The sequence below is a fragment of the Molossus molossus genome, unplaced genomic scaffold (assembly GCF_014108415.1).
Source record: "Molossus molossus isolate mMolMol1 unplaced genomic scaffold, mMolMol1.p scaffold_m16_p_16, whole genome shotgun sequence".
In the NCBI taxonomy this organism is placed as follows: Eukaryota; Metazoa; Chordata; class Mammalia; order Chiroptera; family Molossidae; genus Molossus; species Molossus molossus.
In genome coordinates, this window is record NW_023425351.1 from 46082370 (window position 1) to 46154458 (window position 72089).

Genomic DNA, 72089 nt, shown 5'->3' on the forward strand with positions numbered 1-72089 from the left:
CTGGCCGGTGTAGCTCAGTGGTTGAGCATCAATCTATACACCAAGAGATCACCAGTTTGATTTCTGGTCAGGAAACATGCCCAGGTTGTGGACCCAACCCCCAGTGGAGGGTGTGCAGGAGGTGGCCATTCCATGTTCTCTCTCATCAGTGTTTCTCTCTTTCCCTCTCCCTCTCTATCTAAAACCAATAAAGAAAAAATAAAATGTTCTTACTACCCAAAGCAATCTACAGAATCTATGTAATTCCTATTAAAATGCCAATGGCACAATTCACATATCTAGAAAAACTACTCCAAAAATTTATATGGAACCAAAAAAGACCCCCGAATAGCCTCAGTGATCTTGAGGAAGAAGAATAAAGTTGGAGGGATCACAATACTGGATATCAAACTACACTACAAGACCATTGTAATAAAAACAGCCTGGTACTGGCATAAAAACAGGCATATAGATCAATGGAACAGAACAGAGAGCTCAGAAATCAACCCGTGCCTCTGTGGTCAATTAATATTTGACAAAAGAAGCAAGAGCATACACTGGAGTAAAGACAGTCTATACGATAAACAGTGCTAGGAAAACTGGACAGATACATGGAAAAAGATGAAACTGAGTCACCAACTTTACACCATACACAAGAATAAACTCAAAAGGGGTAAAAGATTTAAATGTAAGTCACAAAAGCCATAAAAATCCCAGAAGAAGACATAAACGGTAAAATCTCAGACATCTCTCATAGCAATATTTTTGCCAATATATCTTCTAGGGCAAGGGAAACAGAGGAAAACATAAACAAATGGGACTACATTAAACTAAAAAGCTTCTGCACAGCAAAAAAACCCCAACAGAGTGAAAAGGGAGCCCACTGTATAAGCAGAACGTACTCATCAATGATACATCTGATAAGGGGTTAATTTTCAAAATATATAAAGAACATACAATTCATCACCAAGCAGACAAACAATCCAACTTAAAAATGGGTAAAAGCCCTGGCTGGTTTGGCTCTGCAGTTAGAGCCATCGGCCCTCAGACTGAAGGGCCTTGAGTTTGATTCCTGGTCAAGGGCACATGCCTGGATTGCAGGTTTTATTCCCATCCCTGGTTGGGGTCATGTGGGAGGCAACCAATCGATATTTCTCTCTCCCTCCCTCCCTCCCTCCCTCCCTTCCACTCTAAAAATAAATGGAAAAATATCCTCCAGTGAAGATTAACAACAACAAAAATATGTTAAAAATAGGCAAAAGACCTTCACCGAAGAGGACAAATAGCCAAGAGACTTGAAAAAATGCTCGATGTCACTAATCATTAGAGAGATGCAAATTAAAACTACAATGAGATATCACCTCACATATGCTAAAATGGCTATCATCAATAAATCAACAAACAACAAGTGCAAATGAGGATGTGGAGAAAGGGAAACCTAGTACACTGCTGGTGGGAATGCAGACTGATGCAGCCACTGTGGAAAACAGTATGGAGTTTCCTCAAAAAATTAAAAATGGAACTGCCTCTTGACCCAGCGATCCCACATCTGGGAATATATCTTTTTTTTTTTTATCCTCACCCGAGGATATTTTTCCATTTTTTGTACAGATAGAGTGGGAGGGAGAGAGAGGAAGAGAGAGAGAGAGAAACATCGACGTGAAGGGACACATCGAGTGGCTGCCACCCGCACGACCAACCAGGGCCAGGGACAAACTGCAACCGAGGCACATACCCTTAGCGGGAACCGAACCCGGGTCTCTCCGGACCGCAGGCCGAGGCTCTAACCGCTGAGCCAAACTGGCCAGGGCTGGGAATATATCTTAAGAATCCCAAAACACTAATCAGAAAGAATATATGCACCCCTTGTTTACAATAGCTAAGATCTGGAAACAGCACAAGTGCCTATCAGCAGATGAGTGGATAAAAAAGCTGTGGTACATTTATAGTGAAATAGTGAAAAAGAAGAAATTCTTACCCTTTGTGACAGCATGGATGGACCTGGAGAACATTATACTAAGTGAAATAAGCCAGTCAGAGAAAGACAAATACCATATCGTCTCACTTATATGTGGAATTTAATGAACCAAACCTGTCGAGAAGAGGTGGGTGGGACGTGCGGGATAAAAGAAGGTGAGAACAGCTGAAGAACATATATGCATGATCCATGGAGAGAGACAACAATGTGGTGAGGGCCAGAGGGAGGGGAGGGTGGGGTGTGATTGTAGGGGGGGTAAAAAGGGGAAATGAGGGACATCTGTAATAATGTCAACAATAACATCAAAGTTACAACTAATTTACAGAACAATCATCATTCAAAACCACCTGAAGTCAAGCTGAATGGAAGTCCTACAGCTACGGAATTAAAGCAGCAACCACATCGAGACTGGTAGGAGGGGCGGAGGCAGACAGTCAGGTTCCACGTTCACGTGTGGCGGATAAAAATCAGGAGGACACCTCGGCTGGGAAGGTCCTCCCTGAGGACTGAGGGGTCCCCGTCCCACATCAGGCACCCCACTCAGGGTTCCAGTGCCAGGAAGAGAAGTCCCCATAACTTCTGGCTGGAAAAACCAGCGGGAACTGAGGCTCAGGGAGGCTGAGGCGGCTGGAGCCCCAGGCAGCTCCTTAAAGGGCCCGCGCCCAGACTTATCGGACTCTCTCCCTCTAAGCTCGGAGGGGAGGCAGCTCGAGGGGCGCCAGAGACATACAGGGAAATACTGAGCTGTTTGGCACTGGAGCGAGGGCTGGAGAGGGGGCTTTCTCCGGGACAAACGTGCTGTCAGAGGCCTTTATTCCTTTGGTGAGCCCTTCCCTCATGAGGCCGGTAGACAGAAGCCATATCTGGGACTCCAGCAACCTGGCTCATGCTGGTTGCCCAACCCTGGTGATTCCCTGAGGCCCCGCCCCACCCAACTTTCAGGCCCACCCAAGCTGTTGCCAGTTGCTTAACCATGGGACTGGCGTGTCTTGGGTCCTCTTTCAGGTTTTCCTAAATTCTTTCAAACAAGCAGCATCCGATCTCAGCTAACCCCATACCTCTCGTTAAGCAATAATAGAAACAAATACAGAGAGACAAAGAAAAAGGTCCCAAATGAAAGAACAGAAAAAAAAAAACCCCAGGAAAAGAACTAAGCGAAATAGAGATAAGCAACCTAACAGATGTTGAGTTCAAAATAGTGCTTATAAGGATGCTCAATGAACTTAGTGAGAACCTCAGCCAACTTAGTGAGGGCCTCAAGAGCATAGAAAAGGACCAGTCAGAAATGAAGGAGGCACTAACTGAAATAAAGAATAATTTACACAGATTCAATAGTAGAGTAGGTAAAGCCAAGAAGCAAACCATCGATTTGGAATATAAGGAAGCAAAAAACACCCAATCAGAACAGCAGAAAAAAAAAAAGAATCCAAAAAAGTGAGGATAGTGTAAGGAGCCTCTGGGACAACTTCAAGCATGCCAACATTCGCATCTTGGGGGTGCCAGAAGGAGAAGAGTAAGAACAAGAAATTGAAAACCTGTTTGAAACAATGATGGCAGAAAAGTTCCCTAACTTGGTGAAGGAAACAGACATACAAGTCCAGGAAGCATGGAGAGTCCCAAACAAGATGCACCTCAAGAGGCCCACACCAAGACACATTATCATCAAAATGCAAAAGGTTCAAGACAAGGAGAGAATCTTTTTTTTTTTTTTTTATCATCCTCACCCGAGGACATTTTTCCACCTTTTTGTTTTAGGTAGAGTGGGAGGGAGAGGAAGAGAGAGAGAGAAACATCGATGTGAAAGGGACACATCGAGTGGTCACCACCCGCACAACCAACCAGGGCCGGGGACAAACTGCAACCGAGGTACGTGCCCTTAGCGGGAACCGAACCCGGGTCTCTCCGGACCACAGGCCGATGCTCTAACCGCTGAGCCAAACCGGCCAGGGCCAAGGAGAGAATCTTAAAAGCAGCAAGAGAAAAGCATTTAGTTACCTACAAGGGAGTTCCCATAAGGCTGTCAGCTGATTTCTCAAAAGAAACTTTGCAGGCCAGAAGGGAGTGGCAAGAAATATTCAGAGTGATGAAAAGCAAGAACCTACAACCAAGATTACTCTATCCTGCAAAGCTGTCATTTAGAATCGATGGCCATATAAAGAGTTTCCCAGTCAAGGAAAGGCTAAAGGAGTTCATCACCACCAAACCGTTATTATATGAAATGTTGAAGGGTCTTTTTGAAGAAAAAGATAAAAAAATATGAACAAACAAAATGGCAATGAAGACATATCTATTGACAATGGAATCTACAAACAAAATGAAGAGCCAGAACAGAAACATTCTCATAGATACAGAGAACATTTTATTGGTTGCCAGATGGGAGGGGGGTTGGGGGAATGGGTGAAAAAGGTGAAGGGATTTAGAAGTACAAATTGGTTGCTAGACTGACAAACCTCAAAGGGAAGGGGGTTGGGGGGTGGGAAGAAATAAACCAAAGAACTTATATGCATATATGCATAACCAATGGACACAGACAACAGTGTGGGAAAAGGCAGGAGGGGGGCAGGATTGGGGAGGAGGGGGTCAATGGGGGAACAATGAGGAACATCTGTAATACATTCAACAATAAAGATAAAAAATAATGTCAACAATAAAAATAAAATGTAATTTAAAACATTTTAAATAAAAAATGTTATGTTACATCTTTTGGTTCACTAATAACCGTCTTAAAAGCTAATTTGCTTATTAAGAATCTGATCCAATGGTTTTTATGGACTAGTAAAAATGGGTAAAAGTATTTCCAAATTACTTTGCTGAGTACACAGTTCAGGTTATATACCATTCTCCTGTTGAATGGAATAAATATAAGATGTACTCTATTTGCTGAGTAGTTATTAAAATTCTTTAGAGTTGTAATTCCTTTACCCAAGTTGATTTTCACCCCAGATGAGACATCTCTTAATTTGAAAAGAGACTTTTTATTAACACCTTTAATTTTTTTCTCTCACAAAGTTTAGGAGTCACGTCAGTCAGGGAATATGGCATTCCAGACTAGGTGCCCTGCACCCTAGCACTGGCTTGAAGTTCCTCATGTCCATCACCCATATCTTTGTCCACAGGATAATTTAACCCATAGAATGGAATGCCTGGCAAGCAGAGGGTGATAGAGTCCAGATTCAAACCCAGGTATAAGGGACAAGAAATATATTTTTTTAATTTTCATTTTAGTGGCTGTGTTTGTGATTAGATATGGGTCGGTATTTTGCCTCTATCTATTGACTTGGATGGTTTCTGTGATAAGCAAGTCATAAGCAATACACTGACATCTTTTACTCAAGAAATAATAAACTACATACTCAATTTAAAAGGACTGCTTTAGAAACCTACATAAGAGGGCAAAGCAGTAATAAGTTTTTACAAATTAAATGTAATTTACATGACTAGAAGAATCAATGGATATGACCCATGACATTATATCTTTGTCTAATCCTTGGAAGTTAGGAAATCCTTGGAAAATTAATTTTATTTTCACTTTGCTGCCAGGCATTATCTGATAACAAGTGTTTGTTTATTGGATAATATATAGCAAGATAGATTTGTATCTCTCTATCTAAAAACAGCTTCCTGGAAGCTATACTAAACTTTTCTAGTTTGAATTATGGCTTGCTCCATTTTCTTTAATATATATATATATATTTTTTTATCCTCAACTGAGGACTTTTTTTGATATTTTGTTCAGATAGAGTGGGAGGGAGAGAGAGAGAGAAACATCGACGTGAAAGGGACACATCGAGTGGTTGCCACCCACACGACCCAACCAGGGGCCAGGGACAAACTGCAACTGAGGTATGTGCCCTTAGCGGGAACCGAACCCGGGTCTCTCTAGATGGCAGGCCAACGCTCTAACCACTGAGCCAAACCAGCCAGGGCTATTTTCTTTTCTTTTTTTTTTTTTTATCCTCACCCGAGGACATTTTTCCATTTTTTGTTCAGGCAGAGCAGGAGGGAGAGAGAGGAACAGAGAGAGAGAGAAACATTGATGTGAAAGGAACACACCGAGTGGCTGCCACCTGCACGACCAACCAGGGCCGGGGACAAACTGCAACCGAGGTACGTGCCCTTAGCGGGAACCAAACCCGGGTCTCTCCAGACCGCAGGCCGACGCTCTAACCGCTGAGCCAAACCGGCCAGGGCCAGGGCTATTTTCTTTAATAAATACCCTAACCTAGGTGCTATCACATGAGCACCTAAATGATTACTAATAACAGGAACTTCAGGCTACATTTCATGTAATGAGAATTATTAAATGATTTTATCACTTAATTTGAAGTTTTAAACACAAGTTCTCATGTTAACATGTATGTCAATCTAAACTTGCATATCTAATTTGAAGTTTTAAATAAAAATTCTCTTGTAAACATTTGTATCAATTTAAATTTCCTTTATCTAATTTTAACTGGAAGGAGAAAATTCCATGTAATAATAATAATAATAATAATAATAATAATAATAATAGATTAGTTCTTTCTTTGGCAAAATAGGGAGAAGAAAGATAATGTAAACTTTTTGTGTCATTCAGCCATGTATAACAGCAGTTTTAACATTCATTTAGTCTTCGCTCTACTTGGCTAAGTCACTTAATTATAAGCCACCTTCATTTCTTTTAGAAAATGGATTCTTTATTCCATTTGGAAGAATTTCTCCCCTGCTATACACTGGTCTCTGCTGGGAACTACCATCTTCTTAAACCTGGCCTCTCAGGCCATGGTAACTGGTCTAACTATTGACAGCTTCTCATCTTATTTTGGGGGCAGGGGCAGTGGCAATTAATATATGTTTAATTCATATTATACTTGTCTTGGATGGAGGTAGGAGGACTGAACAAGGGAATAATTTCTTCTATGGCCCAAGTTATGGCAGTATGAGCCAGTAGCTGTCAGCACCCTGTGTCCCAGAAGAAATCTATGTGAAAAATGAAGCCAACTCTCATCATGAAGAAGGGAGAGTCAGCATTCCAGTAGTCCCATTTTTTTTTGCTCTTCAGGTATACCAACAAAGAAATTCATCTTATCTAATTTACTTCCAACTAGCTCTTTGTCACTTGCTATCAAGAATCCAGGCTTAGCCCTGGCCGGTTTGGCTCAGCGGTTAGAGCATCGGCCTGCAGTCCCGAGAGACCCGGGTTCGGTTCCCGCTAAGGGCATGTACCTCGGTTGCAGTTTGTCCCCGGCCCTGGTTGGGTTGTGTGGGTGGCAACCACTCGATGTGTCCCTTTCACATCGATGTTTCTCTCTCTCTCTCTCTCCCTCCCACTCTATCTGAACAAAATATCAAAAAAAAAAAAAAAATGTCCTCGGGTGAGGATAAAAAAAAAAGAAGAATCCAGGCTTACATGAGAGAGAGAAAGGAAAAGAGATTTAGGTTCAGAATTTTAGTTGCACAAGTACAAAACAGGAGAGGCCTGATTGTTCACTATCTAAATAGTACCTAGAGAAGGTAGTTGGCCACAAGCTTGCCATGAATCAACAAAGGCATGGAAATGCTATAAACAAACGAAAAAACTTAAATGTAACAACTTGGGCTGCATTAAAAGCACAGGTCAGGGGAGGTAGCAGTTTGGTTTAATTTTGGTCACACACCAACTGTGGCTTTTCTGTTTTCTTGTTGTAAAGTTCTAGGTAGCACATTACAGGAGAATGAAAGAATTAGACAATTTGAAGGAGGACAGCCATTAAAGTGAGGAAGTCTAGGAAATAACTTATTACTAGGAATGGTAAAAATGATATAGACTAGGGAAAAAGATAGAGGGATATATAGTTTTTTATTTAATTAATTAATTTATTTTTGTTACAGATGTTTCTCCTTTTTCCCCCACTGATTCCCTTCCCCCCACCCTGTCCCAGCTTTGTTGTCCATGTTCATTGTTCATGCATACATGCATATAAGTTCTGTGGTTTATCCCCACCCCCACCCCGTCTTCTGGGGATTGTCAGTCTGTACCCCACTACCACATCTCTGGGACTACCCCGTTCCTCAGACTGTTATGTTCATTATATTCCACAAATAAATGAGATCATGTGATATTTGCCTTTCTCTGCTTGGCTTGTTTTGCATAGGATAATACTCTCCAGGTCCCTCCATGCCGTCTCAAAGGATAAGAGATCTTTCCTTCTTACAGCTGCAGAATACTCCATTGTGTATATGTACCAAAGCTTTTTTATTCATTTGTCTACTGATGGACACTTAGGCTGTTTCCAGATCTTAGCTATTGTAAATAGTGCTGCTATGAACATGGGGGTACATATATTCTTTCTGATTGGTGTTTCAGGCTTCTGAGGGTATATTCCTAGAAGTGGGATCACTGGGTCAAATGGCAGTTCAATTGTTAATTTTCTATGGTAACACCACATTGTTTTCCATAGTGGCTGCACCAGTCTGCATTCCCACCAGCAGTGTACTAGAGTCCCCTTTTCTACACACCCTCGCCAACATTTGTTGTTTGATGATTTGTTGATGGCGGCCATTCTGACAGGTATGAGGTGATACCTCATTGTTGTTTTGATTTGCATCTCTCTAATGATTAGTGATGTTGAGCATTTTTTTCATATGTCTCAGCCATTTGTATGTCCTTTTTGGAGAGGTGTCTATTTAGTTCCTCTGCCCATTGTTTAATTGGGTTCTTTGTCTTCCTTTTGTTGAGCTGTATGAGCATTCTATATATATTGGAAATTAACCCCTTATCTGATGTATCACTGGCAATGATGTTCTCCCATAGAATGGGTTGCCTTTCCATTTTGGTGGTTGTTTCTTTTGCTGTGCAGAAGCTTTTGAGTTTGATGTAGTCCCATGTGGTCATTTTCTCCTTTGTTTCTGTTGCCTTAGGTGATGTATCAGTGAAAATTCTGCTGCATATGATGTCTGAAATTTTGTTGCCTACATTTTCTTCTAGGATTTTTATGGATTCATGAGTGACATTGAAGTCTTTTATCCATTTTGAGTTCATTCTTGTGTATGGTGTAAGTTGATGGTCTAGTTTCATTTTTTTGCATGTAGCTGTCCAATTTTCCCAACACCATTTATTAAAGAGGCTTCTTTAATCCACTGTATCCTCTTGCCCCCTTTGTCAAATATTAATTGAGCATAATGTCTTGGGTCCATTTCTGGGTTCTCTATTCTGTTCCATTGATCTAGCTGTCTATTCTTGTGCCAGTACCCGGCTGTTTTGATTACAGTGGCTTTGCAGTATAAGCTGAAATCTGGTAATGCGATCCCTCCAACTTTGTTCTTCTTTTTCAAGATTGCTGTGGCTATTTGAGGTCTTTCTTGCTTCTGTATGAACTTTAGAATTATTTGTTCTAATTCTGTGAACTATGTCATTGGGGTTTTTTTTGTTTTTTTTTTGTGGTCTGTGCCCCTAGCAGGAACTGAACCCAGGCCTCTCTGGTCCGCAGGCCAGTGCTCAACCGCTGAGCCAAACTGGCCAAGGCATGTCGTTGGCATTTTGATGGGGATTGCATTGAATCTATAGATTGCTTTGGGTAATATGGACATTTTAATGATGTTAATTTTTCCAATCCATGAACAAGATATGTGCTCCCACTTTTTTATATCTTCCTCTCTTTCTCTTTTCAATGTCCTGTAGTTTTCTGCAAATAGGTCCTTTATTTCTTTGGTTAAGTTTATTTCTAGGTATCTTAATGTTTTTGCTGCAATGGTAAATGGGATTTTTTTTAGTTTCTCTTTCTGTGAGTTCATCATTGGTGTATAAGAATGCCGTCAGCCCTGGCCGGTTTGGCTCAGCGGTTAGAGCGTCGGCCTGCGGTCCGGAGAGACCCGGGTTCGGTTCCCGCTAAGGGCACGTGCTTCGGTTGCAGTTTGTCCCCGGCCCTGGTTGGTCGTGCGGGTGGCGGCCACTCGATGTGTCCCTTCACATCGATGTTTCTGTCTCTCTCCCTTCCTCTTTCTCCCTCCCACTCTATCTGAACAAAAAATGGAAAAATATCCTCGGGTGAGGATAAAAAAAATAAAAATAAAAAAATAAGAATGCCGTCGATTTCTTGACATTAATTTTGTATCCTGCTACTTTGCCAAATTCACTGATTAAGTCTAGTAGATTTTTGATGGAGTCTTTGGGGTTTTCTATGTATAGTATCATGTCATCTGCAAATAATGACAGTTTCACTTCCTCCTTTCCAGTTTGGATCCCTTTTATTTTTTCTTCCTGTCTGATTGCTGTGGCTGAGACTTCCCGTACAATGTTAAATAAGAGTGGCAAAAGTGGACATCCCTGTCTTGTTCCTGTTCTTAAGGGAAATGCTTTTAGTTTCTGCCCATTGAGTATGATGTTGGCTGTAGGTCTTTCATATATGGCCTTTATTATGTTGAGATATGATCCCTCTATTCCCACATTGCTGAGCGTTTTTATCAGAAATGGATGCTGGATTTTGTCGTACTTTTTCAGTGTCTATTGATATGATCATGTGGTTTTTATTCTTCATTTTGTTTATGTGATGCATGACATTTATTGATTTGCAAATATTGTACCAGCCTTGCATTCCTGGGATGAATCCCACTTGGTCATGGTGAATAATTTTTTTGGTGTATTGCTGGATCCGATTTGCTAGTATTTTGTTCACGGTTTTGGTGTCTATGTTCATCAGGGATATTGGCCTGTAGTTTTCTTTCTCTGTAGTGTCTTTTTATGGTTTTGGAATTAGAATTATGCTGGCCTCATAAAACGAGTTTGGAAGTCTTCCTTCTTCTTGAATTTTTTGAAAGAGTTTGAGGAGAATGGGTGTTTGTTCTTTTTTGAATGTTCGGTAAAACTCCCCCGTGAAGCCATCTGGGCCTGGGCTTTTGTTTGCTGGGAGAGTCTTGATTACCTCTTCAATTTCCTTAGTTGTTATTGGTCTGTTCAAGTTTTCTATCTCTTCCCTGTCCAGTTTTGGGAGACTGTGTGTTTCTAGAAATTTCGCTTAGATTGTCGAATTTGTTGCCATATAATTGTGCATAGTAGCTGTTAAGGATCATTTGTATTTCTGTGTTTCAGTTGTTACTTCTCCTCTTTCATTTCTGACTTTGTGCATTTGGGTTCTCTCTCTTTGTGTCTTGGTGAGTCTAGCTAAGGGTCCATCAATCTTGTTTATCTTTTCGAAAAACCACATAGCTAGACTTTTAATGTAAAAAAATTCATAATATAGTCTTGTCAAATAATTTTATAAGAGTGGATGAATTATCCAAGAGAGAGGGAACAGAAAATAAGAAAAGAAGAAGACTAAAGATGTGAGGGAGACAGAATTGAATCAAGAAGGCAAAAAAGAGACAGGAATTTTGGCTTTGCTACTTGCTAGCTATATGAACTTTTCAATTTATTGACCTTCACAGGGTCTCAGGCTGCAGTCATATCAAGGCTTGATGTGGGGTTGTGGAGGGTGGAGAGGATCTGCTTCCAAGCTCAGTAGCCTCTGCTCCTTACTGGCTGTTGGCTGGAGACATTAATACCTTGCCATGTGGGTCTCTCCATAAGGGCACTCACAGTGTGGCAGCTGGCTTCTCTCAGAGTCAAGTGAGTGAGTGAATGAGAGAGGTCACTTAAGATGAAGCTCCAGCCAATGGCCGGTTTGGCTCAGTGGTTAGAGTGTTGGCCTGCGGTCCAGAGAGACCCGGGTTCGGTTCCTGCTAAGGTCTCATACCTCAGTTGTAGTTTGTCCTCAGCCCTGGTTGGGTTGTACGGGTGGCGGCCACTCGATGTGTCTCTTTCACATTGATGTTTCTCTCTCTCTCTCTCTCTTCCTCTCTCTCCCTTCCACTCTATCTGAACAAAAAATGGAAAAAATGTCCTCGGGTGAGGATAAAAAAAAAAAATGTTAGTTGTTCCACATGGCCTAATGCAAAGTCTCATTGAGTTGTAAGATTCAAAGGAATCTAGGTTCCAAACTAAAGTCATCATTGTCCACTCCTTCCCCCTAAACTGATCCTCTTCATTCAGGTTCCCTGCCCGTGTTCTTGCTATGACTCATCAGCCAGGTTCAAAATTTTGAAAAATGTTCATTCCTTCTTTTCTTCACCTCTCCATATATAAAACAAATTCTGGACCTGGAGAGCATATGTTAAGTGAAATAAGCCAGTCAGAGAAAGACAAGTACCATATGATTTCACTCATATGTGGAATCTGATAAAATAGACTGACAACATAAAAACAGACTCATAGAGAATAGACTGACAGCTGTCAGAGAGGAGAGGGGTTGCTGGCGCTGGGTAAAGAAGGTGAAGGGATTAAGCAAAAAAACACAAAAAAATAAAAACCTCACAGACACAGACAATACCGGAGGGAAAGGGGAGGTGGGGGGAGGTAGAAGAGGGTAAAGTGGGGATAATTGGTGATGGAAGGAGACTTGACTTGGGGGGTGGACACAACACAATATATAGATGATGTACTATAGAATTGTACACCTGAAACCTATATAATTTTATTAACCAATATCACCCTAATAAATTCAACAAAATCTTAAAAATTAAAACAAGTTCTGTTTGTTTTTATTTTGAAATTATCTTTTTCTCCTCCCAGTCCAATCCTACACCACACCATGTTCGGATAGTTGCACATCTAGTTTTTCCTGCCCTAATCCACTTTGCATGGATATTTCTCACACTAATCTTCCTTAATGCTGTTTTCATCTGTCCCTACACTGGTGAAAAACCCATAATGAACCTCTGTTTTTTACAAATCCTGTTCAGATCCTAGAAGACCTGTTCCACTGTTACTAAACTTGACATCAGAGGCCTCTCTGGGCCTGTAAGTCCACTATTTCCTACTGAATCCTGCCCCCCTCTCTTTTCCTATACCATAGAAGCACCTAAAATGTAAGTGCCTCCAGTCATCCATCCTACCTTATTCACTGGTCCCCAGCCCACCCTGTGCCTCTCCCCACTGCTCCTTTCCTTCTCACCCTCTTCTGTTGGTTGTGGAAGATCCATTTCATGGTGAACAACCTTTTCACATCACCAGCCTATCTCATACTCCTTGCTTTAACTGAAAGTTGGCTATCGTACAAGAACATAGCTTCCCCTGCCACAGTCTTGAATTCAGGGGTGTTTACCCTACCAAGCCTCATGCACTTCAGGGTTGGGAGGCAGGGTTGGCTTTCTCCCAGCTCGACAATGCTATTGCCAGACCATTACACTGAAAATAAATAAGAGATTAAGCCAGCTGGTATTTTCACCCCCTCCCTACCCATGTCTGTATCATCTAACACCTTTCTGCCACTCCCACGATGATTCAGAGAGAGGCACCTTGTTCACTGTCTTTTCTTAAATTAAACTTTCTATATTACAGCTTAAAAACAATTTTAATTATTCTTTCTCCTTGAAAAGGTACTATAATAATGAAATTTCCTTATAACGCTACATTCCAGTGATAACCACCATTCCCACCTGCGCATGTATCCCTCTGAAATGGCAATCTTGAATATCCTTGTGAATTGGGCATCTTTTTGGATTATCTTTTTTTTTTTTTTTATCCTCACCCGAGGACGTTTTTCCATTTTTTGTACAGATAGAGTGGGAGGGAGAGAGAGGAAGAGAGAGAGAGAGGGAAACATCGACGTGAAAGGGACACATCGAGTGGCTGCCACCCGCACGACCAACCAGGGCCGGGGACAAACTGCAACCAAGGTACATGCCCTTAGCAGGAACCGAACCCGGGTCTCTCCTGACTACAGGCGGACACTCTAACTGCTGAGCCAAACCGGCCAGGGCTCTTTTTGGATTATCTTGGAGTACCTTAGCCTCCCAGTCTTTTTATCTGCTCAACTCCTTCATCTACCCTAAACTATTCTGTATTAGAGGTCTTTTTAATTTAATTTAATTTAATTTAAATTTATTGGTTTTAAGAGAGGGAGAGAAAGAAACATCAATGAGAGAGACCATTGATTGGCTGCCTCCTGCATGCCCCACACTGGGGATCAGGCCCACAAGTTGGGCATGTGTCCTGACTGGGCATTGAACCGGTGACCTCTTGGTGCATGAGTCGATGCTCAACCACTGAGCCACATCGACTGGGCTGTATTAGAGGTCTTAAAGCCCAACATTCCTCCCTCTGATTGCAACCTCTTTTCCCTTCCAGCTGCCTCATGGCACCCCCATACCTGCTCTTCAGGTGTAATCACCCAATCTTTTTCTTTTCAATTGAACTGAAATTCACATAACACATAATTAACCCCTTTAAAAGGGTACAATTTAGTGCATTCAAAATGCTGTGCAAATTCTAACCAAAGCAGTCTACAGATTCAAATGTAATCACTATCAAAATCTCATCTTATTTTTGCAGAAATAGAAAAACCCACCCTAAAATTCATATAAAATGTAAAGGACCTCGAGTAGCCAAAACAACCTTGAAAAAGAATAAAGTTGAAGGACTTACACTTCCTGATTTCAAAATTACAAAGTTATAGTAATCAAAACTGTGTGGGTGGTGTAGGCCAGACATACAGACCAATGGAATAGAATAGAAAGCCCAGAAATAAACCTATACATATATGGTCAAATGATTTTCAACAAGGGGACTAAGACTATTCATTGGGGGAAGGATAATCTTTTCAACAAATGGTTTAGGAAAACCATATATGCACATGCAAAAGAATGAAGCTGGACCCTTACTTTACACCATATACAAAAATTAGCTGAAATGGATCAAAGATGTAAACTCAAAAGCTAAAACTATAAAACTCTTACAAAGAAATAGAGGGAAATCTTCATGATGTGGATTTGGCAGTGAGTTCTGAGAACAACAAAAGAAAAACCAGACAAATAGGGTGATATGAAAACGTAAAACTTTCGTGCATCAAAAGACACTATCTGCCCTGGCCGGTTTGGCTCAGTGGTTGGAGCATAGGCCTGGGGACCGGAGAGTCCTGGGTTTGGTTCCCACTGAGGGCATGTGCCTTGGTTGGGGTTGTGCAGGTGGCAACCAGTCGATATGTCTCTGTCACATCGATGTTTCTTTTTCTCTCTTCCTCCCTCTCTCCCTCCTGCTCTGTCTGAGGATAAATACAAAGATGTCAGTGGGTGAGGATTAAAAAAAAAGATACTATCAACAGAGTTAAAAGAAACTCACTTTTTTTTTTCATGTCTTTCCAATATCACATCTCTCTCTATAAAAATTAAATGAATACCTCAAGACAAATTGTGCTTAGGGCAACCTTTTGGAGTCCCCCAGGAGATTTAATCCTTTTTAATGCTTCTATGTAATTTTGTAAGGCAGTTTCTAAGAAACTGCCACAGACTGTCTTATATTGCAGATATTTGTAGACATACCTTGTGGACATATATATCTATCTTCAGAGCCCAATACAATACTTACTACATTAAATTGATTTATTTTATTTTATCTATGGACCACAAGGACAGAGGGGTAGGGGTGATTTTTTTTTAACATTTATTTTATTTTATTTTATTTTTGTTTCAGACGTTTCTCCTTTTTTACCCCACTGACACCCTCCTCCCCATCCCCCACACCCCGTCCCCATCCCCCATTTTGTTGTCCATGTCCACTGGTTATGCGTACATGCATATAAGTTCTGTGGTTTATCTCCTCCCTCCCCCCTCCAATCCCTCTTCCAGGGTTGTCAGTGTGAACCTTACTTCCACGTCTCTGGGTCTACCCTATTTCTCAGACTGTTATGTTCATTACATTCCATAAATAAGTGAGATCATGCGGTATTTGTCTTTTTCTGCTTGGCTTGTTTCGCTTAGGATAATACTTTCCAGGTCCCTCCATGTTGTCTCAAAGGATAACAGATCTTTTTTTCTTACAGCTGCATAGTACTCCATTGTGTATATTTTTTTGACAAGGAAATTTGGGTCTTAAATTTCATGACTGAAATACATCATAAAAGCATTCGAAGTACACTCTCCCTGTAAATAATTCCTCTCTTTATGTGATAATATCCAGCCTGGCAATTTAGCACCCTTGCCACCCACAGCTCTCTTGAAGCTATAGCTAAACAAGATAATGTGTGATAATGTGACTTCTAGGAACAGGTAGTGGTGAGAGTGGGTGTGGGGAAGCCCACAGTTGGTTGGACCAAGGGTAAGCACACACCTGACCCAGGAGGAATCAATCGATTGCTCAGAAATGACTTATGTGGCCCCAGTGCTCTCAGAGGAGCCAGGCCAATTCCTCCCTCCCTACAATCTCAGTGTGTGTTGCCATGTTGCCAGTTGAGGTGCATGCTGGAACTTAGAGGTCATGGTGCAGGTTCCAGAGGAGGAGCTATGGTGTGCCTCATGCAAGATGGACGAGCAGAGGAAGGCAGGAACAACGGAGAAAAGGCTAGAGTTGACTCAGAAGCAGAGACAGAGATACGGGGATTGCCCCATGCTCCTGAAGGCTCCTGGTTCTCTGGCCAATTAAAATGAAGCCCAGCAACACTTTGTTTTCCGTCCTCGAATCCTGTGAGATCTCTGCATACTCTCAGTAAGTGCCCCTACACCTTTACACCTTGGAGGGCTACTGTTGCTCACAGTCACGTGCATCTTGACGGCAAAAAGAAAAATTGATTTGCTGAATCAACTCCAGCCTGTAATGTGTTCAGTCACCTGAATTTATATCTCATCTTTGGCCTTCCTTTATTAGCTAATTATGACTCAGGATGAATTTTTTGTTCATTCCATGTCTCAGTTTCTTTAATAGGTAAAACATCATAATTTAACATGGTGTTTTATCCACTTACCAATCACTTTCCATACATTATCTCGTGAATTTTTTAAAAGTTCTTAGAATATAGGCAAAGAATTTTAATTCACCTTTTAGCAACCTTCCCAAGATTTCACAATAAAGTACTAATGAAAATGGGACTCACATCCCAGTCTTCTGATTTCTATCTGCTCAGGTCACCATCAACTCTATCTCAGAGAATATAAAGATTTTTTTGTTGTTGTTGTTCAAATAGAGTGGGAGGGAGAGAGAGGAAGAGAAAGAGAGAGAAAAACATCGACGTGAAAGGGACACATCGAGTGGCTGCCACCCACATGACCAACCAGGGCCGGGGACAAACTGCAACCGAGGTACATGCCCTTAGCGGGAACTGAACCTGGGTCTCTCTGGACCGCAGGCCGACGCTCTAACCGCTGAGCCAAACTGGGCAGGGCTAAAGTTTTTTTTAATAATGATAAATCTCAGATGGATTGATTGAATGAAGAAAGGAAGGAATGAATAAGCTCTAAGATCTTGTTCATGAAAATTTTTGGTGAAAGACTTTCAAGTCATTACAGATAACAGAAACTTCGTATTTATATGGATCCTCTTTCAAAATATTTTGATACTGAGTTTCATAGTAGGACCATTAGATTGAAGATCTATTCTTGTAATAAACTTCTCTATTTCTAAAAATATGCATAATAATCCTGCCGTGGCCTATGCTTCATGAAAGATTCCAGTTACCATCTGGAAGTTTAAGTTCAAGGCTATAGGCTCAAGACCTTGCCTAGACCCATAGTCAGCCAATACCTGGTACTTCCCCACCCTAAAATAGCTCAGGTGACAAAGAACTTTCAATACTAGGATGATAACACATGTTCCAGTCCCCCAGAGTTTCTTCAGTTTCCTCAAGGCCACTGACACATCCTGACCAGGTCCCACCAGGAAAGCTTTCTTCCTCTCCCCCCTCCCAGCCAGGGCTGCCTGCCGAGCTGATTCTGCTCAGAGCAAACAGCTCCCTCATGGCTGGAGGGAGGCTGATCTTTGCTGCTCCTGTGAGCTGCCCTGCACTGTTCCACGCAGAGCACTGAGTCACCTTGCTTTCCTCCCAGCTGCTGCCACCAGACCACATGGCCTCTTTCTCAATTCACCCTGAAAAAGAAGAACACGTTATGCAAACTAGGTGCGACCACAGAACACAGCCCCCTTCCTCCCTCACACAGCATAGCGGGGTTCCTTATGTAATTTAGGGACAAACCAACACATGATGTAATTGCACCTAAGTGAAAAAGAGATGGAAGGAGAAACCAGGTTGGGGCTAGTTCACTGCTGAAAGGGCTGACCCTCAGTTTGACCTGTTCAACAGTTCTCAGAGAAAAGCCATGAGTGTGTGGGTTGGAAGTGATCATAACGTTAAGCTCTTTTGCTATGATGATAATAGCTACCATTATAGTGACATATAATAATATTAGTAACACTGACATCCTTACTATATGCCATGTCTCATGTTAATGTCCTTTATGTACATTATGGGTACAATACTTGTAAAGCGTTGTTTAACACAGTGCCTGGAGCAAAGTAAGTGCTCAATGAATGACAAGTATAGGAATCGTATTATCTTATTTATCTTTACAACCACCCAAAATCTTTGCTAAACCTTGCTCTTCTCATCAGCTATTCCTTCAGGAAACATTTACTGAGCATGTACCAAGCATTACGTCAAGCCCTGGAGACACTCAGAAGAATAGGCCCATGCTCTTTCAGACATGGGTTCCAATCCAGCTTAACTACTGTCTTTATGGGTAATGTTGGGCAGGCTCCTTGAGCCTTCTGAGCTTAAACTTATTCAACTGTTAAATGAGTATGACAATTTATATGTCATAGGATTGTTAATAGGCTTAGACACACACAAAGGGTTTAGCCCAGCATGTTACTCATAAGACGCTTCTAATATAATCTTAGCATCATTTAATGTGGAATTTTCATATATCACACTTGAAAAAGAATACTGAGAGAATTCCTTTTCAGCCTCATGCAGTAATCAGCACTAGAACGTGGGCTTTGAATCTTAGTCTTACTGGCAGGCCACGTGTTGGCCAATGTGATTCAAAGTTTGAAACCAGGATTTCCCCGAGACACTGGTGTATCTAGAGTCCACCTTCTCGTGGACAGAAGGAGCCTGTCCACATGGAAGGGAGATTTTTTTTTAAATGTAGGAATCTAACTCAAACATAAATCAGAATCCTTTAGAAATCTTCACTTGGCATGACATGAAGTTAAATACAACAGCATCCCTGTTACTTCCGTGATGTTTCAAATAAAAAAGTAAGAAATGTGAAGCTGTAGAGCCAAATCAACCTTGAAAAGCCCTCCTAAAAAAAACCCCAACAAAACAGTTTTCTTTGTTGAGTACCATCCAGAGAACATTTTTAGAAACTCTGAACAGAATTCATTTGCAAAGATGAAACCCTTGCTCCTCCTACCCCCACCCCCACCCCACCCCTGCAACTTTCTGTATCTTGTACTCAACTCTGAGAATGTTCAAGTCTTCAAATTTGAATGCTTTGCAGTTCAATGGGGAAACTAAAATCAAAACTGATTTAGGGGAAAGCTTGCTGACCTCTTTGTACTCACTCTTCAGAAAATATTTGTATGCTTGTTTATTTTCTCAATGTTTCTTGGTTATGTTTTTTCTTGTTTTGGTTTTATATATGAAATGTTCCATCTGTGTATGTATTTCATTTTCTGGATTTAGTCCCTAGAATTTTAAGTAAGAGACAGTTTAAAGCAGTGTTTCTCAAACTTTTTCCCCCCTCCAACCCACAGTAAGAAATATATTTTACATTTTAACCTAAATATATATATATTTATATTCACCCAAGGACATTTTCGCACCTATCTTCAGATAGAGCCTAAAGGAGAGAGGGAGAAACATTGATGTGAGAGAGACACATCGACTGGCGGCCACCTACACAACCCCATGGGGCCGGGGACAAACTGCAACCGAGGTACGTGCCCTTAGTGGGAACCAAACCCGAGACTCTGGTCTGCAGGCCGACACTTTAACCGCTGAGCCAAACTTACCAGGGCTACATATATATTTTTTAAAGTTTCATGAAATAATACCCATGCTATGAGTTATGCACTGTGATTTTTAAAGTTCTGTTCTATCTTACATGTAAAAAAAAAATGAACCAGAGGTCCAGTAGGTGTGGGGGAAGTGTGCATAGGGAGAACACAGGGCACTTCTAAGTTAGGGAAACTACATGCTAATGATGGACACATGACATGCATTTGTCAAAACCCACAGAATGTAAAACACAGTGCACTAACAAACTATGAATTTCAGTTAAAAATCATGTACCAATATTGGTTCATCAACTGTAGCAAATGTACCTTCTGTGTAATTTTTCTTTTAACCTAAAACTGCGCCCTGACCGGTTTGGCTCAGCGGTTAGAGCGTCGGCCTGCAGACCAGAGAGTCCCGGGATCAGTTCCCACTAGGGGGATATACAAAAAAAAAAAAAGATAATCACGGTTAACCTAAAACTGCTCTAAAGATGAAGTTTCTTTTTATTTTTATTATTTTTTTTTAAATTTTTTTTTAATCCTCACCCGAGGACATTTTTCCATTTTTTGTTCAGATAGAGCGGGAGGGAGAGAGAGGAAGAGAGAGAGAGAGAAACATCGATGTGAAGGGACACATCGAGTGGCTGCCACCCGCACGACCAACCAGGGCCGGGGACAAACTGCAGCCGAGGTATGTGCCCTTAGCGGGAACCAAACCTGGGTCTCTCTGTACCGCAGACCGACGCTCCAACCGCTGAGCCAAACCGGCCAGGGCTGAAGTTTCTTTTTAAATACAAGTAAAATAAAAATAAAAGTTGGTTATAACTTATAAAATTGATTTAACTACCCACTACTGGCTCACTCTCTATAATTTGAAAACTTGTAGCCTAGAGGGAGTGCCCTAGCTTTTTAACCAGTTCCATAGAGCTTGGCCTTAGATAAGACACATGATACAAATGGTGTCTCAACTTTCTCATCTGAAAAGTGGGTGTTTGATCAGAGAAACATTAAGATCCTTTCCAGCTCCAAAATATTATAAATATACATTCTAATTTTAAAATGTATTAGACTGGAAGAAAAGTCATTAAGCATGAATTGTAAATTACATATACATTATATAGGCCAACCTTATTTTTATAGGCATCTAATGGGCACTCTTATTTTATCTCTCCTATTTAAAAAAATAAAATGAGCCCTGGCCAGGTAGTTCAGTTGGTTAGAGCACTGTCCCACTATACCAAGGTAATGGGTTTGATCCCCAGTCAGTGCACATACAAGAATCAACCGGTGGCCCTGGCCGGTTTTGCTCAGTGGTTAGAGCATCCAGTGAGTCCTGGGTTTGGTTCCCACTAAGGGCACGTACCTCTGTTGCAGTTTGTCCCCAGCCCCGGGTGGGGTAGTGTGGGTGGCAATTAAGTCGATGTGTCCCTTTCACGTCAATGTTTCTCTCTCTCTCTTCCTCCCTCTCTCAAAAAAAGAAGCAACTAGTGAATTCATAGATAAGTGAAACAACAAATCAATGTATCTCTCTCTCTCTCTCTCTCTCTCTCTCTCTCTCTCTCTCAAATTAATAAAAATAAAAGATAAAATGAAAAGTAATGATTCCCAAGCAAAACATATAGTTACATTTTTCTCATGGTTCCTGGTTCAAGATCCTCGTGGAAGAAGAGTATTCAGGGATGATGCAAATGATACTACCAGTTTGGGTATATGTCTGCCCTACTGCCATGTTCCAGCAGGAGTTTACCTGAACTCAGTTCTCCATGGCTTCATTCGATATTGGCTGGGAGCCTCCTGGGGACCAGGCCCTGTGCTGGGGTCAGCCCAGTGGGGTCCCACCTCTTGTAGCTTGGGTCAGGAAATGGGAATTGAAACCTCATTCCAGATCTTTCTTGCTTTTCCTACCCCAGGAGGGCAGCAAGCTGGGAAGATCGTGTGTAAGCTCTGGCCCAGGCAGATCTGGGGTGAATTTCCGTGCTCAGTGCTGCTTCTCAACTGCTGTTGAATCCTAGGTAAGTTATCTGACCATTCCCCTCAGTGTTCTCAAGTGAAAATGGGGTAAGAATACCCCACTGCACAGGACTCTGTGAGGATGAAATGGGAAACGAAGCTGCCGTCTTGATCCTGCACAATATTGCAAAGCCGATGAAGGTGCTCTTGGAACACCCTTCCCATTTTTCATGTTTGCTCTGCCCCTCTTCACCTCACCCAATTTTCTGCCACCAACAATGTTGTAGACCCTTCCCAAGCACCTAGTGCTCCTCCCATCCATTTGACTTAACTGCCTTATTTTCTAAGAACTGATGACCCTGAATGAGTTGTGGAACAAATAACCTTGTGTGTTTCCCCTCCCATCACACCAAGTCCCTGCAGTGCAGCCCAGTTGAAATTGAACTTCAGGCCCTGGCCGGTTTGGTTCAGCGGTTAGAGCATCGGCCTGCGGTCCTGAGAGACCCGGGTTCGGTTCCCGCTAAGGGCGCGTACCTCGGTTGCAGTTTGTCCCCGGCCCTGGTCGATTGTGCGGGTGGCAGCCACTCGATGTGTTCCTTTCACATCGATGTTTCTCTCTCTCTTTCTGTTCCTCTCTCTCCCTCCCACTCTACCTGAACAAAAAATGGAAAAATGTCCTAGGGTGAAGATAAAAAAAAAAGAAAGAAATTGAACTTCAGAGACAGCCTAGAGAATGAAAAGTAAGTCGCAATACAATGACAACACACTGGGAGGTGCAGTTCCAGTCTTCCAGCGTGGTTTTAGTGGAACTGCTTTTAGGGTGATTGCATGACAAATAATAAAATAGCATCTAAGTTGTTATTTAATGAAAGTCTATGATTTGGGAGGACATGTGCTAAATAAACAGTTTACATAAATATCTCTAATACCACCTTGAAAAGCTAGGCTGTCCCTTTGATTGAGTCTCAGATTCATTTATTTCGGGGAAATTTTTAATGAGTGCCTACTATGTGACAAACATGGGATTAGACACTGGGAAGAATAACATGTCCTTGCCCTTAGGAAACTTGTGATCTGGAGGAGAATCTGGCAGATCACCAGACATTTGTCATCCTGGAGTAAGCCCAGGAAAGGTAAGAAAACACAGAAGATGGCACCTGACCAGATCTGGTTGGCAAGGGAGGTAAGGATAGAAGCTGCAGGTATTTTTGTTGTTGTTAATCCTCCTGGGAAGATATATTTTCATTGATTTATAGAGAGAATGGAAGGGAGGGGGGAGAGAGAGAGAAACATCAATGTGAGAGAGACCCATCAATTTGTTGCCTCTAGCACTCGCCTGGACAGGGGTGGGGGATCGAATCAGCAACCCAGGTACGTGCCCTTGACCAGGAATCGAACACGCAAAGCTCTGGTGTGCTGGCTGACGCTCTAACCACTGAGCCATGCCAAACAGAGCTGCAGATCTTTTCTTAAGCCCATTTTATCTCAAATCTCTCCCCTCCTTCAACTCTTAAACTCCCTTCTCCTACCAAATGAACAAACCTAGAGCAATTTCTCCAAGTCCTCCCAAGTACTTTTTCTATACCTTGGACTAGCAAATGCAAATACTTAGGGGCCATGGTGCATCCCCCCCCCCCCCCCCGGCCCCATGTTACATCTTAACAGAGAGAGAATGTACTAAAACTAGAAATAAACAGTTTAGGCTCAAACCAAGACACTTTGAGAAGGAAAGAGACCCTGTTAACAGTTATGTCAGAACAACAGGTGTAAACTAGGTGTGTCTTGGCAACCTGGAACAGAGATTTAGGCTAAATATAACCTAAAGGAATGCCTGCAATGAACAAATTGGTAGGCTAGAAGCCTGATCAGAGGAGAAGAGATTTGGGGTGGCTGTTCCTTGGTATCTCTTGAGTTCCTCCACTGAGCAGTGACATGGCTTGAATTCTGGGCCTATTTCCCTGAGCTTGGGGGGCCCTGCCTGACAATGGGGTATGTGTGTGTCAGGTTGGGGGTGGGGAGCTGCTTTAGCCACAATCACAGAAGTCCCTTGGGAATAGTTACTGGGGTGAGGGTATGAGCCAGGGGAATACCCGAGAAAGAGCAGCCCTCAGCAGGGAGGGCAGCCAACCCAACCGGTGACTGGAGTCCAAAAACCCCACTGCCTGGCGGTGCTGAGCCAAGCCCATGTCGTGCCTTGATGATGCATGGCTGGGCTGAAGAAAGAGCTCATTGAATTGTTCGTGGAAAAGAGTGGTGCCCGAGAGGCCGGGCCTGGAGACTGAGGCTGCCCCAAGCACAGTGCTTGGCAGGACACCAGGCCTGAAAGGTGCAGTGAAGGCCTCCCAAACTCTGAAGAGCGTTTTGCATCAAAAACTGGCCACTGCAGGGGCAGATGGGAGCTCCCAAGTTTTGTCCATCTGCCTGTGGCTCACTGCTAATGGGTGTCAGAGCCGTGGCTCAGCCTTCGTGTGAAAGGAAAATCCCAGACCTGCCTGAGCAGGAGGCACCTGAAGCAGAGAAGCAAGGCCATGCTGCCTGTAGGGCTCTGTCCGCAGCTTCCTGCTTCTTGTTCCCTACAACCTACCTGCACAACCAGAGGCCTTTGGTGGCCAGATGACGTGGGTCTAATCTTGGCTCCATGGCTTCCCAGCTGGGTAAATAAGGTTACAATGATAAAAAAACAAAACAAAACATAATTTACTGCGTGCGTGGCACAGCACTTCCCTGAGCACTTTTCACAGCAACTCTGAGTACTATTATTGTCCCCAATTACAGAAGAGACTGAGCCATGGGACAGCTACACAGTTTGCTGCAGGTCTCGTGGCCAGGTAGTGATGGAGTCAGGATTTGAACCTGGCTGTGTGACTCTAGCCACTGAGTGTTGGGCCACTCTCCCACCTGCCTCTGGTCCATGAATTGTAAAATAGGCATCAGTGTAACGCCTTCTCCGCATTCACCTGGGACGCGCACTTTACAGCACGGCACCGTGCCCGCAGGCAAAACTGTGAGCTGCTGTTGTTCATCACGCCTTCTCTGCGGCCTTGCTGCCCCTTCTGTTCCTTTCTGCCTCCTTCGGATGACTTTCTGCTTGAATTTCACAACACCTTCAGCTTCTTGGGTTAGGACATGTTGTCTATTTGGCACGTGTCGGGGGATCGGGCAACAAAGATCAAACACCCTGTGGGATAAGTGGGGATTTTCTGCTCACCTAAACAGTATTCCAGGAATCCTTCAACGATTGAAGTTCAAGTTTGGTCCTCGGAACCAAGTTTAGAGTTCTTCTATGCCTCTGTTTAACTGTAAAAAAAAGAAATCTTCATAGCCACTGGATTTGTTTTTCAGTGGCTCCCTTGCACACAGAAAAACAAAGAAAACAGATAAACTTAACTCACTATGTCTAAGGCTCCTGTATCTAAAGAAAGAAAAGCATTTTCCTTCGTATGCAGGGGCAGGTGTGGGGAGAGGGAGGAATTTCCCATGGTCCTGTGCCTCCCCTCCAATTCCAAAGCTGAGGAGAGACTGACCCAAGAGAAGCCCCAGGGAAATTCCAGGTTTTGTTTCCCTGTGTACTTAGGGGATTTTTGAGTCTCCCCTCACCCTCAAAGTAGGAGATGCTAGGATGCAACCCAGCTCCTCCATGGGGAGATGTTTCTACTCACCCACCTCAAAAAGAAGGTACCTAGGAATTTGTAGCAGGGGGAACTGTGGGGTTCCTCACTGGGCTCAGATATGTGTTTCCTGGTCACTGGGGAGCTTCAGGCCCAGGGACCTTATACGTTTAACCTCACTCCTGGTGTTTTAACTGCTCTGGTCTTGATGCCAGCACTCCAGGACAGTCCAGGCGCTGCTGGACCACAGTGGGAGGGACAAAGCAGGGAAGGCTGGGTTAAGTGGACTGCTTCCAAGATTGTCCTAACAGACCTGTGGAGAGTTGGTGGGATCGAGGATTAAAGACACAGAGAGGCCACAAGCCATGGCTCAAGACTCTTCTTTGCTGTTTTGGGACAGCTCCGTTCAGAGACACAGCTGTCAGAGAACACTCTGACCATCTTTATTTCCATATTTGAGCTCTGCAGTAGGCTGATAGAGCCGATTTGCCTTCCTCCAAAAATGTCCATGGAGAGGAGCAAAGGAGAGGGAACTAAGAAAGAGAGAAAAACAATACCAAGGATTTTCTTGGGAGATTTTTAGGGAAGGTTAATCAGGACCCAAAATACCCCCCCCCACACACACACACACAAGTTTTGTTTTTAGAACAGATAATATAAGTGTGTGCTTAATCACAGCCCCATTTAGAAATGCCACAAGGAATTTTGCTGTTTCTCAGTTCCCTCAATTCCCTTTCGCTCTGCCTCTCCCTCTCTGCAGAAAGCGCCATGTGGCTTCCACACACAGCACAGGACGTGCAGTCCGTCCACTCGGCCGCGTTGCGTCGGCATTCATGAAGCTGGGGGGCTGAACTCAGTGCCTCCTAGTCCCCGAAAGAGGACCTTTGGAGGCTCTTGGACCCCAAGGGCAGCAGCCCCAGGGAATTCCGGGGAGAATGTTCTGAGTCACCTGTGCCTGTTCTAAAAACTTGCTTTCAGCAAGGAAAGACTGAATTTAGCTGAGAGATGAGCATGGACACACTTGACCTTTTTGTGTCCTTCATTTGGTTTTAATATAACTGGACAAGAAGAGAGAAGGAGAACCTCAAAGAGATAAAGACTGTTTTTCACTGCACTAGAAGACTCAAGATCTGTGTGTGTGTGTTTTCCGCTTGGAAGATAAGTAGGGCTCATTCCAGCCCTGTAAAAAGTCACCAAATATCTCACTCCTTTCAGTAACTGTTTCTGGGAACTTGCTTCAGAGGCTAACATTCTGCTTAATACTGGCCAAAGACACCTGGATTTGTTGTTGTGTGTTTTGTTTTGTTTTGAAAAAGTGAGTATAACTGAGACAGGCCGGTAAGCCAGGACAAGTGGACTGGGGAAACTGAGGACAAGTGAACACACGGACAGAGCAATTCACAGCAGATACAGAAGGTCACCTCCCTAGAGATAACATGTAGGCCTCAGTTGTGTTTCAGAAGCTCCAGACCCAGAAAAGAAGTAAAACCTGGTGGATGATACCAGGACCCGCTGCAATGACTAACAACTCCCTGCCCTGACACTGACCAATCAGTGAAGACCAGGACCTGAAGGAGCACACCTGGAAAACTGAGAAATGGTCTGCTGCAACTCTCCGAGACCTCCCCTATGATTCCCTGCCTGCAAGAGAGAAATAAACGCCTCAAGACAGAGGACCCAGAGAGCACTGTCCTTCCCGAGCATGTCTGCGGTGCCCCATCCTGTCCCTACTTCCCCCACAGGCATGCATCTCCTAGACTCTTAGTGACCCCAGAAGGCTTGCAACCAGGACAGCCATGAGCAGCAGCAGTTCATCCCAGACAAACCCCCGAGCCTGTCCTCAAGGCCCCCTTTTTGCAGACTTCTTAGTAAGCAGAGCAGCTCCACTGAGGCTCATTTCCCAGCCCTTCCTTGTTTCACTGTCCCCAGCTTTCACAAACGTCCTCTGAAATTCACCTGGACTCGTGTTGTGAACCTTCCTGCGCAAAGTCAAGCACCCACGCACTACCAGCTGGTCCTAGGCAGACCCGCTCAGGGCCAGGCCCTCTTTCCGGTACCATTAAGACAACAAATTTGTGGACAGCAAATCCTAGCATTTCCTGCTTCTGGCTCAATTGTCCCCAGCCCTCGCAAGTAATCCAGTTGGAATGAGGAGAACAGAAAGGGACTGACTTCCCCCTTCCTGTGGGTGGCTTCCATTAGAGTTCTTTCCTACATCAGCCAACAACAGAGCCCAGCACCCGGGCCCCTGCTGTGGTGCCTCACTTCTGCTCCCAACCCACATTACTTCACAAAACAGCAACAGTTAGCCTGGGGCAAATGGTGCCCTACATCTGCGCAGCTGAAATAGTTGGTCACAAACTGGTTTGTAACTTTAAATATACCTGTGCTCCACCCAGGTTTCAACAGTTAGTAATTATCCTACTCCTCAAACCTAGTGACTGGGAGGAAGGAGGGAGTAGGGGTGGGGATTCAAAAGAGCAGCTGCAGGGCCTAGCTGAGCTATCAGATGCCTGCTAATAATAGCTCTCATTTATCTAGCACTGGCTGCCAGGTATGTGCAAAGCTCTGCTGCTTTATCTCCTGTAATCCTCACAACAGCACTGGAAGGGCCGGTGAGTCCCATCTTGATGACTGGGAAACTAAGGCTCTGAGAGATGGAGTCACTTACCCAGATTCACACAGCCAGTAAGCACCACCGGTAAGCACCCATTTGAACTCTCATCTGATTCTGTGCTTTTATTTTTTTTTATTTTTTTGTCCTCACCCGAGGACATTTCTCCACTTTTTGTTCAGATAGAGTGGGAGGGAGAGAGAGAGAAACACTGATGCGAAAGGGACACATGGAGTGGCTGCCTCCTGCATGACCCCAACCAGGGCCAGGACCAATTGCAACCGAGGCGCCGAGGCATGTGCCCTTGACCTGAATCGAACCTGCGACTCATTGGTCTGCGGGCCAACACTCTAACGGTTGAGCCAAACCGGCCAGGGCTGATTTTGTGCTTTTATTATTATTTTTAAAATATGTTTTTACTGATGTTTTAGAGAGAGAGGAAGGGAGAGAGAGACAGAAACATCAGTGTGAGAGCTATATTGATAGGCTGCCTCCTGCACAGCCCCTGGTGGGGATCGAGCCCTCAACCCAGGCATGTGCCCTGAGTAGGGATTGAACCAGGACCTCTCAGTCTATGGGACGACGCTCAATCCACTGAGCCACACGGCTGGGCTGATTCTGTGCTTTTAAGCACCGCGCCATACTGCTGTTTCTTCAAGCAGATGAAGTTAACAAGAGTGGGTGCCAGGAAATGCCAGTTGAGCCAGGAAGGGAGCCAAATGCCAAACCCAGAGGGGTTTGAAACCTGAGAATTGACAGTTTACCTCCTAGAAAACCCAGTGTGGGGGTGGAGGTGTTCCTGAGACACTGAGTGGGGACTCAAACAGCAGGCTGTGGGTGCCTGTTTGGAATCCAGGAAAGAGTGAAGCTAAGGAATATATAAAATGGAGTCATTTTAACCGAGCTCTAAAATTATTAACATTATAAAGGTTGGGGCCTGAGGAAAGACTTTATTCTTATCCTAACTAGACTGGAAACTTCAACTTTTTAAACTTTTCAGTCCTGGGTCAATTCCTGGATATCCAGACCTCCGTATATCCCTCTGATTTGCCGCCACCACCACCCGCCCAGGGGCCCACTCATTCAGATCACCTAACATCCACCTGACGTCCAGACCTCATGACATCTGACGGATAACCATCCTTGTCCAGTCCTAGGGCTGAGAATACAGGACTGATAATTCTCAAGAATGGACTTTTTAGTATAAGAACACTTAGCTTTCCTTTCTTTTTTGGAACATGTCTAGTTTGTCTATTTTCCTGCCTAGTTGTGTTCCAAGTTTGCAAAGGCTAAGACGCATGAATACAGTCGTCCCTCGCCACTTTGCACATTGATTTCTGCGGCTTCACTCTATCGCGGTTTTTTAAAATATATTCATTAAAAAGTTGATCGAGACAGTGAAAATGATACAGTGAGCGCTCGGTTGTCTGAGTCAATTACACACCCCTGTATTACAATTACAATTAAAAAATACTGTACGTATGGACTGTAGGCCTATGTATTCGAGCACCCCAGGAATCCTTCAACGCCAAGTGCAACCGCTAGAGTCTGGAATGGATTAACAGCTAAACGAGGGACGACTATAAATCTTTATCTTTTATTTCTAGCTAAAGCCTCCAGTCTCTTTTTGAGTTCATTTGGCAGAAGCATAAAAAGGCAGCACCTATAGCCAGCCAGTGCCTGATACGAACCCAGTTTGGAAGTTGCAGAGGTGTGGAGAGCCATGGAAGGGTGTTAGAATTTATTTCAATGTAACCTCCAAGCTAATGGCTGGTGCAAAACACTAATAATAATAATGAAGCTGATGTTGCTTAAGTCACGAGCAAATATAAGTTCATTGTCTTCTACTAAAATATTTTGAATGGAACAAGGGCTCCTCCCCAGGGTATTTCCCCAGAAGAGCCCCAGTGAGGGTTCTTTATCCTTCCTCACCTCAGCTTCCTGCCCCACCCTGCTGACTGCAGGCGTCTCTGTGCGATAGTGAAGGAAACATGCCAGTTAGTGCCAACACCGGGGCATGGCACCAAGCTATCTCTTTCCTCCCTGCTCAGCCAAGCATGTTGCTTGGTGGAGCTGGGGTCACTCTCTCCATCTGTTTCTCTTTGATAGTTAATATTTCTCTTCAATTACTGTGTCTTTAGTGGTTGATGGGTCCAGAACACTACATATATTTTTTTAAGAGCGTGCTCACCAAATGTCAGGCACCGTTCTATGTCCTGTATACACATGAACTCTTTAGCTACATAAAACAGTATGAAGTGGGTAATACTAGTATCTTCATTTTACAGTTGATAACAGTTGAGGCCCAGAGAGGTTAAGCTACTTGCCTCTGTTACACAGCTGATGAGTAGTACTGTCTAACTCCAGTACTCATGCTCTTAGCTGCTCTGTCATAGTGATTCTGGACTGAGTCAGGGTGTTTATTCAAGCATCCCTTCATGAGCACGCCAGACCTATCCACGGTGGGTTGCTGCTGCCCTAACTGTGTGGTAGGCAGTGAGACAGACAAGATCAGACCAAAACCAATAGACCAGGTACAGAAGGTCAACAGGTTGGAAAGCCCTGGGTGCCTAGCAATGGGCAAAAGTGGGAAAAGAAGGACCTTTCTTCCCTCTGCATACTGCTGGTCATACGGTTTAGACCCCCTGACCTTTCATATCACTGGTCATGAGGCTGACCCCCTTGGAGGGGGAACAAGAGGCTAAAGAGTAGCCTATGCAACTCCCATGTGGGCCCTTACAGAACCACTCCCTTAAGCAGCAACCCCTAGGAACAACACATCTAGGCCTCAGTTGTGTTTCAGCTACAGGCCCAGAAAAGCAGCAAAACTGGACAAGCAATGCCATGGCTGACATCAGAACCAGCTACATTGACTAATGACCCCTTGCCCTGGCACTGACCAATCAGCGGAGACCGTGACCCTGAAAGGACACCCCTGGAAACGTGATGAATATTCTATTGAGATTCTCCCCTGGGATCTCCCCTAAGATCTTCATCCTTAAAAGCCCTTAGGACAGAGGACCCAGTGCTCTTCCTGTCCCCCCCCCCTTCCCCCCAGGGGCATTACCTTTACGTCCTCTCTCCTAGGCTTCAAGGGTCCCTTCTTTTGCCTCTGTAACTGGTTTTCTGAGCCCATTTCTTCTATGGCTCACTTCTTCTACCTCTGTGACTCTCTAAATACACTTTATCTTATAGTTTGAGTCTTGGCTTTGCATTCTTTCTTAGCCAGAACTCAAGTACCGAGGTTGCTGAGCTGAGGTAGGTCCAGCATGACCTCACCAATCTAACACCTGGTGGCATTATCACTGCCAACAACTGGGTCTTGGCTAAAACACTGAAATTATGCCATATCACCAGGTGAGTGTGATGCTATTTTAGGCAGTCAAGGAAAATATCATGCAGTGCTGTGGATGCTCTCACAGGGTGGCTCTGAGCGAACCACCTTCCTTTGGGATACCCTCTTCTCTTGCTTTGTATCTGGGCACCGTGATTCAGTTTCTAATGTTATTGAGTGTGGGTGCTGGACACCTTTGGCAGCATCATTGCCTATTCATAGAGCATGCACTCAGCAACCTGGGAAAAGCACAGAGCAGAAAATCAGGGGAGCATGGTTGGGGTCACTTCTGAACTTCAGAGGAACCTTGGATTGAGTGACAACAATAATAGCTTATTAAGCCCTTTCAACGTGCTATCCCTAGTCTCAGCACACTCCAGGAACTATCTCGTCTAACCCTTTCCACAGCCCTCTGATTATTCCCCAATGGCAAATGAGAAAAACAAGGCACAGAGAAGTGGTTTCCCAAGATCACAGGGCTCATACAGCTACACTTTGGAGTAATGTGGACTTTCAGCCTTCTTAGTGCCAACTCCGTTGTCAGACTCAGACGACCGAGGCCCTAGAAACGAAGTAAAGAGAAGGCCTGGCCTGAAATAACTGCTTCACTCCCTGTTGGGGAACAGGATCAGGAGGGGAGGAGTCTGGGGCAAGATCTCCCAAGGTGATAACTTAAGAAAGTGATGTTTGGGTGGGGGTGGAGGGGGCACTGGGAGGAAGAATCAGAAAAGGCTTTCCCAGTCAATAACGGCTGTGGGGGCATGAGGAGGGAGAACCGGGGTCTTTCCCTTCACCCTCCAAGTTTCTGAAATGAGACTCCAGCACTGGTTGTTCTTCCCTCCTGTCCCGACCTGCTGGGCTCTCATTCTTGCCACCTGTTGCTGTTGGTTACTTGCCCCCATTTCTGAGGTGCTGACAAGAAGGAAGCTTGTCTCCCAGCTGGCAACATATCACATTGGCTGCTACTGATAACATTACTACTTTCTTTTGGATAAAGTTTTAAAATTATGCAAAAATAGCCTGGCTGGTGGGGCTCAGTGGTTGAGCATCAACCTATGTACCTAGAGGTCGCGAGTTCGATTCTTGGTCAGGTTGTGGGCCAAATCCCCAGTGAGGAACATGCAGGAGGCAGCCGATGTTTCTCTCTCACATCAATGTTTCTACCTCTTTCTCCCTTCCTCTCTCTAAAAAAAATCAACAAAAACATATTTAAAAATTATGCAAAAATGTATTTGCAAATTATATATCTGATCAAGGATTAAAATCCAGAAAACAGCCCTGGCCAGTGTGACTCAGTGGTTAGAGTGTCGGCTGGTGCAGTGAAGGGTCTTGGGTTTGATTTTCGGTCAAGGGCACTTACCTAGGTTGCAGGTTTGATCCCCAGTCCCAGTTGGGGTGCATGTGGGAGACAACCAATCATGCATCTCTTTCACATCAATGTCTCTCTCTCTTTCCCTCCCCACCTTTCTCCCCCCCTTCCACGCTCTTTAAAATCAATGGAAAAAATATCTTCAGATGAGAATGAACAACAAAAATCCAGAACATAAAAGGAGCTCCTACAACTCAACAAGAAAGAAATTCAAAAAGAAGAAAAGTAAAATAAAGATAAAAGAAATTCAATTTAAAAAATGAGCAAAAGATTTGAATGGACATGTCTCCAAAGAAGATATACAGATGGACAATAAACACATGAGAAGGTGCTCAATACCACTAGGGAAATGTAAATCAAAACTACAAAACCTGTTAGGATGGTTATTACCACAAGCAAAACAAAACAAAACAACAACAAAAACAAATGTTAACAAGGATAGGAAGAAAGTGGAACCCTGTGCATTGTTGGTGAGCATGTAAATTGGTGCAGTTGCTGTGGAAAACAGTTTGGCAATTCCTCAAAAACTTAAGCATGGAATTACTATATGATACAGCAGTTCTACTTCTAGATATCTACCAAAGAAATTAAAGATTTCAGATTCTTGTACACCATTGCTCATAGCAGCATTATTTACAATAGCCAAAAAGGTGGAACAACTCAAATGTTTATCAGAAAGTGAATGGATGAACAAATTGTGGTATGTCTATGCAATGGAATATTATCAGCTATAAAAAGGAATGAAGCCCTTAACCATGCCCTAACATGGATGAATCTTGAAAATATTATTCAAAGTGAAATTAGCCAACTACAATAGAACAAATATATGATTCCATTTGTATGATATACCTACAATAGGCAAATTCACAGAGACAGAAAGTAGAACGGGGGTTATTAGGAGCTAGAGAAAGAGGGAAATGGGAAGTTTTAATAGGTACATTATTTCTATTTGGGATAATGAACAAGTTGTGGAAATGGATAGTGATTATGTAATATTGTACGTGTACTTAATGCCATTGAATTTTATACTTTAAATAGTTAAAATGGTTAATTTTGTGATGTATATTTTACCACAATAAAAGAAATGCAAAAACAAAAAGCAAAAAGTTTTATGGACTTTAGTCCTTCAGTAGTTTCTAATTTCATTAGCATTCACCACAACCACCCTGCAGAAAGGACTACCATGCAAAAATCACACTTGGCTCTCCAAGCTGAAACTAAGAACACCACTACCCTACTCCTTGGAGTTCCCCCAAAGTGACTCTGTCCACAGATGGTTGCTATTGAAGCCTACCTGTTGCCACAGTATCACTGTGCTATTACTAAGGAATGTGACATGTCCTAACTTTCAAAGCATTCACATAGCACATAAAACCACTCTGGGTTCCGTGGTATAAGGTCACCTCTCCTCAAGTACTAAAGCATTAAAAAAAAAAAAAGTGAACTAAACATTTAGCTGGTTGGAGTTTAAACTCCAATCATTGTTTAATGCCAGTGGTAGTGTTTAAACTTCATCATTATTTGGACAGGGACAGAGCCAAGTTTACAGAATTCTGGAAGGCAAGTTTAACCTCAGGGCACCTTAGCTGCTGTTCTATGCAACCAGTCCTGAGGACTTAATTCAGAGCAAACTGCTCATCCAAGTTTCTTCTGTATGCTGGAAATACAAAGATGAGTAAGTCATAACTCCTGCTCTCATGAGGCTGGGAGTCTGATAAAAATGTAGAAATAATGTTAATACAGGGTAATGTGCTAATAATAGGCATATGTTCAAAGTATTGTGGGGTGACTAGGGTCAGAGTTGGGGGAGGCATTCCCTGGCCGGTTTGGCTCAGTGGTTAGAGTGTAGGCCTGAGGTCCAGAGAGACCCGGGTTCGGTTCCCACTAAGGGCACGTACCTTGGTTGCAGTTTGTCCCCGGCCCTGGTTGGTCGTGCGGGTGGCAGCTACTAGATGTGTCCCTTTCACGTCGATGTCTCTCTCTCTCTCTCTCTTCCTGTCCTTCCCTCCCACTCTTTCTGAACAAAAAATGGAAAAATGTCCTTGGGTGAGGATGAAAAAAAAAAAAAAAGAATTGGGGGAGGCAAAAAGAGGGGTCATCATGGGTCACAGAGACAAGATGGCATTTGAGCCAAATCTTTTCCAGGTGACAAAACAGGAAGGGGGCACTTTAGGGGGAAGAATCAGCATATGCAAAGCCACAAAGCATGACAGGCTGGGCCATTCAGAAAACCACATGCGGCCATGGGCAGGCAGAGCAAGATCCTAGAAGGATGAAGAAGGAATTTAGATGTGTTATCTTGTGCTCGTGGGCAACTGCTGGACTTTAAACACGGAGAGAGCCTGGAGGGGCATGACCAGGTTCTCATTTCTGAAAAGAAATGTAAAGTTTAGAGGATGGATTTTGGGAGTTAGAAGCTTGGCACAAGGAAGCCAGTTGGAAGACTGTAAGAGTAATGAAGATGAGAGATGGAGCCCTGGCCGGTTTGGTTCAGCGGTTAGAGCGTCGGCCTGCGGTCCTGAGAGACCTGGGTTCGGTTCCCGCTAAGGGCATGTACTTCAGTTGCAGTTTGTCCCCGGCCCTGGTTGGTTGTGCGGGTGGCAGCCACTCGATGTATTCCTTTCACATCGATGTTTCTCTCTCTCTCTCTGTTCCTCTCTCTCCCTCCCACTCTACCTGAACAAAAAATGGAAAAATGTCCTCAGGTGAGGATAAAAAAAAAGAAAAAGAAAAGAAAGAAGATGAGAGATGGAGAAAGCCCAGGTTCAAGAGGATTTCAGAGGCAGCAGAAACAAGATAATGTAACTATTGTACTAGATCGAGGCCCAAGATGAAGTCACATTCTTTTTTCATCTTAGACTTATGGTGAGGTGGAGCCAGCCTGCAGAGCTGCACGGAGGCTGGCCCTCCCATGCCTCCTTCTCGTGACAAAGCTGTAGGGGCCACAGCCTCGAGCCGGGAACAGGATCTGTGGCTGCCTCCGCTCTCCTTCCTCTTCTCCAGTGCACCCTTGCTTAGCCTGCCTAAACTATCTGAAGACATGTCTTTTATTTTACTGTTATTTTAATTGATTCTATTTTACTTTTTGGCTTGGATGCTTCAAAAATTTAGAAAGTAGCCTGGCCGGTGTGGCTCAGTGGTTGAGTGTTGATCCTGCACCAAGAGGTTTGATTCCCGGTCAGGACACATGTCCAGGTTGTGGGCCAGATCCCCAGTGGGGGGCATGTAGGAGGTGGCCAATTGATGTTCTTTCTCATCGATGTATCTCTCTCTCTCTCCATCTCCCTTCCTCTCTCTCTAAAATCAATAAAGGAAAAAAAAATTATTTTAATCTGGACAATATAAGAAGATAGTGAAGAGTGTGTCTCTCACTACCCCCCAGCCACTCAATTCCCACCCTCACTGGTAAAAAGTAACCACTGTTTCTAGTTTCTTATGTATCCTTCCAGAGATATTTAAAAATGAATAGTCAATCAAATATGATGATACATTCTCCCCTCCCTCCTTTTCCCCCCTTTCCTTCTTAGGGGTTTCTTCTTAGGAGAAGTTTAGGAAACCCCAGGGAAGCTCCTTCCGTCCCCAGCACCGGTCCTGGCTGCCACTGTCGTGGAGAAGCACTTCAGTACCTTAACGTGCAAGGGTCCCGAGAAAAAAGTCATCCGGCTAGGTGAGCCCTGCACGCTTCAGGAGGCCCTCCCTCCCTGGACCTACTGCAGTAACTGAGCATGCGTGCTGGCCAGCCGCCCAGGCGAGGCCCTGACCACAGTGAGAAGCGCGGGCCCCAGGAGACCCCGTCTCAGGCTGAGAGAGAGGCCCTGTGTTATGCTTAGCTGCCGCTGCTCCACAGCCACGAGAGGCGAAGTGAGGGCCCATGTTCTCGGCGACTAACATTTCCCTTCACATTCACCAGATTCCCGGGGCCCACCGATGCGGTCAGGTGGCTGGACCTCAGGGGATCAGCTCTGGGATGGAGACTGTCCCAGAGGCAGCTCGCCAGCACAGAGCACCGCTTTGACCCCGAGCCTCCTCAGGGTCGCTGCACTGCTTTCGGGCCAGCCGATCCGAGCCCAACCCACCTCAGCCTGCACCCCAAGTCCAGCAGAGAGATGACATTAACTCAAGTTAAAAGGAGAGGCTCTAGATCTCACTTTTTCCTTCCAGAAAGTCCTTTGCAGGTTGCAAGCAAGGGTGCCTTTGGGAGAAGCACCACCTCACTTCACAAGCCAGAAACGCTCAGCCCCAGGAGACACGGATAGGTGTTTTACTTCAGTGTTGGGCTGAGTTAGGTAGAGTGGACTGGGATAATAAAGGGGAGGACTGAGTTTGGGGAGGGCCTGGGACATGAAATCACTTCTGGACATAATGAGTTTATTCCTATGACCTCTCAGCTTTCTGTGATAAATCCTCATTTTAATGGAGTTTCAAAACTGCCCATCTCTGAATTCTCTCAAGTATATACTGCCCTTCATGGTTATCCTTAAACTTCTCCTGGATTTTCTTAAGTAGTGAAAGTCATGTTCTGGAACCTATACAAGAGAGCTATTTAAAAAAACACAGCATGCAATGCTCAGGGAACACAACTTGATACTCATCAAATATAATTCTAATAGTGTATAGTAGCTGAATAAAGACATTCAAATGCCAGTAAGAAGAGGATGGCTGAATAAAGGATAAACTTAGAACTACCAGAAGCTACTATCACGCCATGCATATGACCGGAATTCAGTCATTTTACTTTCACGATAAGAGCTAACACTTACGAACACTCCCTATGTGAACACTCATCTAATCATTTGATATGCCCCCACCCCTATAATAAAGGTATTATTACTATTGTTAGTGTTATTGTATTTTCCACATTTTACAGATGAAAAAACTGAGGTTCAGAGAGGTTAAGTAATTTGCTTTTAATCAGTTACTCTGTCAGGATATACATTTTGCTGCTGACAAGGCCCAAAGTAACCACGGCTTAGACAAAATAGAAGTTGAATTCTCGTCATGCCCGTCTCACCAGGAGCGGCCCAGGGCTGACAAGGCAGCTAAGCGCTGTGGGGGCCCCAGCATGCTGCCTTCATGCTGCTCACCTTCCCTAAAGGCTACCCTCTTCCACCTTGTCAGAGAAGGAACAGTGTCACCTCTGCACTCCCGCAGTGCAAGGAAATGGAAGATCCAGCTGTCTTTTTAAGGGCATGACCCGGAAGTTGTATTCACATTCCATTGGCCAGAATGGGGTCACATGGTCACATCTACTTGCAAAGGAGGCCAGGAAATGTAGTCTTTATTCTGGTCACATGTCCAGTTACAATTCAGGGAAGAGGGGGAGAATGGATACTGGAAAACGAACAGTTATCTCTGCCACAGTCGGAAGTAGACCTGGGTTTCAAACCCAGCAGTTTGACTTCCAAGCCCAAACTCTCAACTATTCATCATACTGTTGTCTAAGAAGAACTGAATGAGGTAGTTAGTAAGGCCTTTCTGATCCTTCACAACAGTCTGAGACTTTTTTGTTTGTTTGTTAATCCTTACCTGAGGATATTTTTCCACTAATATTTTTTAGATAAAGTGGAAAGGAGGAAGGAGGAGAGAGAGAGAGAGGGAGGGAGAGACATCAATTTTTTTAAATCCTCATCTGAGGATTTTTTTTTTCTACTTGTCTTCAGACAGAGTGGGAGGGAGGGAGGAAGAGAGAGCGAGAGAAGCATTGACATGAGAGGGACACATCGACTGGTTGCCTCCTACACGACCCCCACCAAGGCCAGGGACCAAACCACAACCAAGGTACTTGCTCTTGACCAGAATCGAACCCAAGACTAGTCCGTGGGCCAATGCTCTAACCGCTGAACAAAACTGTCTAGGGCAAGAGACATTGATTTGAGACACATGTGAGACACATTGATTGGTTGCCTCCTACGACCCCAACTGGGGCTGGGGATCGAACCTGAAACCGATGTACATGCCCTGGACTGGGAATTGAATCCACAACCCTTCAGTGCACAGGCCAACACTCTAACCACTGAGCCAGACCGGCCAGGGCAGAGACTTTCTTTTAATATTCTACTTTGAGTACATGCACACGAGTGCACACACACACACACACACACATGATGAAGCTTATAACTCTTCCAGTGAGAGAGTTTTTAGAAATAGTGATCCACTGATGGGGAACCAGGTGATGTTTCCTGTCACCCTTGTAAGACTTTTAATTTTTAGTTTTCTTTTTTCTTTTGCTCTTTTCTTCTTCCTTCCTTCCTCAGTAAGTTGTCAAATGCCAGACACTTTATGATGCTTAATGTAGCATGCCCGCATCAGTTTTAATAATTTTCTCTGCCACAAGAATGTATGGGCTTGGAAATCACTCCTCACAAGTGAAATTACCAAGTCTTTCATTAGCAAGTGGGGCAAGCTAGGGTAACCTTTAAGAATACTTAGAAAGTATGAGAACATCCTAAATCAGTATCAAACTAAATGAATTTGCCCTAATATGATTATTTTTATTAAAAGATTAATTTTATCTCATTCATTCCCAAGTGCTCTGTTTTAGCTCAGTAGGATACTATCAAAATCGAGAAGCTTCATAATGGGCCATGTACGTACAACTGCACTCCTGATGCCCTTTTTCTCTTACTGCTATAAAAGCAATTTTGTTTGAACTTCTGAAGACACTTGAGACATGTTTTACCAAACTAATTTTAAGTATGCATTAATTCAATTGAGCATTCCTGGTGTGGCTCTTTCAGCTGTGCAGAATGCCGCAGCAATGAGGAAATTGTTTGTTTCAGAGCAGGAGATGCCAATGTGATGACAGACATTTTTTTTTAAGGCATGTAACTGGTGGCTGTTAAATCTGCATTTCCTGACATTCATAATGGTCTGTTAGCCACTGTTTGTGAGCAGAAAGTTAGCTAATAACTCTCATTTTTCATAGTGTGTTTAACAATGCAAAGTGCTTTTAAATAATTATTTCATCGAATCTTAACAATAATTCTACGAGATCGGTAGGACAGATTGGCAGCATAAGGACATCGTAAACGTCATTCTCAGAAGACAAAGTCCTACTCCCCGTACTTTAGAACCGGGTACTCCCTAGTAAGTAGGGAGTGTATAGTAAGCACACTTATAGTAAATATAACTTAAGCACACTTAAATTATATTATTTTGAACAAATGTTCATTGAGCCCTTCCTATGGGCTAGGGTGCTGCAAGATGTTGGGGAGCCATAGATGAACAAGACACTTTTCATCTCAAGAAAATCCACCTTCCGGGGGGCAGATGTGAGCACCTCTATCTATCATCAGATACTCAGTGTCTTCTAGCAAAGTGTGAGGGGAAAGAAGATTTCAGAGAAATGTAAGGGACATTTGTTTTGAGCCCTAAGGGTAAGTAGAATTCTACCTGGCAGGTACATGTAGGGAGCACATTACAGAGAGTGGTCACAGCATGTATGGGGGACAGAGGCATGGACCACACAATTTCTTCAGAGAACTGAGAGAAGTGTGTGGCTAGAGCAGGGATGGGAGAGGAGGGATGCCTCCAATTAGGTGGATGGTGGAGGGCCTTTTTGCTGTGCTACAGTGTTTGAATCCTTTAATCAAACCAGGGAGGTGGTAAAGAGTAGAACTAGTTGGATGTGAGTCCAGACTCCAAGGGCTTGTTGACTTGGGGAAGTTACTTCACCATCATCTGTAAAATGGGGTAACACTCATACTTACGAGTTAGTTTTTAATGTTAATGACCTAGTGTATATAAAGTGCTTAGCACAGTGCCTGGAACACAGTAATTATTCACTAACTACAACTACATCTTGCTAATATTTTTCCACCTTTTCTGAGAATAAATGAAGCTTCTTCCTACACAAAATATTTTGAATATGATTCAATGGGGTTCACAGACCACCCGCCCCTGACACTGAATTCCAAGTTAAGAATCCTGCTGTAAGTTATAGGGGAGTTATCTGAAGTTTTAAAGCAGAAGATAAGAGTTCATATGTTTGGAGTAAAATATTGGATACTGGAGAAGGAAATCATCTGTGATTCTCAAATCTGATTGCACATTATAAACACCTGCTCCAGCTTCACTCCACAGATATTCTAATTTAATTAGTCTGGGGCAGGCATCAGGATTTTTTTTTTTTTTAATGTTTTTATTGATTTCGGAGAAAGAGAGGAAAGGCCAGGGAGAGTGAGGCACATCGATGTGAGAGAGAAACATTGATTGCTTGCCTCCCGCAACCTGGGTATGTGGCCTGACCAGGAATCTCCCACTGAACCAGCATCCTTTGGTACATGGGATGGGGTGACACTCAACAAACTGAGCCACTAGGGCCAGGTATCAGGATTTAAAAAACCTTTAGGTGATTTTAATGTGTAGCCAGCTTTGAGAACCACTGAATTAGGTTTAGTGTTAGTCAGCTGGAGAGAGAACAGCTGCAGAGTGGGAATGGAAAGGAGAAAAAAGGAAAGATTTGTCAACCCTGAGAAAGAAAAAACCTACCAAGAATGGTTCCTGGTGGCTAACTGGGTTCAAATGTAAAAACAGGGCCTAAAAGCCATTTCTAACCAGGGGCCTCTCTTGCAAACCATGCTTCAGGGAAAAGCCTGCACCAAACTACCTTCCACCATGCTGACCTGTCTGCACTGTGTTCCTGCCAGCTGAGCCCGTTCTTATAAAGGAGTTCCTGAATCACATTTCAACCAATAGGACTGAGACTTTCTTCATCCAATTGGAGCTGTACTGACCAATCAGGGCTGCTCCATTCTGACCAACCAGGTCAGTGCTTTTTGGACTAATCAAACTATATGTATTTGGAGGAGTCCTCATCTACATGAGTACAGACCAATCAGGGACCAGGGGCAGGGACTTCTCTCTATATAAGTAAGTTCCCCAGTAGCTTTTCCTTCTCACCCATGGCTAAAGACTGTTTTACTTTTCTGGAGCTGAGTGGAATGGACTGGACTGGAAAAGAGCAAAGCAGACCTGTCTAGCTGGAGAGGGCCACCTGGCCCCGAGGCCACCTCATAGCCATGCTGTTCCACAGCCATGCTATATCATGAGCTGTCTCACATACAACCATGCTTTATCACAATTGAGCCATCTTCCCTAAATAGTTTATTGTGAGCTATTTGCTTTGAATAGTTTCTGTCTTCATCAACCCCAAATTGGAGATTCCTGTTGGTGTTGCATTAGCACCATTGACCCTTGGTTGACAGATCCCAGAAACATTTTGGAGATATAATCAATAAGCCTGCATGACTAAGTAGATGTAATGGGAGACGAGGGTGTGAAGTCATCCCATTAACCCAGACAGTAGGGGAGAAGGTGCTTACATTTTATTTATTATTTATTGTTTTTTTCTTTAATATGTAGGAGGCAGGAGCTGACAAGGAAAAACAGTTTATCCAACAAACATGTACTTAATACAGATGGCCCTGATGTATAGAGGTTTGACTTACAACTTTTCCTCTTTACAATGGTGCAAAAGCAATATTATAATAAATTACATGAGATATTCAACACTTTATTATAACATTGGCTTTGTGTTAGATGATTTTGCCCAACTGTAGGCTAATGTAAGTACTCTGAACATGTTTATGGTAAGCTAAGCTAAGCTATGGTGATTGGCAGTTTAGGTACAGCAAATGCATTTTCAACTTATTCTATTTTCAGCTTACAATGTGTTTATTGGTACATAACCCAACTATAAGTCAAGGAGCATCGGTATACGTTTATTAAGTGCAAACTGTGGGCCTAGATTTTGTTTTGGACATGTCTGACATGCCTGCAGAACATGGAAATGTCACATAGGCAGCTGCGAATACCAGTGCAAGGAGTTGTCAGCCATCGGTTCATAGCCAGGTGGCTGTGGGAGGGTATGGATGAGATCATCTAGGGGGGCAGAGGAGGAGACAAGACCACCAGTTATGGAACTCAGAGGGTCATGGACTCGTGAGGCAACACGGGGGGAGAGGAAAGCCTTTGTGTGGGATGGTGAGGGACGTGAAAGGAGGAGGCAAGAGAATCCAGAAGGAGTGGGTGGGTGACCATTGTATAAAATACAGCAGAGACGACCTGAGGCGAGGCCCTGTGCTTGATAATTGGGAGGTGGCTGTGGTTTTGGAGACAGCGGCAGGGACAGACGCCAAATTCCAGTGGGTGCAGACAAGAAGAAAGTGAGGAAGCATGAGCATCGGTGTAGGAAGTTTGGGGTAAAAGCAATGAAAGCAGTAGCTGCAGGGGAGGAAGGGTGGAGGATCAGAGCTTTCTTTTGGGTTGGAGTGGCGTTATTGTAGTCTGAGGGGAAGGAGCCAGGCTGGAGGAAGCCATCAAAAATACAGACGAGGAGGAGACGGCCGGCGGAGCCAGGGCTCAGCTTCGGCAGGCAGCCCAGGGCTCGCGAACGCTGGGAGAAGAATAGCTCTTGGATAACAGTAGAGATGTTGTTTCTTTGAGGTAAAAGAAAAGGAGTTTTGAAAATGGTGCAGTCCTTCTGTCTGAGAAGCCATCCAGGGTCATTTCTGTACCCCAAGACAGCTTCCTACCTACATTCTCCTTTCCAGTCCCAACCCCCAGAGCTCAGTCTGTTGCTTTCTTTCTTTCTTTTAATTTTTTTTCTTTTTTTTATTAATTAATTTTTGTTACAAATGTTTCTCCTTTTTCTCCCCTGACACCCTCCTCAGTCTGTTTCTTCCCCCCCTCAAATGCACCACCACTCCCAGACTTGATGCTGGCTAGGAGGGAGCTGCAACACCTTAGGTCTCCACCTCACAGTTCTGAAGGAACAGCAGGGCCTTTCTCTTTGGAGTTGACAGTTAATCCCCATGAGGGGAGAATCCAGCTGAAGTTACAGTGTCATGGGTTCTCACAGTTCTTTATTAACTTCTGCCGGTTCTCTTTTCTTTTTCTGAACGGTGCCCCTCCTTGGCTCTCTGGGTCTTTCATATGGCATCTTGCATCTAGGTGGTTTACTGACCGACCATTTTCTTCTTTCTAGAATGCTTCCTCCTCCTGACCTGGCCGGTTTGGCTCAGCAGTTGGAGTGTCAGCCTTCGGTCCAGCGAGACCCGGGTTTGGTTCCCGCTAAGGGCATGTACCTTGGTTGCAGTCTGTCCCCGGTCCTGGTTGGTCGTGCGGGTGGCAGCCACTTGATGTGTCCCTTTCACGGTGATGTTTTTCTTCCTCTCTCTCCCTCCCACTCTATCTGAACAAAAAATGGAAAAAAATGTCCTCGGGTGAGGATAACAAATAAATAAAATGCTTCCTCCTCCGGCATTAATAACGTTAAGTCTCCTGGTTGTCCTGCCCACGTTCCCCTACTCTGCCTGACCTCTAGGTGTTGGGTGCCCAGGGCTCTGTCCCAAGCTCTTCTCTTCCCCAAATACACTCTCTCCTCAGGTCATCTCATCTAGTCCCATCACTTCAACTCTCATCTGTCCTGACATAAGAAATGCCCAAACCTACAGAGAGTTTTCATAAGAGTCTCTTTGAGCCAAACTGATGACAACTGCCAGGAAGCAAGATTTCAAATGCTCTGGAGAATAACAGTTCGGCAGTTTTTTAATGCATTTGGAATTAAGGAGGGAGTGTAAGGAATATCACACAAAGATGGGAGAAAGCAAGATGGGGACTGGATTATAGCAAGCATTGTGCTGTAAGAATTTTAAGAACATGCAATACTTGACTATTTAGTCAGGGGCACTGATCTCTCTTCCCTTAGATTGTCAAATTAAAAAATGACAACAGTCCAGCCGGTGCGGCTCAGTGGTTGAGCGTCGACTCATGCACCAAGAGGTCACCAGTTCTGTTCCTGATCAGGACGCATGCCCAGGTGGTGGGCCCGATCCCCATTGCGGAGCATGCAGGAGGCGGCCAGTCAATGTTCTTTCTCATCGATGTTATAAAAAAAAAAGAAAAAAAATGACAACAGCCAACACAACACTAGCAGCTGGGTGTGAATAAATAAAAATTTTACCTACCTTTTTTGTCAAATTGGCAAAATATATAATATATTCTTTGGTGTGCCGTGGAATTTTAGTAATTACTTTATGTGTGCTGTGAGATTGAAAAAAGGTTGAAAATATCTGGACTACAAAAAAGTTAAGATTATGTGTTCTCTCGAGGGTGGGTATGCCTTTAAGGGGTATGACTTCTGGTATTTCAAAGGTATGTTAATCTAGATGCACAAAAACAATGGACAGGGCTGGCCTAAAACCTTTCACGGAAGAATTTATAGGCCTGGGTGGGACTAGCCACCACGACCTCCCCAATTAAGAATTTATGATCAGATCACCCTGTGAAGTTACTTTCCATAGAACCCCTCCTTTTTTCTTTTTATCTACATCTCTATGCTGAGGTCTCCCCAGTTCTGATCTCTCACTCCAACACCAGAACTCCCTACCTTGTCGCTGACATTTTCATGTGGACGTCTTATAGGCCTCTTTTTTTTTAATCCTCAGCTGAGGATATTTTTCTATTTATCTTCAGGTAGAGTGGGAGGGAGGGAGGGAGAGGGAAAGAGGGAGAGGGAGAGAGGGAGAGAGAGAGAGAAATTTCGATATAAGAAAAACACATTGGTTGCCTCCGGCATGCCCTGACCAGGGCCAGGGATGAACGGCAACCAAGGTACATGCCATTGACTGGAATCAAACCCAAAACTCTGGTCTGTGGGCCTACGCTCTAACCACTGAGCAACCGGCCAGGGCTCTCATAGGCCTCTTAATTTTTTTTTTTTTTTCTCACCCGAGGACATTTTTCCATTTTTTACTCAGATAGAGCGGGAAGGAGAGAGAGGAAGAGAGAGAAACATCGATGTGAAAGGGACACATCGAGTGGCCGCCACCCACACGACCCAACCAGGGCCGGGGACAAACTGCAGCCAAGGCACATGCCCCTAGCGGGAACCGAACCCGGGTCTCTGTGGACCGCAGGCTGACGCTCTAACCGCTGAGCCAAACCGGCCAGGGCAGGCCTCTTAATTTTAACATGCCCAAATTTTCTTCCCCTCCACCTGCTCTCCCTCTATTTGAGCTCAATATATGCTAGTAATTGTTCCTTGGTTGCTTAACCAAAAACCTAAATCATCGTCGATTCTTCACTTTCACTTGTCTTCCAAGTGTAATCCATTGGTAAATCCTTTTTACTCTACTTCTAAAATGTATTGAGCCCTGGCCAGTTTGACTCAGTGGTTGGAGCACTGGCCTGCTGTCCAGAGAGACCCGGGTTCGATTCCCACTGAGGGCGTGTACCTCAGTTGCAGTTTGTCCTGGTTGGGTCGTGCAGATGGCAGCCATTCGACGTTCCTTTCACATCAATGTTTCTCTCTCTCTCTCTCTCCCTCCCACTCTATCTGAAAAAAATATGGAAAAGTGTCCTCAGGTGAGGATAAAAAAATAAATTAAAATAAAATAAAATATATTGAAATCTGTCCATGTCCTCCATTTCCAGTCTAGACCAATGCTACTCAAAAAGAGAGAGAAACGTCGATGTGAGAGAGACACCCGACTAGCTGCCACCTACACGACCCCAACCGGGGCTGGGGACAAACTCCAGTCGAGGTGAGAACGCAGAAGGTGACCATCTTCAAGCCAGGAAGAACACTCTCACCAGGAAGCAAATCAGCCTATACCTTGATCTGGGACTTCCCAGTCTCCAAAACTAATACAGTCAGTCTAGCTAAAGGAGGACCATAACACCATGGAAGCCTATCTGGACAAAGACGAGCTGATCCAGCTCCAGCTGAGCAAACTCTCAGGAGTGAAGCTACTGACCACTGAGTATGTACTTACTTGGGCGAAGGAAGCGGAGGGTCGAGCTCAGAGTGACAGCAGAGTGGGGAGGAGGAGGGAAAAAGCTGGCAACAGACTTGAGAGAACATACACCTTCACTGCCTCCCCCTCTTAGGAGCTCCCGACTGACTGAGCCTCTTGGCCCTGTATGGAAAGACCCGAGTCTTCTGACCGGGACTGGCATATGGGGGAAAGAGAAGGCAAGAAAGGTCCTAAAGTGCCACTGAGAATTGGACGCCACTGCTCTGTGACGAGGCCCTAGATCCTAGATGAGGCAGAGAGAGATAGAAACATTGATGAGAGAGAACATTGATTGGCCGCCTCCTGCATGCCCCCACTGGGGATCGGGCCCACAGCCTGGGCATGTGCCCTGACCAGGAATCGAACCAGCAACCTCTTGGTGCATGGGTCAACGCTCAACCACTGAGCCACACCGGCCGGACAATTTAATGTTTTAAATAAACATTTTCTTTATATATATATATATATATATATATATATATATATATATATATATATATATATAAAGTGATTTGCAGACTAGCAGCATCAGCATCACCAGAGAGCTTAAATGCAAAAACCTTGCCCTGGCTGGTGCAGCTCAGTTGGCTGGAGTATTGTCCCATATATCAAAGATGGTGGGTTTGATTCCTGGTCAGGATACATGCCCAGGTTTTGGGTTTGATCCCCAGTCAGGGCAAGTGCAGGAGACAACCAATTGATGTGTTTTCTCTCTCTCTCTCTCTCTCTCCCTTCCTTGCTCTAAAATCAATTAAAAACTTAAATGACTAAAAAAGAAAAGAAATGCAAAAATCTTTTGTGAATCAGAAACTCTGGGATGGGGACCTTCAGGGGATTCTGATGCCCTAAAGTTTGCAAAGCACTACTCTGGTACAAACAGGCCTTTATGATCTCTGTCCAAGCCACCTCAACAGCCTTCAACCGGTCTCCAGATTTACTGCCTTGCCTCACTACAATCTGTTCTTCTAGCAGCCAGAGTGATTGTCTTTTTAAAAACAATTAAATTAGATTATGTCACACACATACACTCCCCCTCCCCCACCAGTGTAAAACCTCCCATTGCTTCCCAGTGGACAGAGTACAATCCAGGTTCTCTTTCGTGGTCCACAGAGCCCCAAGGTGAGATCTGGCCTCATCTACCACTCCAGCCTCTGCCAGCACCTCCCTTCCATTTCCTCCAGCTTCCAGGTGAATGGGCCTCTCCCTTCTACACATGCACCCAGCTTGTTCCTGACGTGGGACTTCTGTACTGGCCGTTCCTCTGCCTGAAATACTCTTCCCCTGAACTTTAATAGCTGGTTTCCTTGTGTCTTTACTTCTCATTGTAAGTGGCACCTCCTTTAGGGAGGCCTTCATCAACTAACCAATCAAAGTAGCCCCTCCTTAGCAAGTTACATGGTTTTAACCCTCCGCATAGCACTTACTACTGTCAATTTAAACATTTTTCTGGTTTACTTATTGACCAATATAATCTAATAATGAGAACAGGAACCTGGGTTGTCTTGTTCACTGCTGTGTCCAAATACCTGGAACAGTGCCTGGCACATAGTAGATGTTCAATAAATACTTGCTGAATGAAATTTATTTCTTCCTATTGTAGGCCTGAGGTTGCTGTTTGTGAACTCATGTCCACTCAGATGCCCACTTATTCCTCTCGTGGGGCTGCATGTCCAAGAGTCTGCAGTCAGTACCTTGACTCTGTGGGCCCTGGTCCACTTGATAGTGTGGTCCCACAGAGCACATATCAAAAGGGGACAAGAACCCAAGAAGACATTAACCTCAAAAGGAGGTGAGCATGTGAGAGGACATCAGCAGGCTACTTTTTTGGAATTTCAGGGAGGAAATCTGAACGTTGATACCTGAGGGCCTCTATTTGTGTTGTATGGTTGTTGAGAAGTAGGTGAAATTGCCTTGTTTTTAAGAACCCGAGCTTTGTGGTCAGGGAAGTCTAGGTTCAAGCCCTGGCTTTGCCATTCATTGCTGTGAGACCTTGGGCAAGCCACGGACACTCCTTAAGCCTCAGTTTCCCCATTTGTAGATTGGGATAATAACAGTACCTACAACACAGAACTGTTGAGAGTCTTAAATAAGATATCTCTAAAATATTTGGCAGATGGTAAGCCACCCCAAAAGTGTCAGTTATTATTATTGTTGTTGTTATTTTATACTGAGAGAAAGTATAAACAACACTGAGGATGGATCTTTCCCCTCTTGCTTCTGATTTCTTTCTAACCCCCCAACTCCCTGCGAATTTATTTGCCCTGTACCCTACTAGTTGAGACTCAGGGGATATAGACAGGTGTTGATATTAGTTAATTGGATATTTGATTTTATAAACATTTATTCAGTTCCCACTATGTATCTGGTACCACATCAAGGGAGGCAGAATTAGAATACAGAATTAGTATGAGAAGTACATGAATGTTATATAACCACTGGGAAGGGGCACCTAAACCAGCTTTGGTGGGAGAAGGGTGTTAAGGAGGGATTCCTGGGGAAGTGGGGCCTGAGTGGGATCTCAAAGGATAAGTGAAAGTTAAGCTGGGGGAAAGGAGGACCTGGAAGGTGACAAGTCAGGGTTGGACGTTGGAGGTGAGGACTAGAGTGAGGAGGGGCCTTCTGGTGATGGTGGTGGTGAAATTTCAGCAAGAGCAAAGACTTGATGGTGTGAAACAAACCCTAAGTGTGTGTGTGTGTGTTTATTCATTTTAACGAGGCCGTGATGATGTGTGCAGCGGGAACTGGCAGCAGATGAGAGAATGGAGAGTTTCAGGAAGGAGGAAGTAACCAATAATGTCAAATGCAACAGAGGGCCATCGACCAAAAAGTACTCAGTCATTGGTGACCTTTACAAAGCAGGACCTGAGCCAATGACACGGAGTGACGTGAGTACAAGGTTATTAAATTTTTATTATTTTTTCAGGCTACCAGAGTTTGGAACATATTTATAGACCAAAAGAAAGACACCTGGAGACATGGAGAGAGTAATGATTAATAGAGCAAGGTACAGGAAGACAAAGCTGAACCCTGGCTTCGGCAGTAGGAATGTCACCGTTAACCTCTGAGATAGCAGGTTCCGCAGTGGTGATGCGGGGAAGGGGCCAGGGGGATGTAGAGTGAAGAGGGCAAGGGCTTAAGAGCTGCAATTGGAACACAGGAGATGGCCGTGGGTAGGGTGGGAATAGCAGACCGAGCAACAGAAGAGAGGGCCCCAAGGTTTGACGACACATGAATCTGTGTTTTGGAAAACAGAAAGTTCAGAAGCAGATAAGTCAGAGCTTGACCCGTCCGGCAGGTTGAGCAACGAGGACTCTAGAGGGGGAGTGAGGATGAGGAGGGACATGACACACAGAAATGGAGACAAGACAGGGTTCTGATCAAGTCTCTTTTATTCTGGGGAGATCCACACTATAGGGCAATAAGCAGAAAACAAGAACATTTGTTGCCAAGCATAAGTTTGTGGTAACCACCCTGAAGCAATTTCAAGTAAATATCATGTAAATATCACCGGTGGAACAAAAGATAAACAGAGCATAACTGGCTGAGTAAATGGTTACTTAAAAGAATGCAGAAACATTGTATACAGAGGTATCCTGCCTTGGGGCAGGAGATGGCAGAGCAGATTTTAACAAAATGGATGCCATGCAAATAGTCTACCACAAGAGTTTAGGGTGATTCCCTGTCCCAGGTAACATACACACATTGAACTAGAAACAGCTCAGCTGGTTTGAGCTTCATCCCTCAGATTGAAGGGTTGTGGGTTCAATTCCCAGATTAGGGTGTGTACCTGGGTTGCAGGTTTCTCTCTCTCTCTCTCTCTCTCTCTCTCTCTCTCTCTCTCTCTCCCTCCCCCACTTCCTCTCCTCTATTTAAAAATCAATGGAAAAATATCCTTGGATGAGGATTACCAACAACAACAAAAAAGGGTCTTATAGATGGAATTTTAAATGAAGGGCTTAAAAGACTCTCTGAGGAAACTGAAAGGATATCATTGTTTTATTTTGTGTTTTTTTTTAGTATCTGCCTCTAGCAGGAACCGAACCGGGACTCTCTGGTCTGCAGGCCAACGCTCCAACCTCTGAACCAAACTGACCAGGGCAGGATATCATTGTTTTTGCTTCAAAATACATAAAGTCCCTTATGTTTAAAATTTAAGAATTTTTTTATTAGTCAAAATTCAAATGTTTATTTCACACAAATAAATAAAGGATGATGTTACTACACAGAGTTAATTGACACGGTCTGCTATGTTTTCTCCAAGACTTTCTCTAGGCATTACTGTGTGTATGTATGTATGTATATGTGAATGTGAATATGAATATATTTCTTTATATAAAGATCATCATAGTGAACATATACACACACATAAAAATATAGTTTCAATGAAAATTCTGCTGCGTGTGATGTCTGAAATTTTGTTGCCTGCATTTTCTTCTTGGATTTTTATGGATTCACAAATCACATTTAAGTCTTTTATCCATTTTGAGTTTATTCTTGTGTATGGTGTAAATTGGTGGTCTAGCTTCATTTTTTTGCATGTAGCTGTCTAATTTTTCCAACACCATTTATTGAAGAGGCTGTCTTTACTTCATTGTATGTTCTTGCCACCTTTGTCAAATATTAATTGAGCATAATTTGGGTCAATTTCTGGGTTTTCTGTTCTGTTCCATTGATCTACATGCCTGTTCTTGTGCCAGTAACAAGCTGTACAATGCCTAAGGCAATAGAAACAAAGGAAAAAATGAACACACGGGGCTACATCAAACTAAAAAGCTTCTGCACAACAAAAGAAACAACCACCAAAATGGAAAGGGAACCCATTCTATGGGAGAGCATAATTGCCAACAATACATCAGATAAGGGACTAATTTCCAAAATATATAGAGTACTCATACAACTCAACAAAAGGAAGACAAAGAACCCAATTAAAAAATGAGGAGAGGACCTAAATAGACACCTCTCCAAACAGGACATACAAATGGCCAAGAGACATATGAAAAAATGCTCAACGTCACTAATCATCCAAGAGATGCAAATTAAAATGACTATGAGATATCACCTCACACCTGCCAGAATGGTTGCCATCAACAAATCATCAAACAACAAGTGTGGGTGAGGGTGTGGAGGAAAGGGGACTCTAATACACTACTGGTGGGAATGCAGACAGGTGCAGCCACTATGGAAAACAATATGGTATTTCCTCAAAAAATTAAAAATTGAACTTCCATTTGATTCAGTGATCCCACTTCTAGGAATATACCCTAAGAAGCCTGAAACACCAATCAAAAAGAATATATGTACTCCTATGTTCATAGCAGCACTATTTACAGTTGATAAGATCTAGAAACAGCCCAAGTGTCCATCAGTAGAAGAGTGGATAAAAAGGTTGTGGTACACATATGCACAATGGAGTACTATGCAGCTGTAAGAAAGAAAGATCTCTTATCCTTTGAGACAACATGGAAGGACCTGGAGAGTATTATGCTATGCAAAACAAGCCAATCAGAGAAAGACAAAGTCACATGATCTCACTTATTTGTGAAATATTTTGAACAAAACAAGCTGAGAAACAAAACAGACCCAGAAACATGGAAGTGGGTGCAGACTGACAACCCTCAGAAGAGATGAATGTGGGGGGAGGGAAGAGATAAACCACAAAACTTATACGCATGTATGCATAAACAATGACATAAACAATAATGCTGTGAGGAGGGCAGGATTGGGAGGGTGTCAATGGGGGAAAAAAAGGAGAAACATCTGTAACAAGAACAACAAATATATATATATATATATTTCAAAACTATTTTTTGTTACTCCTCACCTGAGGATATTTTTCCATTGATTTTTTTTTTTTTTTTTGATAGAGTGGAAGGGAGGGAAGGAGAGAGAAAAAGAGAGAGAAACATTGATGTGAGAGACACACATCAACTGGTTGCCTCCTGCACCAGGGCTGGAGATCGAACCTGAAACCCTTTGGTGTATGGGCCTATGCTCTAACTGCTGAGCAAAACCGGCCAGGGCTCAATACTATTTTTTTTTTATCCTCACCCAAGGACATTTTTCCATTTTTTGTTCAGAGTGGGAGAGAGAGAGGGAGAAACAGTGACGTGAAAGGGACACATTGAGTGGCCACCACCTGCACAACCAATCAGGGCCGGGGACAAACTGCAACTGAGGTACGTGCCCTTAGCAGGAATTGAACCCAGGTCTCTCTGGACCGCAGGCTGATGCTCTAACCGCTGAGCCAAACCGCCAGGATCAATACTATTTTTGATGGCTGCCTTGAAATACTATTTTTTTTATTTTATTTTATTTATTTTTATTTATTATTTTATTTTATTTTATCTTCACCCGAGGACATTTTTCCTTTTTTTTTTTTTTTTTTGTTCAGATATAATGGGAGGGAGAGAGAGGAAGAGAGAGAGAGAGAGAGAAACATCAATGTGAAAGGGACACATCGAGTAGCTGCCACCAGCATGAACAACCAGGGTTGGGGACAAACTGCAACTGAGGTATGTGCCCTTAGAGGGAATCGAACCCGGGTCTCTCTGGACCACAGGCCGACGCTCTGACCGCTGAGACAAACTGGCCAGGGCATTTTTATATCAGACTTATCCGTGCCACAATATGCTTGGGAAGCTAAATGGTCATGAATAAAATTATCTAGCATTTTACTTAATAGATGCTGCTAGGAGGAGGTATGTTCAAATTTTTATTTAAAAAGACTCTATTGATTGATTGATTTTAGTGAGAGAGAGAGAGAGAAATGGAAAGAGAGAGATAAATATAGATTTGTTATTCCACTTATTTATGCTTTCATTGGTTGATTCTTTTTTTTTTTTTTTTATCCTCACTCGAGGACACTTTTCCACTTCTTTGTTCAGACAGAGCGGGAGGGAGAGAGAGGAAGAGAGAGAGAGAGAAACATCGCCGTGAAAGGGACACATCGAGTGGCTGCCACCCACACGACCAACCAGGGCCGGGGACAAACTGCAACTGAGGTACACGCCCTTAGCAGGAACCAAACCCGGGTCTCTCTGGACCACAGGCCAACACTCCAACCGCTGAGCCAAACCGGCCAGGGCCATTGGTTGATTCTTATATGTGCCCTAACCAGGAATCAAAACTTCAGCCTTGGTGTATCAGGATAATGCTCTAACCAAATGAGCTACCGGCCAGAGCTGTTCAAAATTTTAAATAATTTGTTTAAGTGCCCCAATTGTTCCATTTAGATTGGGAGTGGTAGAGAATAGAAACTAATCTCTCAGAAGCCAGATTGTGTGGGCTTGAATCTCAGCTTCCAGTTCACCCATTTATTAGCTGTGTGACCTTGAACAAATTGCTTAGCCTGTCTGTGCCTGTTTTCTGCTCTATATAAAGGGGATAATACTACCTATATGAGTGAGACCATGTAAAGTTTTTAGAGCTGTACCTGACTCCTAGTAACATTCAATCTATATTTTTGTTTCAAAATACATTCCTCTGTATTATATAAACATTCAAGGGAGAGAGAGAGAGAGAAAGAAACATCAATGTGACAGAGACATATTAATTGGATTCCTCCCACATGACCCAACCAGGGCTGGGGATTGAACCTACAACCCAGGCATGTGCCCTTAATGGGAATCGAACCCTTTGCCCTTTGGTCTATAGGCCAACACTCTAACGACTGAACCAAATCAGCCAGGGCTGGAAGTTTGTATTTTTACATAACTCTCCAGGTGAGTGAGTCTTAGGATCAGTCAGGTTCATGAGCCACTGGTCTAGAACACCAGACAGACTTTGCATGGTGGGTGAGTTTGAGATAGCCCCACTCAGGAACACAGTGGTCCTTTGTTAGCAGCAAAGCAAGTTGATGTGATATTTAAAACTGGAACGTTGTCAGATCGAGCAGGTTTCTTTCTGAAGTTATCAGTACATTTTTGCAGAGTTATTTTTTCTTCCTTTTTGTTCCACTTGGTTTTGTCTAGCTTATTTTTGAACATATTCAGAGATACATTTTTTTCCTCATGGTAACAGTGATGTTTATTTAGTATGTGTTGGACGCTGTACTAGCAGTATTTAGGTTTCACTTCTTGTAACCTTCCAGACAGCTTTATAAGGTATGTACTGTTGTTTACAAATATAAAAACTAAAATTTGAACTTAAATAATTTGCACAAGGAGCAATATCCATCTTCCTTTTCTTCTTTAGTAACACAATGCCAATTTTATTTGTGGTAGTAGTGTACCCAGTGAAAAAACTACATTTCCCAATACCCCTTGCAGCTAGTTGTGGTCCTATGTCTCTGTTGTGGTCCATGAGATGCAAATAAAAGTACTCTGTGGGCCATCTGGGTATGTTCTTTAACAGGTATTGATTCTGCCATGAGGTCCTTCTCCATGCCTTTCTGATGCCTGAAATGCTGATGTGATGACAGGAACTTGAGTAGTAGTATCTCGGACTCTGCGGATATAAACCATGTATCAGATGGTGGTGGAGAAAGAAGGAACTTTGGTCCCTGTTCACTGTGGAAATACTACCTGCCCTGGGCTGCTTATCTTTGACTTATTTGAAAGATAAATAAACTTCTATCTTGTTGAAGTTTCTCTTATCAACAGACAAATATGATTCTAACTATATTAATAGGTTATGTTGATACTATGTATTATCAAAGTTAACTACTCTATACCAGACACTTTTCTAAGTGGTGTCTGCATATTGACTCACTTTGTCCTCACCACGACCCTGTAATGTAGCTGCAGTTATTATTCCCATTTTGCAAACATGGAAATGGAAGTAAAGAGAGGTTCAGTGATTTGCCCAAGGTACACAGCTAGAAGTGACAGAGCTGATAAGAAACAGACATGGGAATGGAGCTCAGGTTTGTCTGACACCCAAATCCATGCTTATCACAATTATGCTATATGGCTTCTTTCGTACTCAGTATGAGTATGCTTGCTCTGCTTTGTGGTTTTCCTAACCACCTTTTACCTTCTGCTTGAATTCACAAAATAGAGAATGATTAGCTGCTGGCCATTAGGAGGAAACCCATGCTTTCTCCAAAAGATCACAGCAACCTTCTTAGAGCCCACCTTAGAGACCTAACTCCTTAGCAAAACCTCCAAAAGAAATGTCATAGATGGATTCTAAAAAGTTAATTATTTTAAAAAGCATTCATGGAATCCCATTTGCCATTGCTTTCATTACAAGATTATTTTGCTTCTTGTACCAAGTAGATCTTTACAATAAACAGAATTGAGTCATCCATCCATCCATCTAGCCAAACATCCAAACATCCATCCATCTGTCCATCTGTCAAGTCATTCAACAAACATTCAGCCCCTGCTCTGCGCCAGGCACCCTCCTGGGTACTGGGATCCTGCAGCAATAGACAGACACGACAGAATTCACATTCTAGGTAAGGGGATGATGAACGTACACAAGAAAACATCAAGTGCAAACAAATGCTACAAAGAAAAGAAGTGTGTGGCGGAGGCTCCTTTAGGAAGGTTTCATCGAGGAGAAAATGTTCAAGCTGAAGGTTGGAAGTGAGAAGGAAATTCCTTGGGAAGAGCAGGGAAGGGTCTTCTCGGCTGAGGGAACAGTGATTCTCTGAGGTCGGAATGAGTGTGACATGTTCAAGGGACAGACAGAAACTCCATGTGACAGGAACATGAGACAGGGAGAGGCATGAGGTGAGGTCAGAGAATTGGATGAACCAGATCTTGGCAGCTGCAAGAGCCAGACATGGGGACTTGACTCTGCATGACAGGGAAGCTACTGGAATGGCAGAAATTTGTCACTCTGGCTGACCGGCATTCGAAAGCCTTTCTGATTCTGAGGAAATCCCAAAACTAATGGGAGGCAGGGTCCTAGTTCCCACTGTAGAAGCCAAGGCTTAGAATGGACAAGAGAAGGTATTGTCCCTCCTCTCCTGTGGTGTTTAGAATAAGGCCAATCAGGTGCTCCTACCTGGGACTTTGAATCATGAGAGTGTGTCTCAAAGATGCAAAGTCAGTTAGGAATTATTCAGGTGGCCATGGTGCAGTCAGGTGTGCACGGGGATAAGTGTGCAAAGGCAACAGAGTCCAGCATATGGCGACAATGTCCACTGGCACGGGCTGCCCACAAGTGTCCCGTGAAAAGCAATCAGGGGTTGTATCCTCAGCAAACCGCCCAGGAGCTTCACTGTGCCCACCTTCCTCTGTCCCGTGTTCTCCAGCCTTCCTCTCGATTCTCTGAGCTCCACAGTCCCTCTCAATACATTTCTCTTCTGTTTAGAAGTTAGCCAGTGCCGGTTTCCGCTGTTTGAAACCAAGTATCTTGACTAGTTCAGCAGAGGAGTGACACACTCTGAGGCACCTTTTGAAAAAATAACTGGTTGCTAGGTGGAAAATGAATTAAAAGGGATATCGGCCAGGAGCCAGTCAAAAACAGAAATCACACTAGGTATTTCAGATAGAAGGGCTTTAATAGAAAGAATTGCTTTCACAGGCATTAGAAGGCTGAAAGGAGGAAAGAAAGAAGGAAGAGGGTAGTCATCCAGGGATTGACTGCTGGAGGCAGCTCCTACCTCTCCTGTCCTGGAGGACAGTGGTGTCGTCTGTAACTAGAAGCCCAGGGGCTGGTGCTTGGATCTCCCGGGGAGGCTCTGCCCTGCTCAGAACTCTGAGAAGGGGGTGCTGTGTGGCTGGTGCTCCCACCAAAGGGGTGTGGCTCTGCAGGGGTCTGTCTGATAAAAATCCAGAATTCAATGGGAACTCCAGTCACCCACATTCGAGAGAGAGAACTGGAAAATCTCATCAGTTCCCTAGTAGGCTCCTGTTTTTTGCTGTGATTGATTCTGTAACTACCCTCAGGGGTTGATATTGAAAGTTGGTTTTGTGAAACAGTATATGTTTGTCTATTAATGAGATGATAGTCTTGCAGATTAATATTCCTCACTAGTCAAGGGATCCTCTGAGGGAAGATGACTATTTCTTCAGAATTATCCTTAGTTAGAAATGTTTCTCTTTGGCTCTTTAATGTATAATTTTTCTCCCAAAGCCCATCCTCTATACCAGGCTGGCTGTCACTTGAGGGGCTTCCCAGAGACTGCCCCTTTGCTCCCCGTAATTTCCTCTCGGGAAGCCGTTTTCTCCTTGCTCACCAGGACACCTCAGTTGGGACCATCTCATTATCAGAGAGGTTATAATAACATTGACCCTCACAAGCGGAAGGGTCCAAGTCTCTATTCCTCTCTTCTCAGGAAGTTCCTGGCCTCTTATGCAAAATATCCTTTCTCCCCAGCAGAGCAGCTCAGTACCCTGGGCAATTGAGAGAGTCAGGCTTTCTCGCTACAAAGAATATTCTATTTACTCTCTTCCTTCAGGGCAAAGGCTACCTTCTTTTTGATATTTACATGATGTGGAGGCACTAGCCAGGTGATTCTTCTCCAAACAACAATACGCTCCAAGGTGACCAGTGTTTCCTATTTGGAAAGCAGGCTCTGGCAACTGTGAATACGACAGCTTTTCCTGATAAGAATTTTCTAAATTTCACTTTGTCTTAGGTGGAGTGCTCTATAAAATAGACTCAGAAATGGAGACTTGCATGCAGAAGGTTTTTGGAGAATATTCTCGGGAACAGCACCTACAGAGGAGTGAGAGAAGCAAGACTGGGCAAAGGGGAGTTGAACTGCGCTGTAATTGCAACAGAAGCCCCAGGGCTGAGATGACCTTTCAGTGTTGTCTCCAGTGGATGCAAGGAGGCTGGCCTTGCATCCTCTCAATGACCAGTCATTGGATGCTGACAGCTGAGCCCTAAAGGTCATAAACTTGGGGGAGGCCACTCCCATCAGCCAAGGGCAATTCCTGAGGATGTACTTATCTGTGAGGTTTAATGATAACACACTCCTTATAGGTGGGGGCAGAGGGTCTCAGTCTTTTTTGTTTTTGTTTTTTAATTTTTTTTCTTTATTGATTTTAGAGAGAGAAGAAGGGAGAGAGAGAGAGAGAAACATCAATGAGAGAGAACATCGACTGGCTGCCTCCTGCATGCCCCCCACTGGGTATCAGGCCCACAACCTGGGCATGTGCCCTGACCAGGAATCAAACCGGTGACCTCTTGGTGCATGGGTCGATGCTCAACCACTGAGCCACACTGGCTGGGCGAGGGTCTCAGTCTTGAAAGGGGAATCTGGCAGTGTACCACTGTGTCTACTATTTACCTATCTGGGTACAATTTATTTATAGTTCTGCCTTCCCTCCTTAATTCTAAGCACCTTGAGGGCAGAAACCAGGTGTGCCTAACAGAATACCTGAGAGATGGTATCTACTCAATTAGTAACTAACAGATGAATGAATAAATGCATGCATGAAAGAGTAGACGTAAGCTAATGACTCTGTAATGAATTATTTGTTGCATCTGTGCAGAATTTTATATATGCAAATTATTCTGCTAAAAATATGTTATAAATATGTAAGTGCTGCAAGCAATAATTTCTAATAAAACCTGTCATCAAAGTGAATTAATATTTAGTGGGCACAAAATAGGAGAATGAGCCTGTATTAGTCAACCCTCCCAGAATGCATCTGCCTTAATAAAAGAACTGTTTAAAGGTTTCAGAGCTGGAATCCTAATTCATCTCTTAAATTGCTTTTAGACCCTCTGCTTTGTTATATAAACCTCCTCTCATCATGCCTAAATCCTGTTTTCATTATGTACTGTTTCCAAAGTGTATTAAGCATTTTATCCCTGCTATCAAACTGCTTGATCTTGGCTGTTTTTGCATCTCTTCTGCTGTTTTGTAATTTTCTTGCCAGTAGTCCAATTTCTCATAAACATTTACTGTTTTTACTCTCCAGAACAACAGATATCTTCTGCTGGGACAAGCTCTATCAAAGCCCCAGTTACCCTAGTGGGTGGGGGCCAATAATTACACAACCCTGCCCCCAGGGCCACAGTGGTTGGCCCATGGTTGAGCACATGACCCAAGCTGGACCAATCATGGTTTTTCCCTGGCAACGTTTCTTTTACCTTGGGAAAGAAGCTGGAAAAGAAGAGGACTTTTTTCCCTCTCTGCTTGTGGAGTTACTTACTAGACTGGGAACACAACACAAGGCTACCAGAAGTCATTCCCTACTCCACGAAGCAATCCTCTTACAATAGGAAGAAAACCATTCAGCCCAAGGAGAGAAACAGGGTGAAAGGTGGGAGAGGCCTGAGAGTTTTCAAGTCCCTGATTCCAGGAGTTGAATTCTTAGAAATTCTGTCTCTGAACTCCCAAGGCCTAACTGTCAAATTCACCTTTCATTCTGGTAGCCATCTCAGTCTGCTGCCAAAAATCTTTTTAGCTTAAACTAGTTTAAGTTGTTTCTGTCACTTCCTATACAAAATCCTCTCCCCAACATACACATTTGCCAGAATCATCACCGGTGCCTTAGCTTCCTGTCTATACATACAGTTTGCAAAATGATAAGAGGGTCATTGTGCTCATTAAATGGGATTATATCTTAAAGCCCTAGGACAGCACCTGGCACACAGCAAGAACTCAATAAAAACAGCGATGATGACCTTTCCCTCTCTTGTCATTGATGTCTCCCACGGCATAATCACCCTGTGGGATTCAGTACACATTGATTCAATCCAGAACCTCACATTTCTTTCCATTCTACTTTTGGATTTTTAAATAAATCTTTATTTTAGACATTTTGTGCCCTTTCTCTTGGACCACATTCTATGCTTTCCCCCACAATGGTTCCGTCCCAATTTTTGCCTCTTTGGTATTCTTTCTCAGTTCTTTTTTTTTACAATACCTGCTATTCCTGTCGTTCAACATCATTCTCTTCCTTCCTTGTAAAATGCTTCTTATTATACCTGCAACTGGAACATTCCTACTACCAGGAGCAATTTGCTGTATGTTTATTTTCTCTGGAATCATCTCTTCTTTATGGAAGTAGTGCTATTTATCAGCCTACGATGGAGCTCTTCCTGGTTTGGTGGAGGGCACGCTGCAAACTGCCCCTTTCTTGCAAGTCCCTGTAGTAATGCTTTTGTTGGCCAGGACACAGACTGCAATCTAAAAGGTCTTCCTGAGTTCTGAAGGTCAAGCAATTAAATGAAATTCTCTCAGGCTTTGAGAAGAGAGGAAACAAGGCCTTTCCTCAGGGAGCATCTGTTGGTGGTTCTTTAGGTGTGCACTGTATTTACCATGGGGGCACCTGGGTTCTAGTCCTAGCTGCTACTTCCTGTCAGGGCATTGGCCTCTTGGAGCCTCAATTTCTTTTTGTTTTCCTTGGGTCAGTACCTGCCCAGCCTGTACCCTCTTTGCCCCCAGCCCCGAGGGCTCAGGTACCACCCACTTTTTTTTTTTTTCTTTTTCTGAATTTTTTTAAAGATAGAGAACAGAGAGGGAGAGAAAGAAAGAAACATCGATGAGAGAGAACATCAGTTGGTTGCCTCCTGCATGCCCCCCCAACTGGGGATTTGGCCCATAATCTGGGCATGTGCCCTGACTGGGAATTGAACTGGTGACCTCTTGGTACATGGGTCAATGCTTAACCACTGAGCAACACCGGCCAGGCTTGGAGCCTCAATTTCTTTTTTTTTTTTGGTACATGCCCCTAGCAGGAACTGAACCCAGGACTCTCTGGTCTGCCGGCCGATGCTCCAACTGCTGAGCCAAACTGGCCATGGCGGAGCCTCAATTTCTTCATCTGTAATGTGGATTTACAGCAGAATCACCCTGATTTTGCATGAACATTAAAATGAAACAATATGGTAGTTTGTGAATTGTAAAGTGCCACATAAATGGGAGATACTATTAATGCAACCTTCAGAAGGAACACAGAGGTAGGTATAAAATGGGGCTAGTTCTCGTTAATGGGCTTTGCACAGGGCCAGGTGCAGACAGGATGAGTTCAGCATACTTAGCAAGGAGCACACAGGATCTTCTTGAGTAAGGCAGGCACACGGAGTCAGGTGCTCATGGCCACAGTCCCCCTCAAAAGTTCCAGAGAAAAGACATATGAAGGAATAATTTTAACCAGTGAACCTCAATGGGAAAAGGTTTCAGATGTAGAATAAAATAACCCATGTTATCTCCTCTCACATGGGCCTTTTCTTATTCTGCCTTCACTGCCATCATGCCTGAATCCCTGTCCTCGCCCAGCCAGGCCTGGGGGGCTCATCCGGAAACTCTCCTGCCCCATCTGGCTCATGTAATACAGAATTTTCTAGTGCTTACTCCCAGGCCCACGCCTTCCCCCTGCTCAGTGGCTGTGCAGGTTCCAATCTTCTGCAGAATGGGGATGGTTAAGCCCACAGCACATGCCTCAACAGAACACAAAGGTGACTAACACTGCCTGGGGAAGTGGAGCGACTTCCCAAAGAAGGTAATTTTAGAGCTAAGTCCTAAAGGCGAAGGAGGTGTTGTCACAAGGTAAAGGGCTGGTAGGGAACCTCACTCCCTGCCCGCCCCCCCCCTCCCCGCCCGGAACAGCACGTGCCTTTGACAAAGGCGTGAAAGAGCTTGCTGCATTCCGGAAACAGCAGGTCCTGGAAACAGCAGGTCCTTCCTTGATCTTGGCTGGAGTTGGGGTTGCATGATGCGGAGGGGAACACTGGAGTCCTGGCCACGCCACCCTGCAGACGCTAACCACCCCATCATTTCCCACGGAGCTGTAAAGAGGCATCACTTTTCTGTCCCAAATGGAAGGTGATTTTGTTAGATGCTCTTTCAGTCAAAATTTGATAGGAGTTAAATTTTCAAGGTGAGCTCCCTGAGCAGTCTCCTGAGGGGTCAGGGCACCTTCATCTCCCCCATCTCTTTTTTTTTTAAATTTTTTTTCCTTTATTAACTTGAGAGAGAGAGGAAGTGAGAGGGAGAGAGAGATAGAAACATCAATGAGAGAAAATATCGATTGGCTGCTTCCTGCATGCTCTCCATTGGGGATCGGGCCCACAACCTGGGCATGTGTCCTGACGGGATATCGAACCCGCGACCTCTTAGAGTATGGGTTGATGCTCAGCCACTGAGCCACACCAGCTGGACTCCCCCATCTCTTTTAACTACAGCCATCTAGTATGAGCTCTTCTTCAGTCTTTCTCTCTGGCGTTGAAGGGCCTCTTATGCAAATAAGGCTGTGGCCTGCGGCACCGCCCAGGGTCAGTACTCACATCAGGGTTTCAGTTCTGCTCTACTATGTACTAGCTGTAACTGGGTTAGCTACTTCTCCCTGCCTCAGTTTTCATGTTGGTTAAAGGGCTTTGGGGAGAATATAATTGTAAGGTAGCCAGGCGCCGCCGGTGGGAGGTGGGAAGAAACCGAAGAGCCAAACAGCCGAATAAGCAGAAATCGGGCTTTATTGGGTACACTCCGGGCGGGTTCACAGACTCCGGGGGTCGAGTCCGAGAAGCCGCGCCCGATGCTGGGGTCTGTGATTTTTATATCTGCGCCTGTGGCAGCGGGAACTTGTTGTTAGGGTTAGGTCCTGAGGGGCTAAGCATGGGGGCCCCTGGAATGTGAGTCTATTGTCCCGGAGCAAACAGTTCCTGGACTAGGACAGGAGAATGGGACAGGAGTTGATCTGTGAGTTCGGGGCAAACAGTTCCTGAAACAGGGTCGGAGTCTAGGTTGGATAAGCGAGGTAACGGCTGAACAGGACAATAATTAGATTACATGTGGGCATCTCCGTCCCCCAATTCTGTTTCTTCCCAGTGAGTTCTTTCTTGGTGTAATTCACCCAATTACTAAACCTAGAAAACTGAGCATCATTCTTAACTAATCTCTCTTGCTAATGCCCATCAGCAGGTTCTGTCAATTTTACCTCCAAAACATACCTTTTCTCTGTCCACTTCCACATCCTTAGTCCCAGTTGACACCACCTCTCATCTGACTACTGGACTATTGCTACAGTCTCCCAAATGCGTTTCTTCCACTTAAATCTCCACAAGGGGGCCAGAGCAATTGTTAAGAGTGTTAATCAGATGGTAACATGCCTCAGCTGAAAACTGTCCAGTGGAGTTCTATTTCATTCACAGGAAACTTCAGAGTCCTTATCATGGCCTACAAGGTGCCATATGAGTTGGCCTCTGCCTTCCTGTGGCCTTGTCCCCATCACTACTTGCCATTTGTCCCCAATAGTGTTTGGACAAGTCCTAGAACATGCCAAGTGCCAAGCTCTCTCATGCCTTGAGAATTTTGTCCTTCCCATTTCCTACGCCTGAAATACTCTTCCCCTGGCTTATATATCTGGTTCCTTCTTGGCTGAAATGTCCCCTCTTTGGGTGGCCTTTCCTGTCCTCCTTATCTAAAGGAGATCTCGCCATTGTTCTCCATCACAATACAGTCCTCACAGACTGATCACAGCTTATCATTACTTATTTACATATTTGCTGTCTTAGGTCAGGCTCACTAGGAATAGATTCGGAGACAAGAATTCAAGTGCAAGTGGTTTATTAAGAAATGCTCCCAGCCCTGGCCGGTTTGGCTCAGCGGTTAGAGCGTCGGCCTGCGGTCTGGAGAGACCCGGGTTCGGTTCCCGCTAAGGGCACGTACCTCGGTTGCAGTTTGTCCCCGGCCCTGGTTGGTCGTGCGGGTGGCAGCCACTCGATGTGTCCCTTCACGTCGATGTTTCTCTCTCTCTCTCTTCCTCTCTCTCCCTCCCACTCTATCTGTACAAAAAATAGAAAAATATCCTTGGGTGAGGATTAAAAAAAAAAAAAAAATTTTTTTTTGCCCTGGCCGGTTTGGCTTAGCGGTTAGAGCGTCCGCCGGCGGTCCGGAGAGACCCGGGTTCGGTTCCCGCTAAGGGCATGTGCCTCGGTTGCGGTTTGTCCCCGGCCCTGGTTGGTCGTGTGGATGGCGGCCACTCGATGTGTCCCTTTCACATCGATGTTTCCCTCTCTCTCTCTTCCTCTCTCTCCCTCCCACTCTGTCTGTACAAAAAATGGAAAAACGTCCTCGGATGAGGATTAAAAAAAAAAAAGAAGAAAAGAAATGCTTCCAGGGGAGACAGGTAAGGCGTGGGGGAAGCAGGACAGGAGTAGGTAAGAAGGCAGATAAGGGTAAGATTTCAGGAAAAGCCCCAGCCTCAAGGTGATCCCCAAGGGGAGCTCTGCAGGGTAAATTCTGCCTCCGAATACTCCCAACCTGAAGCAAACAAGCTGTGTGTTCATATTCCTGCCCCAGTCAGCCTTTGGCTCAGGGTCACTGGGAGTCAACTTCCAAACACTTCCAACTCCAGGTTCTCAAGGGCAGGCTGCTGGAAAGTGACTGGTGTGGGCATCACAGGTAACACACACAACAGCCAGGGCAAGGGCCCACAGAAATAGTGTAAGGGGCCCTGACCGGTTTGGTTCAGCGGTTGGAGCATCGGCCTGCGGTCCTGAGAGACCCGGGTTCGGTTCCCGCTAAGGGCATGTACCTCGGTTGCAGTTTGTCCCCGGCCCTGGTCGGTTGTGCGGGTGGCAGCCACTCGATGTGTTCCTTTCACATCGATGTTTCTCTCTCTCTCTCTGTTCCTCTCTCTCCCTCCCACTCTACCTGAACAAAAAAATGGAAAAAATGTCCTCGGGTGAGGATAAAAAAAAAAAAAAAAAGAAATAGTGTAAGGGACACAGGGAGCAAGGCTAGGATAGTACTGGCTCCACTTGCTTTTTGACGGCATCCCACACTAGAAAGGAAGCCCCACCCCTGGGCAGACACCCTCTTTTCTCATTCCCTGTTAGATCCATAATGTCACTTACATAGTACCCGCCATATTGCTGGCAGTCAATACATTTTTTGAATGGATGAATGAAGCTCCTAGTACAGGGTGTGGCATATAGGGAATGTTCAAGTAATGTTGTTGTTAATGACATTAGTCTTTTCCGCCCTGGTCTTAGGTTTCCAATCAGAAGAGAGACATATGGCTTCAGAAATAGAGGTTATTAAGAAAGAGAAAAAGTCAGCTCTGGAAAGAGAGACTAGCCCTGGAGAAGACATCTGAGTTATTAATAAACAAAAATTTTATCCTGGCGATGTAGCTCAGTTGGTTAGAGCATTATCCCGATACATCAAGGTTGTGGGTTCAATCTCCAGTTGGGGCACATACAAGAATTAACCAATGAATGCATAAATAAGTGGAACAACAAATCGATGTTTCTCTTCCTTCCTTTCTCTCTAAAATCAATAATAAAAATTATTTTAAAAAAGAAAGGATTCAAATATAAATTTCAATTAAAATTGGAGGCAAGTAATAGGGGTAAGGTGGGGGGATGGATAGACCAGTCCTGAAGTTAGAACAGGGAAAATCTAGCTGCCAGACAGTTGCCCAACTCAGAAAGTAACAGGTATAGGGTCTAGGCAGCACAGTGTCTGATCTGAGGAAGAAGGCAGGATCCCAGAGCCTCAGGGGAACAGGCTTGGATTCAAAGTGAAGATTTGGTCCTGGCAGGGCATGGGAGCGCTGGGCACAGATAATAGGGCAAAAGTCCAGGCCCATAGACTTTCTACTAGGCAATTAAAAGGGCAAGGAGCAGTGACACTTTCTGGTCACCCAAGCTATTGAAAGTCCTATCTGTCAGAATTCCTGGTTACAAGGTAGGGTGATAATCTCATCTCTGGACACCCTTTAGTCCTGGGAAAATTAGGACAGTTTGTTACTCTTTTGCGAAGAAGAGAAACTGTTACAAGTTGGGTTGCCTGGGGAACAGACTCAGACGGAGATCAGCTTGAAGCATCTGTATCAGGGATGGTCTTGGGATCACCACGTATGAAAGGGAAAAGAAGAGACAGAAGCAGGAGTGGACAGAGGAAAGAGGCTAAAGTGCCGTCTCACTGTAGGCTTCAGCTAATCCCACAGAATCCTCTAAGGTTGGGATGGTCGTTCAGAGTTGCCCTGACTTTAATGATGACAAATTTAGCAAATAAAAATACAGGATGACTAGTTAAATTTGAATTTCAGATAAACAATAATTTTTTTTTTAATCCTCACCTGAGGACATATTTACATTCATCTTCAGATACAGTGGGAGAGAGAGAGGGAGGAAGAGAGAGAGAGAGAAACATCGATATGAGAGCGACACAGTAACTGGCTGCCACACACACGACCCCAACCAGGGCGAGGGACAAATTGCAACCGAGGTATGTGCCCTTAGTGGGAACTGAACCTGGGTCTCTCTGGTCTGCGGGCCGATGCTCCAACAGCTGAGCCAAACCGGCCAGGGCCAGATAAACAATCATTTTTAAACATAAATATGTCTCATAACACTTGCAACATACTTATGCTGAAAAGCTTTTTCATTTTTTATCTGAGTATTTTGTATTTTATCTGGCATCCAGTAAGGATAAGGGGCCAAATCTTTCTACCCTATGTTGGCCAATATCTGGATTCAGTCTGCCCAGTAAAGGGGGTGTGATCTTAGGTAATGAGGCTCTTCAGCTGAGGCAATTCTGAGAAGGGCTGACAGCTGAGGCTGCCTGCCAGCAGCCCACTCAACAGCTGAGAAAATAAATTCTTCAGACTTGAAAGGGAATTTGGAGAGCTCATCACAGTGTCTACTACAGAAACAGACTCTCGATAACTTATTTATTGGAATGTACTGGAAGGATATTGTGTTCGTAGAATCCACAGGGAGGCTGGGGAATCAGGCCTAGGAAACAGCCATGAGAGCTGAGCAGCAGGAGAAACAAGCCAAGGTCACACCCCAGGAACAATCTGAATTGCTGCTGCAGATACCACAACCTTTTCACCATCCGATGGACTCTCAGCCATTGGACTGCTGCTACCATCCTGAGTAATGTCCCTGCACTCCTGTGTGACCCGTCCCGCAGGTCGAGCAACGAGGACTCTAGAGGGGGAGTGAGGATGAGGAGGGACAAGACACACGAGAAATGGAGACAAGACAGGGCTCTGATCAAGTCTCGTTTATTCTGGGGAAATTCACACAATATATAGGGCAGGAAAAACAAGATCATTTGTTGTCAAGCGATAGTTATTGAGTAACCACCCCGAAGCAAGGGTGGAACAAAAGACTGAGTAAATGGTTCAAAATGCAGAGATAAAGCAGAGATATCCTGCCTTGGGGCAGGAGATGGCAGAGCAGATTTTACTTAAAGAAATGCAGAGATATCCTGCCTTGGGGCAGGAGATGGCAGAGCAGATTTTAACAAAATGGATGCCGTGCAAAATGTCTCCCACGCCTGTGTCCTCCTTTGAGGGGCCCAGTCCTGATGTGAGCATCTGATTGGCTGATTTGGGTCACATGTTCACCCTCCAGCTCTGCAAGGCAGAAGGCTTCCTACTTCACATCTAGTCTTTCACAAATAGGGATTCTCCTAAAAAATAAAAAGGGTACGCCTTGGGCAGTGTGGCTCAGATGGTTGAGCGTCATCCCATGCACCAAGAGGTCGCCAGTTCCATCCTGTCAGGGCACATGCCTGGGTTTTGGGCTTAATCCCCAGTACGGTGCATGCAGGAGGAAGCTGATAGATGTTTCTCTCTCCCTCCCTCTCCCTTCCTTTTTCTCTAAAATCAACAAAAACATATTTTAAAAAATAAATAAAAATAAAAATGTTATATCAGGGCCAAATTAGGAGCTTGCTACATCTCTAAGCACACCTCATGGTTAGAATTAATCCCCTTCCACTGGTCCCAACAAATATAATCGTGAAATATGGGAGAGAAAACCACATGTTATCACAGAAGTTCTGATTTTCTCAAGTATAAAATATCAACAGCCACAGGTAACCCTAAAAACCCAGGAGCAGGAATGACTCTAATTATGTAGATACTTTACCCAAACACAAACATGACTTTCCAATGCAGAGGAAAATGCCTTCCTATGTGGAATTCACTTTCTGTGCCTGTAGGACCAGCCTTGCTGGATTTTAAAGCTGAGAAAAGAGTAGGCAGACATTCCTTCAAATGAGAGATGATATCCATCCCATGTTTAAGACATATTCTTAAGCCCTGGCCGGTTTGGCTCAGAGGTTAGAGCATCGGCCTGCGGTCCAGAGAGACCCGGGTTCGGTTCCCGCTAAGGGCAGGTACCTTGGTTGCAGTTTGTCCCCAGCCCTGGTTGGGTCGTGTGGGTGGCGACCACTCGATGTGTTGCTTTCATGTCGATGTTTCTCTCTCTCTCTCTCCCTCTCACTCTATCTGAACAAAATATCGAAAAATGTCCTCGGGTGAGGATAAAAAAAAAAAAAGACATATTCTTAAGTCTGTAGGCTGATATAGTATATTAACAAGGAATATAAAATTTTAAGAGATTGGACATTTTACAAACACATGAATTTGGAAGCAAAGGTGTATAGGAGCTGTTTCAGAATAGGTCTTAATGGGTAGATGTTACCTGGTGGGGTCACCAGGCTTTGCAGATCCTCAGTTCTGCAGATTCAGAAACTTCATTTTTGTATTTCTTTCTTTCTTCCTTTTTAAAATCCTCACCTAAAGATATTTTTCTATTTATCTTCAGATAGAGTGGGAGGGTGGGAGAGAGAGGAAGAAAGGGAGAGAGAGAGACATCAATGTGAGAGAGACACATCGACTGGTTGCCTCCCACATGACCCTGACCAGGGCCGGGGACTAACTGCAACCAAGGTACGTGCCCTTGCCTGAAACCAAACCTGCAACTCATTGGTCCTCAGACCGACGTCTATCGCTGAGCCAAACGGGCCAGGGCTATTTTTGTCTTTATCTACCCATCCATCCTTTATCATCTATGCATCCATCCAAGTATCCATTCAACAAATGTTTATTGAGCATCTAGTATGTGCCATGTACTGGTTGGTACTGAGGATATAATAGTGAACAGAAGAGTTAGGGTTATTACCTTGTGTAGCTTACATGCTACTGGGGAGACATCCATAAAGCAAGTATACTTTGCCACTTTTAATTTGCAACTTTTCATCTGCAAGGAAGGAAACAAATAGGAGGTTGAAGTAGAAAATAAAGAGAGGGGTAGAGAAGATAACTTATTTTAGACAGGGTGATAGGCCCTGGCCGGTTTGGCTCGGTGGTTAGAGCATTGGCCTGTGGTCCAGAGAGGCCCGGGTTCAGTTCCCGCCAAGGGCACGTACCTCGGTTGCAGTTTGTCTCCAGCTCTGCTTGGGTTGTGCGAGTGGTGGCCACTCGATGTGTCCCTTTCACATCGATGTTTCTCTCTCTTCCTCTCTCTCCCTCCCACTCTGAATAAAAAATGGCAAAATGTCCTCCAGTGAGGATTAGATAGGGTAATAGGAATTCGTTCTTGCAGAAAACAAAATAAACAAACAAAAAGAAACACACCACAGTTTGTAAACCAAAATGTATCTCTCCAATGATAAAGGGACTCAATTAAAACAAACAAACAAAAACTACTTTCAGATAAGTAAGTCTTCTTCATTTTCAATATCCCAATGACACAGGACAAATGACATAAACATTTAAGTTACACCTGTCCCTAAAGGCATTTGAGTTTTTATTTGTGGACTAGTCTTCTAACCAGGCTGTCCGCTTACTGAATTAGTAAACAGATGGTTGCTTAATTGGTTTGGAATTAGAACGTAAGTTGGGCATTCCTGTAGGACAATCTTCTTTAAATTTTGAGGCAACTTGTGGTCTGTGAAACTAATCCTAATATGTTGTTTACTACTGTTATTATTTTTATTTTGAGAGTACATTTATTAAAGCTAGGAACAGTGAAACAAGGAAGGGCTTAGGACAGAAGAAGTAACTGGAGAGCCCTGGCCGAGTAGCTCCGTTTGTTAGAGCATTGTGCCAATATACCAAGATTGTGGGTTCGGTCCCGGTCAGGGCACATGCTCAGGTTGTGGGCCAAATCCCCAGTGGGGGGAATGCAGGAGGTGGCCAATTGATGTTCTCTCTCATCAATGTTTTTATCTCTCTCCCGTCCTCTCTCTAAAATCAATAAAGAAAAAAAAAAAGTACAACATGTCTATGCTACAGAACAATACATAATTGTGTGAGGCAGAGTGACGCAGGGAGCAGACATAGAAGCCAAATGCACCTCCGTTCAAACCCTACCTCTGCCCTTATCAGCCAAGTAGGAGTTGACACATTACTAATAATGATAGCAGTTACATTTATGAGCATGCACTCTGTGCCAAGCACCATACATGAATGATTTGCATGTATTAACATTCAATTTTCACAACCACCTTCTGAGTTAGGCACCATCAGATCCATTTTCAGATGAATACACTTTGGCCCAGAGAAGTTAAGAACCCTCCAAAAAAGAACCTTACCCAAGATCACATGACTGGTGGGTGGGAAGCTGGGATAGAAGCCAGGTAGGCTGGCTTTGCATCCATGCTCTGAGCCACCAAGCCACACTGCCTCCTACAGAACCTCTGTGCTCGACTCCTCATTTGTGGAGGAAGACCTGCATGCTTTCTGCCCTTCCCTTCCCTGCTGGTGATGAGACCTATTCGGTTAACAGAATCTGTCCGAGGTAACCCCCACCTGCGCCACACATCTTGAGCTTCACGTCACCATGACTTTGCTCATATATTTCCTCCGCCTGGAATGTTCACATTTCCCCCTTTGCACCTGCCACCTGCCTCTCTTAGCTAATGCCTATTCACCCTTGATTCAGTTCAGATGTTATCACCTCCAGAAAACTACTGCATGCCCCATTCCCCTTCCAGGGTCCCTCTCCAGGTTCCCCGAGCACCAAGACCTGTCTCCATCATAGCAGTAACTATAAGATGGTGAATTTGCCTGTTTGTCTGTCAGTCTCCCCTTCTGAGCTCTAATGAGATCCATAAAGGCAGGGCCATGTCTTATTCTCTGTAGCCCCAGCCTTCACACAAGCAAGGCCTGGCACACAGTAGGAACTCAGTAGGGTTTGTCCAGTTAATTGGATCAGATTCACTTATACCAGTATTTTGTGTGTGTGCCAGTAGGGTCATCCTAAAATTCTTCAATGTTCTCTATAGAAAAGAACTTCCTTATAGAAAGAATGAGAAAAAGTCTGTCCCCAATACATGGGACCAAATTTATTCATTCAGCAACATTTTATTGAATGTCTACTATGTCCTGAACTCTGTTGTAAGCATTAGAAGAAACAAGAGAAAGGGAGAGAGAGAGAAAAAACAACCCAAAACTCCATGCCCTCATAGAGCTTACATTTTTACTATGGAGGGAGACAGAAATTAAACAAAATAAATAAGTCAAGTACACAGTGTATATGATGGTGACAAGTGAAACAGAAAAATAAATGAGGGCTAGAATACCATAGCGATGGGTGCATCACAATGAAAAATAACACAGTCAGATAAAGTCTCTTTGAAAAGTTAGTATTGAACACACAAACCTAAAAAAAGTGAAATAGCCATATGGTGAGCTTCGAGACCTTTCCAGGCAGGAGGACAGCAACTGCAAAGGCTCTGAAGTGGGAGTGAACGAGGCTTCCTCAAGGGCGAGCAAGGAGGCCACTGTGGCCACTAGCAGAGAGCAAGGCTGAGCTGTAGGCACTCAGGCTGGAGAGGTAAAGGGGGTGTGAAGGGGAGTAAATGGAGAAAGAGCCATGTAGATTACTGAGGATTTTGAAAAAGAATAGATTAAAATTTAGGAGAAGGTTTAACATTACTTGAGTTTTATTTATTTATTTATTTATTTTATTTTTTATCCTCACCCGAGGACATTTTTCCAATCTTTGTACAGATAGAGTGAGGGGGGGGGGAGAGAGAGAGAGAGAGAGAGAGAGAGAAACATCTACGTGAAAGGGACACATCGAGTGGC

The 72089-nt window shown here is 44.0% G+C and overlaps 1 long non-coding RNA gene across 1 annotated transcript; it reads right to left on the bottom strand.

Moving 5' to 3' along the window:
- Positions 1 to 17303: 17303 nt before the first annotated feature.
- LOC118631784 lies at positions 17304 to 31172 on the bottom strand. The gene is made up of 4 exons (XR_004959898.1): positions 30961 to 31172; positions 24880 to 24968; positions 24256 to 24321; positions 17304 to 17804 (listed from the first exon to the last, which is right to left on the bottom strand). It is a non-coding gene; the product is annotated as an uncharacterized LOC118631784 (long non-coding RNA).
- Positions 31173 to 72089: the final 40917 nt, after the last annotated feature.